General features: G+C 49.3%; 2 protein-coding genes across 3 annotated transcripts; one reads left to right on the top strand and one right to left on the bottom strand.

Annotated features, from left to right (window-relative positions):
• Positions 1-1,202: 1,202 nt before the first annotated feature.
• SH2D7 (SH2 domain containing 7) lies at positions 1,203-13,186 on the top strand. Its single transcript, XM_038010227.2, has 6 exons — positions 1,203-1,402; positions 2,751-2,840; positions 6,481-6,646; positions 6,935-7,147; positions 9,485-10,159; positions 12,083-13,186. The coding sequence occupies exons 1-6, from the start codon at positions 1,227-1,229 to the stop codon at positions 12,131-12,133; spliced, it is 1,371 nt and encodes a 456-aa protein (XP_037866155.2). The 5' UTR covers positions 1,203-1,226; the 3' UTR covers positions 12,134-13,186.
• An 82-nt stretch (positions 13,187-13,268) lies between these two features.
• Positions 13,269-39,041, bottom strand: CIB2 (calcium and integrin binding family member 2). Of its 2 annotated transcripts, XM_008015732.3 has the most exons (6): positions 38,752-39,041; positions 31,285-31,319; positions 19,732-19,843; positions 17,827-17,974; positions 14,369-14,564; positions 13,269-13,961 (listed from the first exon to the last, which is right to left on the bottom strand). In XM_008015732.3, the coding sequence occupies exons 1-6, from the start codon at positions 38,800-38,802 to the stop codon at positions 13,940-13,942; spliced, it is 564 nt and encodes a 187-aa protein (XP_008013923.1). In that variant the 5' UTR covers positions 38,803-39,041; the 3' UTR covers positions 13,269-13,939. The 2 variants fall into 2 exon arrangements, with proteins under 2 accessions (XP_008013923.1, XP_008013925.1); XM_008015734.3 differs by lacking the exons at positions 31,285-31,319; positions 38,752-39,041 and adding an exon at positions 23,879-23,930.
• Positions 39,042-54,463: the final 15,422 nt, after the last annotated feature.

The raw sequence follows: 54,463 nt of genomic DNA on the forward strand, positions 1-54,463 counted from the left end.
TGCTGTCTCCCTTAGTCCTCATGATGACCCTAGAGTCTAGAAAATAGCTTTGTCTCATGCCCATTTTACAGATGAGCAAATTAGTTCTCTGCAACAATTGAATACGTTTCTTGAGACCCCACGTCAGTCCCAGCTACCTGCCCAGGGTGGTCTCACGTCAGTGTGCGGTGGAAGTGGGAGTCTCATCAAGATCTTTGAGGCTGACTGCACCATCTGCTGCCTCACCATCCATCCAGCCTGGGTTTCTGCTAGGAAACTCAGAAACACATAAGAGACTCAGGGATGTTTGTGTGAACAAATGGTCCCATTGCCCTAACTGCTCCAAAGCTTCCTACCAGAGGCCTATCCCTGCCTTTCCAGGGGACCCATCTACTCCAAAGCCCCCTCTCTGTTAAAACGACATGAGCTTCTGGTTGTTCTTCAAAATCTGCAACAAAGTCCCACCTCCTCATCTTTGCGCGTGCTTCCCCCTGCTGATGAGGGTCCACTCTGCCAGGTGCCTGCTTGGCTTCCTCCGTCACTGTTCCAATGTCACCTCCTGGACAAGGCTGACCCTGACCCCTGACTCTCTATCTGCATAACGTAGCCCATGGGCTCTCTTGTTCTTCTGCCTTTGTCTTGGAGTGCTTATTCCGTCTGACTCTATATTCTACACATATATTTGTCTCCCTCTAGAATGTATGTGCCATGAGGGCAAAGTGCTGTTTTATTCACTGCTTTATTCCCAGGGCCCAGATTTACATGGCACACAGTAGGGACTCAATAAATCTTGAGTGGAAGGAAGACTTAGTTAGCACAGAACTTCTCTATCAAAATAAAAATCGCCTCCATGAAGGAAGGCTACCTAGAATTTAAATCCACTGCTTTGCTCCCAGGGGCAGTATTGTGGACTTTTGCCAGGGTCTGATCTTTAGTTGTGACAAAGACCAGAGGTTGTGGGGAACATGGCCAAACCCAGTGAGGTAGCCCATCTGCTGGCCAGGAAGCCACGGAGGGCCTTCCCTACCCCTCTCAGGCAGCTTCCCCCATGTCTGCAGCCAGCCAAAGTGCCCCACCCCAAAGCATCAGAGGAGAGAACCAGCCACCAACCCAGAGGTGACAATAGGGCTGCTGTGTGCTACGGGCCCTTGGGTAGGGCATGGGCTCAGGCAAATGAGCCAGAGCACATGCAGATATAGAGGCATGTGCGCTGGCTGCGCTCTGCTTCCACTCCGGTGCTCGCCAGCATGGAGGACAGCCTAAAGCAGCTCAGCCTGGGGAGAGATCCTGAGGGGGCAGGGGACAGCCAGGCCCTGGCTGAGCTCCAGGAGCTTGCCCTGAAGTGGTTCATGGAGACACAGGCCCCCTTCATTCTGCAGAATGGTGCCCTGCCTCCCTGGTTTCATGGATTCATCACCCGCAAGTAAGGCTGCTTCTGCCCACAGGTCCCTCATAGCCCACAGCCCCTTGGGGCTGAGAAAATGGTCTGGAAACTATGGATCAGACTGGTTCCTGTCCTTTCCCTGGGCTAGGCAGGGGCCCTTGGAGGCGGGGGGCAGGGGAACAGACCGAGGAGCACCATGTCCTCTGGTGGTGGCTTCTGTAGGCAGAGTCGGGGAGGGCAACGGCCTCTACTTTAGTACAAGTTGAGGATGACTGGGGCTGCCAGGCTGCCAGAGGACAGAAAGAGGGCCAGGCGTGACTTGATGAGTAACTAGGGGACCATATCATGTATTGTCCAAACCAGAACACTATTAGTAACTAAGCTAGGAGAACTGTCATAAATGGGGCCATCCCAGGAAAACCTGGATGCACGGTTACCCTAGGTATAAAGGCCAAGATAGAGGTTTGACTTTCTATATGGGCTGGGTCTCCAAGCAACCAAAACACCTGATGAAGGAATGACAAATCCAGCCAGTTCTTAGGTACTGGCACAGCACCTGCACAGAGCCAGGGCCAGCTTTATGGGCACTGACTTGTGCAACAGCACAGGGTCAAAAGGGCTCCACATTTGATTTAACACTCTGCTGTCACTGTCTTGATATTCTAAATCATTTTGAACCAGGGGCCCCATGTTTTCATTTAGCACCTGGCCCTGCAAATGATTTAGCTGCATAGAGCAGGCACTCAGTATTTGGTGAGTAACTGAGTGAGGGAATATGTATCTGGTCTATGTACTGCCAAACCACAAGACAGGTGGAACTTTTCACCATGCCTCCAAAATATTTGGCACCATGTGGAAAATCTCTGTAGCTGCCTGGGATTAAAGGGGACAGGAAGAGGAATGAATCCCTTTTAGCTGCTTCAGACATAGCAGCATCTTCTCCCTGCAGAAGCTCGTGTGTAGTGCACATCTTGTAGTACTGTACACAGTGGTTCTGAGGGAGGGACCCCCCACTAAACCTCAACATCTCCAGCTGTGTGGATTTATTCTTGCTACACAACCATCCGGGTGGAGAGTGGGTGGCCAGGGTCAGCAACCAGTGTGCCTGCTAGTGAGGCTGCAGTGGGGAGTCGGGGGGTGCATATGACTTCAGACCCTGACCCAGCCCCAGACAGTCTTGAACTTAATCATTTGGGCCCAGATAGACCACATACTGAGCCCTGACAGGCCACAGACCAATCCATAGGTCTGAGTGGCTCCTCTATAAAGGGTTGGAGGTCTGGAACCCAAAGGCATGGCCAGCAGGGATTCCAAGAGAGGCCTAAGTCAGGCTGTACCTGCTGCTGTTAGGGCACAGACCCCAGCTAATGGCATGTCCTCTGCCCAGGCAGACGGAGCAGCTACTCAGGGACAGAGCTCTTGGTTCCTTCCTTATCCGCCTCAGTGACCGAGCCACCGGCTACATCTTGTCCTACAGGTAAGGGGAAGCCCTCTGGGCAAGCAAGCTCAGCCTACCATAACCTAGCCTTGCAGATTAGTGCAGAGGCCCCACTGGCCCAAATTGCCTAGATTTCCCTGGGTCCTGACTCCTGACTCCTTCATTCATCCATCACATGCTTAGCAGACACTTCCTGAGCAGCACTGGCCGTATGCTACGGATGAAGCTACAGCCTTCAAAGGAGTGGGGCTTGGAGGAGGCTTCACAGAGGTGAACTTTGAGCCTAGGATAGAAGAAAGAATACAAGTTGCTAGGCAGAAAGGAGGGTGTGGTTGGGGTTTAGGAGGGCATCTCTGGTAGATGGAATGCCATGTGCAAAAGTACAGAGGCATGAAAGACAAGGGTGCTGGGGGAGCTGCAGGTTGCTGGGTGCAGCAGAACACTTGGTTCCTTTGGAGGAATGCCTGGAGGGGAGGGTGGGAGAAGCTTAGAATGGCCTTGGATGCCTAGCTAAGTCTGTAGACCCTGAAGGATGATCTGGTTTGCTGTATTTGCATAGGTCCTTTAGGCAGCCTATGGAGAGAGGACTGGAAGTCAGAGCTGGAGGTGTGGGGGCACTGGGGACTCCTGCAATTGCCTGAATGTGAGATAATGAGGTCCGGGCTAGGATAGGGTAGTGGGGATAGAGAGAAGGAGACAAGGTAGCCAGGACAAAGGCAGAGATGGTGATGTCGAATCTTGTCCCAAGAGTAGGTCGGTTGGAAGGGGAAATTCAGAGGAGGTAAGAAGATTTCTCTAAGTAGGGAGGGAGGCTAGGGCTCCAGGGTAAACTTAAAAGTCTTCAGATTCTGATTCAAAATTGTCACATATTCAGACTGCCCCAGTTCAAACACTGACCTTGAGCAAGTTACTTTGCTTGTCTGTTCCCCCGTTTCCTCATTTGTAAAATGGGAATATGATAACCCCTGCTTCATAGGATTGATGAAAGTGTGCAATCAGTTGATACATTTAAAAGTGCTTGGCACAATGCATATAATGCAGTAAGGACTTTAAATAAATGTTAGTCGTCGTTAAAATATTTTTATTCTATGTGCCAGACACTGTGCTAGGCATTTTGAAATATACTAACTCAGTAGTTTTCAAATGTCTTTTGAGCTTTGGGGATTTTTTTCTTTTGTTTTGTTTCTTCCCAGATAAGATCTTAGGGAGAATACTAACTTATAAAAGAGACCAAAGTGGGACCGCTCAAAGGTATACAAATAGAAAAAGGGAACAGAAAAGAGTCCCAAAACAGTCCCAAATGTTTGGTTACCAGATTTGCAACAGAGGCATCACTGCAATTCCGTGGGGGAAAGGCTTGCTTTTTCAATAATTGGTGCAGGAGCAATTGGATATCTAAATGGAAGACAATTACTGCTACCTCATACCATACACAAAAATTAATTAATTCTAGATGGATTGTAGATCCAAGAAAGAAAAGCAAAACAATACCATTTCTAGAAGAAAACAGAAAAACATTGTCATAGGTAAATGAAAATACCTTTGAAAATGAGAGGCCAAGATTTTTTAAACAGGACACAAAAAGCACTAATCTTAAAAGAGTGATTAATTTGATTTCCTTAAAATTAAGAATTTTTAAAAATTTATTTATTTATTTGCGACAGAGTCTCACTCTCTTGCCCAGGCTGGAGTGCAGTGGTGCGATCTCTGCTCACTGCCACGTTTCCTCCCGGGTTCAAGCAATTCTCCTGTCTGAGCCTCCCAACTAGCTGGGACTACAGGCACACGCCACCATATCCAGCTAATTTTTGTATTTTTAGTAGAGACGGGGTTTCACCATATTGGTCAGACTGGTCTCTATCTCCTGATCTTGGGTGATCCACCTGCCTCGGCCTCCCAAAGTGCTGGGATTACAGGCGTGAGCCACTGCACCTACCCAAAATTAAGAATTTTTATAATTAAAAGATATTATTAAGAGAAGAAAAAGATCAGTGTGCAGTCTTGAATAAGTTATCTATTAGCATACAAATATCTAACAAAGGACTCAAATCCAGAATATATAAAGAACTCCTACAAATAAATAAGACAAAAAGAGATAATTACATAAATAAAAGCAAAAGAACTGAGCACTTTACCAAAAAGAAAAACCCAGAAGGCCCATGTTCAGCATCATTAGCTGTCAGGGAGACACAAATTAAAGCCACATTGGATGGCTATAATGGAAAGACAGAATATGTGGAACAACTGGAGCTCTCATACATTGCAATAATTTTATTTGATTTTTGAGATGGAGTTTCACTCTTGTCACCCAGCTGGAGTGCAATGGCATGATCTCGGCCCACTGCAACCTCCGCCTCCCAGGTTCAAGTAATTCTCCTACCTCAGCCTCCCGAGTAACTGGGATTACAGGCAACCACCACACACCAGCTATTTTTTTGTTTGTTTGTTTTTTAAATTTTTAGTAAAGATGGAGTTTCACCATATTGAGCAAGCTTGTCTTGAACACCTGACCTCAAGTGATCTGCCTGCCTGGGCCTCTCAAAGTGCTGGGATTATAGGCATGAGCCACTGTGCCCAGCCCATTGCAATAATTTTAGAAAGCAATTTGGCATGATTTACTAAAGCCAAATACAGGTGTACCCATGACCCATCAACTCTATTCCTTGGTATATTCTCATCAGAAATGAGTACATATTCACCAAAAGATATGTACAAGAATGCTCACAGCAACTTTATTTATAACAGCCGAGATCTGGAAACAACCTAAATGTCTATCAACAGAATAGGTACGTGGTGGATTTTTCCTTAATTAGAATACTACATATAAATGAGAAAAAAAAAGAAACTAATTGTACTTGGACATGAATCAATCTCCAAGATACAATGTTGAGTGAAAGGTGCTAGACACAAGAGACGTATTATAGAAGTTCTCTAATGGGCTAGACTAATCTATGCTGATAGGCGTCAGAATGGTGGCTACCTTTGGGGGGCATTGACTGGAAGGGAGTGCAAGTAGGTCTTCTAGGGGCTGGAAAGGTTTTATATCTTGATCTGAGTGGCAGTTACATGGGAGGGTTCCTATGTGGAAAATCATCAAACTGCACATTTATGATGTATGCACATCATTGTGTAGACGTTATTTTTCTAGGAAAAAGGAAGATGAAGAGGGTGAGATTTTAGGGTGGGACTTTACAGGCCGAAGAGGGAGTGGGAGCTGGAACTCCATCATTGCAGCAGGGTGGGGAGTAGAGGGAGGTTGAGTTGTACAGGTGTAGGGTTGGATCCTGTCTTTATTTAAAACTTTGGTGTTTTGTTCATTGTGGATTTTTTTTCATATATTTTGATTTTCTAAAATACTGCGTTATTAGTTTTCTTGATTGAGTTTTTTGGTGCCCCTGTAAATTTCGCACCCAAGATGAGTGCCTCACTTGCCTCACTCCAGTCGCAGCTGTGCCTTCCCTGACTCCACCAGAGCAGGCTTAGGTACTTCCCAAGATCCCAGGGCTCCATGGTTTGAAAACCTCTCCGTAGCTTCCTGACAAACACACCATGGCTCCAAGTGGGGTACAGTGGCCCCAGGTCAGGCAGGTCTGTTCTGGATCAAGAACTGGGACCCCTCTCCTGCACCCAGGCACAGAGCTCAGACCGTGGGCCAAGGCTGGGCTGCCTTGTGTTGCAGGGGCAGCAATCGTTGCCGACATTTTGTCATCAACCAGCTTCAAAACCGGCGTTACATCATCTCAGGAGACACCCAGAGCCACAGCACCTTGGCTGAGCTTGTGCACCATTACCAGGAGGCACAGCTTGAGCCCTTCGGAGAGATGCTGACTGCTGCCTGCCCCCGGGTAGGCGCCCCACTTCCCCAGGGTGAAGGTGGCTGGGCAGGGAGCCCAGGCCTGGGGTATCCATCACTCAGGCATACCCCTTTTCAAGCCCTCCCTATTTACTATCACCCAGGGGCACTCAGTGTGGGGTCATGATCCCTACTGGAAAAAGGGAGACTGTGGCGATGTCTTACCTGAGGTCAGGAACCCGGTGGGAATGTTGCAGTCTCTTACCAGCAGTCTCAGGTAGGCTCTGGAGACTGGCTGGGCCTGTGTGACCACATGCCTGCTGTATCCCCATACCCCCAGCCAGAGGACAATGATATGTATGATGCCATCACCCGGGGCCTCCACCAGACCATCGTGGACCCAGAAAACCTGCCTGCCATGGTATCCCCCACAGTGGTCCCAGACAAGGCCGCCAGCCCCCACTCATCTCCAAAGCCCCAGGTCTCCTTCCTCCATGCAGAGAAGAGTCTGGATGTGAGTCCCCGGAACCTCTCCCAGGAGGAAAGCATGGAGGTGAGAAGCATGGGCCACCTAGAGTCAGGGTTGCCAGACCAGGGATGTGGGTGCCATGCTCCTAGTCAGACCCTGAGGCCAGGCCAGCCACTCCCTCCGGCTGTAGAGGGTGAGCCAGGCCCAGAGGTGCAGACTCATCTTGGAATCACCCAGGGTTCACCCGTGCCATTGCCTGCCTCTGGCTAGTTAGATTTGGTTCAAGCCTTGGCTTGGCCATTTTCTAGCGATGTGGCTCTAGGCGAGTCACATAATTTCTCTGAGCCTCAGTTTACCATGCCTGAGGTTCTTGTGAAGCTTGAATGAGAAAATGGATATGAAATGCCTGAACATCCTTTAGTAAGCTGTAGTGTGGGGTGCCTGTGAGTCAATATTTTATTCTTCTCCATAGCACCCCATGGACTCAGAAAGATTTTTCTTTTCTTTTTTTTTTTAATTTGTTTGTTTCTGTTCGTTTTTGTTTTTGTTTTTGAGATGGAGTCTTGCTGCATTGCCCAGGCTGGAGTGCAATGGTGCAATCTCAGCTCACTGCAATCTCCGCTGCCTCCTGGGTTCAAGTGATTCTCCTGCCTCAGCCTCTCAAGGAGCTGGGATTACAGGCACCTGCCGCCACATCTGGCTAATTTTTGTATTTTTAGTAGCAACAGGGTTTCAACATATTGGCCAGGCTGGTCTTGAACTCTTGACCTCAAGTGATCTGCCCACCTTGGCTAAAGTGCTGGGATTCCAGGCATGAGCCATTGTGCCCAGCCTTTTTTACTTTTATTTTTGAGACAGAGTCTCACTCTATTATCCAGACTAGAGTGTAGTGGCACCATCTTAGATCACTGCAATCTCTGCCTCCTGGATCCAAGTGATTCCCCTGCCTCAGCCTCCTGAGTAGCTGGGATTACAGGTGCACGCCACCATGCCCGACTAATTTTTTTTTTTTTGTATTTTTAGTAGAGACAGGGTTTCGCCATGTTGGCCAGGCTGGTCTCAAACTCTTGACCTCAGGTTTTCTGCCTGCCTCGGCTCCCAAAGTGCTAGGATTACAAGCGTGAGCCACCGTGCCGGCCAAAAGATTTTTCTTTATATCAGATCACAGCATGCCAACGGCTTTTCCTCACATTTAGAATAAAACCTAAACACTTCACCAGGGCCCGCAAGAGCCTCACCAGATGCCCTGCTACCCCCTGCTTCTTCACTGGAGGCTTCAGTGAGGCCTTTTCTCTGACTTCTTTGGCCTTCTAGATCATCCTCGAACATACCAACCTTGCTCCCACCTCAGGGCCTCTGCACTGGCTCTACTGTCTGCCTGGAATGCTCTTCCTACAAGATACCCGCATGGCTTACACTCTAACTGCATTCCATTCTTTTCTTAAATATCACCACCTCAGAAAGGCCCACCTATGACAGAAAATGTTGCCTTCCCCACCTGCCATTCTCTCTATCCCATGACGCTGCTTCGTTCTTTGTAGCACTGATCATGCCCCCACGCTCCGTTGTCTTGTGATATATTCGCCCGTCATATAGCACATCAAACCATATTGTGCTACACAGCGCAGCAGTATGCTGCCCATCTCCCAGATTAGAATATAAATTCCCAAGAGTTAGTCTTGCTCACCAGAGTCCTTGGCACCTAGGACAGTGTCTGGCACATAGTTGGTGCTCACTAAATATTTGTTAAATGAGTGATGGGACTTGGAGATGGACCATTCTGAAGGGAAATACAGCAGTGAGTGGGTTTGGGGGCACAGAGGGAACAGTGGACCACAATGGAGGTGGGAGGAGGTGGGAGGAGGGGAGGGAAAAATTGGGTGGGAGGTAGAGCTGGTGACCCAAAGCCTTGAATGCCAAGGTAAAGTACGAGTCCTAGGCCGGGTGTGGTGGCTCACACCTGTAATCCCAGCACTTTGGGAGGCTGAGACGGGTGGATCACCTGAGGTCAGGAGTTTGAGACCTGCCTGGCCAACACTGGGAAACCCCGTCTCTATAAAAATACAAAAATTAGCTGGGCATGATGGTGGGAGCCTGTAATCCCAGCTACTCAGGAGGCTGAGGTGGGAGAAGAGCTTGAACCTGGGAGGCAGAGGTTGCAGTGAGCCAAGATCACACCACTGCACTCTAGCCTGGGCAACACAGCGAGACTCCATCTTAAAAAACAAACAAAAAAAAGAACAAGTCCTAGAGCATGAGAGCTGGAAGGGACCCTGAGTGTCATGTATCCAACCCTTGCATGTACAGGCAGGAAGACTATAGCCAAGACAGGGGGCCTCGGCTTATCCGAGAGAGTTTTTACTGGAGGGCATCTTAGTGATGGGCTGCCCCTTAAGAGTTTCTCTGTCCCTGTCTCCTCAGGCTCCCATCAGAGTGCCCCCACTCCCTGAGAGGAGTTCCTCCCTCCTGGAAGAGTCTTTTGGAGGCCCCAGTGACATCATCTATGCAGACCTGAGGAAGATGAACCAGGCACGGCTAGGCTTGGGCACAGAGGGGTCCAGCAGGCATGCACCAGTTCCAGCTGGCAGCCAGGCCTACTCCCCAGGCAGGGAGGCCCAAAGGAGACTCTCAGATGGAGAACAGAATAGGCCTCATGGCCTGGTGCCTGTCCTCTCTGGGGTGAGCCCAGACCAGGGTCCCACAGAGTCTCCCACTTCCTGGGGGTGTTCTAATGCCATGGGATCCCTGGGGGCCACCTGGAGGCAAGAGTTTCCAAAGCTGAGCCAAGAGGCTCAGCCCTGCTCCCAGGGCAGCTCTGCAGATATCTATGAGTTCATTGGGACACACGGCCCCCTGCAAGAGGCCAGGGACACACCAGACCAAGAAGGCAGTACCTATGAGCAGATCCCAGCTTGCTGGGGTGACCCAGCCAGGGCCCCACATCCTGGGGCCAGTCCCACATCTAGCCCATGGGTACATGGGCCCATGTACCATGGCTACAAGAGGATCTCAGGGCCCCCAGGGCTCCCAGAGCCTGGGAACACCTATGAGCAGATCCCAGCAACCAAGAGCAAGGAGACTGGACGGATGCACAAGGTGAGCTCCATGACGGGATGGGGCGGCTCCCAGCCCTTAGAGAGCACCTGGTGGTAAGAGACAACCTGTAGCCCCCAGGCATAGGCAGGTCAGGTCACCGCCACTGCGTGGAAGTACACAGAATTTTCCAGCCCTAACATCTGCCTGGAAATGGTGGTGGTGGTGGTGGTGGTGGTGGGAGAGGCAGCTGCTAGATTTGGATGTAAGACAGGGGCTTCCAGGCTCTTCTAAGGGCATTCTCTACAATAGATCAGCCTCTGCAGGGGTCTCAGAGCCTCTGGGTGCAGGAGAACAGCCCCTTTGCCCCTACTCCCTCGCCTTGTAGCTTTGGGCAAGACAAATTCCAGGACAACCAGTTAAACCTGAATTACAGATAAACAACATTTTTGAGGCCAGGCATGGTGGCTCATGTCTGTAATCCGAGCCTTTTGGGAGGCTGAGGCAGGTGGATTGCTTGAGCTTGGGAGTTTGAGACCAGCCTGGGCAACGTGGCAAAATCCCATCTCTACGAAAAAATACAAAAAATTGCCAGGCATGGTGGCCTGTTGTCTCAGCTACTTGGGGGGCAGAAGCAGGAGGATCGTTTGAACCTGGGAGGTTAAAGTTGTGATGAGTCCAGATTGCGCCACTGCACTCCAGTCTGGGAGACAAAGTGAGACTCTGTTTAAAAAAACAAACAAAAAAACCAAACCAAAACAAAAACCATTTCAAAGTATGTCTCAAATATCACAATTATTCCTTTGTTTATCTGAAATTTAAACTTAACTGGGCATCTACATTCTTGTTTAGCAACCCCACCCGGGACCTCCATTTCCTCATCTGTAAAATGGGCTGATCCTCTGCTTGTATCCAGGGGCAGGTGCCCAGATGATAGTGCTAGACATCCTCTCCTGCTCAGGACACAGCCCAGAGAGGGCTCTTGAAGAACACAGCTATTATTCTGAGGATCTCGGTGGTGGTGGTGGTGGTGGTGGTGGTGGTGGTGGTGGTGGTGGTGGTGGTGGTGGTGGTGGTGGTGGTGGTAGGAGAGGCAGCTGCTAGATTTGGGTGTAAGCTGGGGGCTTCCAGGACCTTCTAAGGACTTTCTCTGCAGCAGACCAGGGGTCCTTTCCCCTCCCTCTTGGTTTCTGCAGGGGTCTGCTAAGTAAGGAGGAGAGGGGACCAGGAGTGTGGAGAGCAGTGGCCGGGAGTGGGGCTGGTCCAGGGTTCTCAGGGAGGCAGATGAACTCTCTGGAGCCCTCAGTCCCAACTGCACTCTGCCTATACCCGGAGACAATAAAACCTGGGAGTCCCTTCCCCAGTGGCAAGTCCTCTGATCTCAGTCAGGCACACACAGATCTTCCAGCTGGATTCCTGGTGCAAAGATCTTCCCGGGAAGTGCTGACAGCTCCTCCCTCAGGACAGGGCTATGCCCCCATACCCCATGGATAGAAGCCTTTGAGATCCTGACTCTCTGGGGACCACAGATCTAGCAGTGGACAGTCCTGAGACCCTCAGAAGCCACATCCCATGTCTGCTCTTTCCCTGTGGCTGCCCCATGACCTCTCCCATCTCTGCGGGCCTGGGTACAGCCTCACCCCACCCTACCTTCGACACCAGTGCATCCTGAGGCCCCCAGCTGCGGGTCAGGGGAGACCAGGGCACTCCAGGGAGGTAAGGTGAGGCTCGCCACCCTTTCTACACTCCTCCTTCCCCTCCTGTCCTTCGCCAGAAGAGGGTGAACCCTGCATCCAAAATTGGAGAGCTAAAGGTGGGATTTCAGGCACCGGGAGAGGCTTGTAGAATCAACCACCAGAATTCAAACCTGGCCTCATGTCCTGGGCTTGGGCCCCCAACCCAAAGTCAATGAGGGGTCCTCGGAGCCTGGGTCTTTCCCTCCCTGTCCAGCGACCCCAGGCCCCAGTATCTCCTCCTTCCTTGCAGCCTGACAAGCTTCGGAGGCTCTTCTTCACGGACAGGAAGCACAAATTCTGAGGGCCTGGCATCTGGCAGCCCACCAGTGGGTTTCCTGGTACCCAGGCCATGCCAGGGGTTATCGCAAAGCCCTCAGCTCACTTGAAGGCACCCTTTGGATCTTCAGACTCATCCAGCCTACTACAGAACTAGGCTCCGAGACAGCCACGGTGCCTGCCTGAGAGCAGGTGGAAGAGGACCTTCCAACCACCTGCAGCTCCTGGCTATGTCCTGCTTTCCTTGTGCCTCCCATCCATGCATAGGAGGGAATCAAGGCTGGAGAGGAGTGACACTGGCCAAGGGCAAGGGTCAGCACCCCCATTTCCCAGATGAGCATTCTGAGGCCCAGGCAGACTGACTGAACCTGCCTCCCACTACTGAGCACTTACCGAATGTGTGACAGGCTGTGTGCTAGGACAGACACCTTTCTAACTGGCCAAGTGACATCATGCAATTGCTATTGAGAAAACCAATTCCCCTCCTTGTGGCCCCATCAGCACAAAGGAGGGGAAGGCCAGAAGCCACATCCTCTGCTTCAGGCCTCTTCACTCCAGCTGTGCCCTCAGGTCAGGCTGGCTCTTCCTGGAGCTCTGTCCCTCAGGAAACTTCCTGTTTGTGTGTCACTTCCCTTCCTATCCACATTTCCCATTCTCTATAAGGGTGGACAGCTGGCTTGCTGCCCCGCTCCCCACTACCCCAAGCCCGGGACGCAGAAAACAGGACTGATCATCTCCAGCGACAACACCATAGGTACCCCTCCTCCCTGCCCTGACCCTGGGCAGAGCTGGCTCAGGTCGCATTTGTGGGAAATCTACCCTAGTGACCACTTGGCTATGCAGCTTTTCCTGAAATATAGGCCTGTAAGAGTCCCTCCCTCCTTGGGGGTTGTAAGGATTGAGACTGAAGCAACTGTCCCTGTGCCTGAGTGGTTAGCACTCCTGAATGTTAACCGGAGATACTGTCAGGGAATTTACAGAAGTTTCGGGGCATGGATGTGTCTTCTTCCCAACGGCACACGCACTGAAATCAAAGCTAGTGCCTAAAGCAGGAGGCACTGCCTGATGCTGAGAGGTGAGACGCCAATGGTGGGATTTCAAGGATCAGAAGCAAAGGTACCCTCAAACATTTCCTAACATTAGCAGACATGGAGAGCACAGGGATGCAAAAGTGTTTTACTACCAGGAGTTCACACATCTATGGACAGCACATACCAGTGAGGATTCCATGGTGTTGGGGAGGGCAGGCAGGGTAGTACTCATGACCCAGAGACAGAGACAGGGGCAAGAGCCCTTCGGCCCACTGTGCCCACAGCTTCACATTGTGAAGGAGGCCAGGAGAAGAGGAACAGGCAGGGGTGAGGAGCAGCCCAACCTTGGGTTTTAGAAAAAGATTGCATAGCTCATTAAAACCCTGACCTCTTTTTTTTTTTTTTTTTTTTTTCCATTCTGTCCTGGGTGACCAGGGTGCCTGCCAGCACTTGGACACATCAGACCCCACCACCTCCTGTTGGGTTATCTGCCTTTCCCTTTGGGGGGTGGGGAGCATTTCTGGAGTGGGAGAGGACTGGGGCATGGGGCGGGGTGCAGAGGGCCTGGAGAGGGGCCCTGGGTCCTCGGGCTGGACCACAGAGGGGCTGTGGGAAGGGTCCTAACCCTCACACACCCCCTTCCTGGTTAAGGCTGTTTTTTGCTGAAAGGGCCACAGGAAATATTCGTGGTGTGAACCCCAGAGGCTGCCACTGCTTTCCTGGGGAGCTTGGAGGCCACACCCATGTGACCACAGGGCAGGACGGTGGACTTCCAGGCCCCTGCAGCCTCGGCAGTGTCCTCAGATCCGGATGTGGAAAGTGCTAGAAAGAGAGAAAGGGCAAGAGAGGGTGAGAGGCCTTGGGTTGGGCAGGTAAAGGCTCCTCAGGGAAAAGCACAGCAGACCCCAGGCCCATGCTGGACAGCGCCTCAATAGGGAACCCTGCATAGTGGATGCAAGTAATCAATACTGAGGGAAGGCAGGCTTGGAGGGACAGCAGTGCCCAGGGAGTTCTGCCCCCAGTTATCACTGAAGGGGCCCCCAGGTCTTCCACCTTCCCCCTTGCAGGGGACAAAGGCCAGTCACATGTCTAGGGCAAGGGTGCCTTGAACATGACCTCCTGCTTCCTGGTCACACACCACTGCTCACAAACAGCGAGTGACAGGGGCTTAGCCCCAACATCCCGGCCTGCCCTGCCCTGCCCAAGCCCGGCCCCTGTAGTGGCAGCACCTGAGGAAGTCAGGGGCCTTGGCAATCATGTCCTCGAAGTCAGCAAAGCCCAGCTTGCCATCACCATCCAGGTCAGCCTCCTCAATGACCTTGTCGCACACAAGCACCACCTCCTCCTCATCCAGCTCTGACTTAGTGAGCCGGGCCAGCGTCAGCTCCAGGTCTTCCTTGCAGATGAAGTTGTCAGTGTTGAAGTCTGTGGGGCGGGGGTTGGACATGTTCAAGTCCGGGTTGCATGCACCCAGGGACCCCCTACACTCCCAGCTGGTCCCACTACCTCCACCAGCTTCTGATGTCCCCAGAGCATCTCCATGCACACTCTCGGGACACTGGATCCCAGCCCCCAAGAGGGCTCACCCACCAGGCATAGCTTAGACACCCACATCCACCACCCACAACAACCCCACAATGACTAAACCACATCCTGAAACAAGTCAAAAGTCCAAATCTGAGGTTTCCTGAGAACTTCAGGCTTAGGCCAGATAGCCCTTCCTGGCCTTAGCCCACAGTGGACCCTGTGTTCCCTTTAGACTTCTAGAGCTAAGGAAACTAAGGCCCAAAAAGGCCATGTGATTTAATCAAGGTGGGAGAGCCACTCGGAGATGGAGCAGGGATTCTGATTGGGGCCTATGTGACTCTAAGACCCAAGTTTTCTAAACCGCACCATGTTGCCTCAGTGGTGTGTGGCCAGGAGACACGATGGGTCAGGAGACTCAAAATCAAAAGGCCCTTAGAGAGGGGCCTGTGCCTGGCATTAGTGCACACAGAACAGGGAACATGGTTTGATTCTACCCAGCAAAAGGCACTATCACTGCCCCAAAGGATAGCAAAATGGTTCAGAGGACCAAGCCATGTGTGGCTGCATCAAAGCAAACTCTTCTTACATTTTCAGCCCAACTACCAGATCTGCACATGTGCTGTTTCTTCTGCCTGGGGTCCCTTCCCAGCAAACTCCTGGTCATCCTTCAAATTTTGGCTCACACATCACCTCCCAGTGGCAGGGCTTTCTAGCAATAAGGGTCCTCTCCCCCGCAGATAAGCTTCTCGTGCCCACTGGCAAACTCTGACATTATTGTTAGTGACGAAGACCCATCATGTGAGCATTACATGCTCTTATTTAATTTACAAAACCAGACTATGAGGCAGGCACAATTGAATCCCCACTATACACATGAAGAAACAGAGAGGTGGCCAGGTTCGGTGGCTCACGCCTGTAATCCCAGCACTTTGGGAAGCTGAGGCGGGTGGATCATGAGGCCAAGAGATCAAGACCATTCTGGCATACACGGTGAAACCCCGTCTCTGCTAAAAATACAAAAAAAAAAAAAAAAAAAAAGCCGGGCCTGGCGGCAGACGCTTATAATCCCAGCTACTCGGAAGGCTGAGGCAGGAGAATGGCATGAACCTGGGAGGCAGAGCTTGCAGTGAGCCAAGATAGCGCCACTGCACTCCAGCCTGGATGACAGAGCAAGACTCTGTCTCAAAAAAAAAAAAAAAAAAAACAGAGAGGTGAAAAGGAGAGGTACCTGCTTGAGGTCACATCCCTGGTCATTGTTGGACCCTGGAGCCCAAGCTCTTGGGGGTGACTCTGCCCTATCTCTGCAGAGGCCTAGGCACAACTCTAGGGTAGGCATCAGGGGAGATTCATCTGTGCCCTTGGCATGGGACATAGCAAATCTCTGGAAAGATTTGCTGGCTGGCTGGCTCAATTGCTGTGGCCATTTAACATGAGTAAACTGAGGCTCAGAAGTAAGATGATCCTTGTTGCAAATGAGGCCCCAGGCCTCCCCAGCACCAGACTAGGAGGGCCCTGGCTGCCTCTCCCCACTCCACCCCCAGCCTAGGGCAGCAAGGAAGCCACAGTTCTTCCATGTGTTCCTGTGCCCACCCAGTCCATGCGATCTGCACTCCCCTGTCTTGGGCAGACAGCAGCCCATCCCAGGAGCAATGCTGTGGGGTCCAAGACTGGGCAGATGTTGGGTGGAATCTGAGAAGCATTTTACATGACCCATGTGGGCATAGTTCATGGAGGGTAGACTGGCAGGTATTTTCTTTCTGATATGCAAGCAAAACGTGGGTGCACAGACAGAAACCAAAGTCCTCTGAAATAAACATAACTAGAACGTGAAACATAACTAGAACGTGAAACATCAGTCCGGGCACGGTGGCTCACACCTGTAATCCCAGCACTTTGGGAGGCCGAGGCAGGCAGATCACCTGAGGTCGGGAGTTAGGAGACCAGCCTGACCAACATGGCCATCTCTACTAAAAATACAAAAATTAGCCAGGTGTAGTGGCAGGAACCTGTAATCTTAGCTACTCAGGAGGCTGAGGCAGGAGAATCGCTTGAACCCAGGAGGCGGAGGTTGCAGTGAGCCAAGATCACGCCATTGCATTCCAGCCTGGGCAACAGAGTAAGACTCCGTCTTAAAAGAATATTAAAAATAAATAAATAAATATTAAAAAAGAAAGTGAAATGTCAGCCCCTGATAGACCCTGCTGCCTTGGGATCCAGTGTCTGATCAAAGGTGCTGAGGACAGGAGGTTCGACCTTGACTCTTCAGGTCCAGGTTGGGTCCCAGCCCCTTCCTGGGCCTTAGCCATCTCAGCTGAGGTCTGTCTGAGGATTTGACACCAGTCCCCATGGGTCTGTCAGGCCAGCACAGGGGGTGAGCTCGTGGGTATGAAGTTTTCTCCCTATGGCTGTGGGAGAAGCGTGAGTCCTTGGCTCATGAGTGCCTGCTGCCCTCTGATGGCTGGTGAGACAGCAGGCCCGAGGGCAGGGCTGGGTGAGGTGAACCCAGGCGGCCCTACCTCTGGCAGTGTTGGGGGGCTCCGGAGGCCCCCCTGCAGGCCTGGCCTCACCACCATGGCCTAGGCAGCCTCTCTAGCTCCTCCATTTTATACCTCAAAGCTGCTGAGTGATCTTTCCAGAAAACAGAGCTGCCCTTCCCCACTGGAAACCTTGCAGGGGCCCTGGTGTCCAGAGCACTAGGTCCAAACTCTGTGGCTGGCTCTTACAGCCTGGCCCCAAATTCTCTTCAGACTCATACCCCTGTCCCACCACCTTTCAAGTTCCTCCCATCTCCTTACCAAGCTCTGCGCTTCCCTGTGTCTGCATGGGTTGTGCCCTCTGTCAGGTCTGCCAGTCCCCACTTCTCTAGTCCAAGCCTCTGCTAGTCCCTGCTTAAAGGTCATGCCTGGGACCCCTCTCACACTAACCACCCGACCTGGGGTTGGCGAGTCCCTCCCTCCTCTGTTCTCAGGAACCCCACAGATATCTCTCAGGGACTGATCGTCTCCCCTGGCCACCCCACTGGATAGGCACTCTTCAGAGGACAGATCAGCTTCACTGTTCTTGGTGTCCCCAGGGCAGGAGCCAGCAGTAACCAGACAGCCTGAGGGCCCCACATGCTGCCCACCTCACATTCACGGCCCCCTCCTCTAGCCCTGGTTACCATAGATCTTGAAGGCATAGTTTGCCTTGAGCTCTCGGGGAGCCGACTCGCAGAGCACGGAAAACATGTCCACAAAGTCGTTGAAGGTGAGGTTCCCCTCACCATCCTCGGAAAACGCCGCCACGATCCTTTCTTTGAAGGGATTCTCCTGAAGGAAACACACACAGCAATCACTGTGGGTGCAGGATAATCAGGAGGGCCCTGGAGCCAGACTGTGGACAGCCTGTGTGACCCTGGAGGAGTGACCAAATCCCTCTGAGCCTCGGTTTCCCCATCTGTAAAAAGGGAATAATAACACCTTCTTAATTGGGTTGTGATGGGATTAAATGAGCTAAAGTAGGTAAGGTGTTGGTACCAGGCCCAGCACGTGTAAGAGCTCAGGAAGCATTCTGTTGGGTCATGTCACATCATTAAGATGGGCGCAGCCAGGGACAGTGGCACACGCCTGTAGTCCCGGCTGTTTGGGAGACTGAGGTGGGGGAATCACTTGAGCACAGGAGTTTGAGGCTTCAGTGAGCCATGATCATCCCACTGCACTCCAGCCTGGGCAACAGAGCAAAACCTGTCTCCAAAAAAAAAACAAAAGCTGAGCACAGCCAATGTGTTCTCACTGGAGGTACCGCCTCACCTGAAGCAGAAGCACAGATTCGTCCTGTTACCCACAAGAGCACACAGAGGCTCTGCCTGGATGTGTAGGGCTCTGTCCCCAGCAGAAAAAGATGACAACCCAGGGCACTGGTGGCCCTCATCTCAGGCCATGTCAGGCCAGGATCGTGGAAGGTAGATGTAGGGTCAGATAACTGGACCAGATAAGCAGCAAGAGTCATACAGCCAGTTCAGGCCCAGGCCTGCCATCATCTGCTCCTGTGAATTCTCTTAGACTACCTTGGATGCCGCCTCTCCCAGGGAGCTGTACATGGATGCCTTCCTAGATCCCCAAATCACTTATCCTACAGCCCTTCCATCCCAACTGAGCTAGCACTTGGCTAGCCCCATTCCGTGCCCAGCCCAGGCCAGCGCAGGAGGCTCAGAGACAGACCACTTTGGTCCCACCCAAGAGTGTCTCACCTGCTCCAGCAACCCTCTGAGCCTGCTCTTGAGCCCCTTGCTGGGCCAGATGGGGTGTCGGTCCAGGGCTGAACCTGGGGTCCATCGTCTCTCAGGACTGAGGTCACAACCAGAGTGTAGGCCCCAAGTGGCTGCCATATAGCACTCTGACCCCACCATCAAGCCACACATCCCAGGCCTGGCCAGCTACTGACGAAGTACCACTGCAATGGGGAGTTATGCCCCAAATGCCTTCTTAACGCTGAGTGCACTTTACATATTATGGATAAGGAACTCATGAAACGAAACATTCAAATATATATGGTCTAAGGACCAGCAGCATCAGTCTCACCTGGGAGCTTGCTCGAAAAGCAGAATCCTGACACTCCACGTGTACTGAGCCTGAATTGGCATTTGGACAAGATCCCCGGGTGGTTTAAAATTAAATTTTAACAGGTACATTAAAGTCTGAGAAATTATGTTATGGATCACCACGATGCTGACCTCAGTGAGAAGCCACGGTCAGACAAGGGGGAGACAGAAAAATTATCTAACAAAGCAGATGCAGGTCTGCCAAGTACAGCAGGCTTGGGGCCACTTAACAAAGGGACAAGCAGATGAGCACAAGTCTATGGCCTGCAGTGGGGTGGCCATTGATGTACAGCACCCTTACAGAGCCCACATAGCTTATTTATTCAGAGTGCAGATGAGGAAACTGAGGCACAGAGAGGTTCTGTGATCTGCTTAGAGCCACACAGACACAAAGGGTGGAGCTGGGTTCAGCCCAGACCTAGGGGCCTCTGCTGCTGGTCCAGAGGCACAGATCCCCTGCCCACCAGCAAGAGGCCCTGCACGTACCCGGAGCTCTGGCATCTGGATGATGAGGCTCATGGGCACGTGGACGATGGGGCTCTTCCTGTAGTCCATTGGGACGAGGTTGGGGGCCAGCTCGTAGAATCGTGAATGCAGCCTTGGAGGAAAGCAGAGGAAAAGTGCTGGAGGGGGTGCCATCCCTAAGTCCCAGTGGCCCAATGCTGCCCTGCCTAGGCCTGTGCCTTTGCAGATCATCCTCAGCCAGGACCAGGTGAGGGGCCAATGGGAGGCTCTCTGCTCTGCCCCCAGGGTATGAAGTTGGGAGAGAGGTGAGTTCTGCCCAGACCTCTGTGCTGATAACCAGATTGTGTCCAGGCTACCCTATTTCCACCACACCCACCCCATCAGCACCACCACCATCACTCCTTGGGCCTGCATCCAAGTCTTCTAATTTTTTCTCCTTTGGGCTCTCATAAGGGTTTCCTATGCTCGGGATACTGTGCTAAGCAATGAACACACCACCTAATTTAATCCTCCTCCACATCACTGTGCAGACAGATGCATCCTGACCCCAGTTTACTGCTCAGCAAACCGAGGGCTGAAGAGGTTAAGAGTGATTGTCTAAGGCCACATAACTAGGGAGCATCAAGGGCCATGGGTTGAGCCCAAGATGGTAAATCCAAGCAGAAACTCTTAGCCACTCTTCCTCCGGATACTCCTGGGGATCCATCAAAGCTTGGGCCCACTTCATGGCCCCATCACCCCAACTTAGGCCCGGAGGGTTGGGTCTCTCTGGGAGAGCTCTCAGCAGTCCTCACACCCTCAGGAAGCCCCTGTGAATGGGCCACTCATAACCTCTCTAGCTGGGGGCCATCGAGACCCAGCCCGCTACCCTGGTGGGCCTGGCCCTCCCTCCTCGCTGATGGGTCAGGTTCCTAGTTCCTGTTCCAGCCTCCAGGAAAACAAGCTGCATGGACCCTCAAAGGTGTAAGGCATCCTGGCACTGTCTCACTTGGAAGCTCCCTTCCTCCCCGCCCCCTGCCCCATCATTCAGTCTTTCTTTGCCCTAAGTCACTTGTCCAGGTCCCTGTCATCCCAGAGAATAGCCCCCCATCCCAAGACAGGTATAAATTGTATTCAGATGAAATTGTGAGCTGGGTGTGGTGGCCTATGCCTGTAATCCCAGTGTTTTGGGAGGCTAAGGTGGGAGGACCACTTGAGGCCCAGAGTTTGAGACCAGCCTAGGCAACATAGCCTGTCTCTACAAAAATGAAAAAAAAAGAAAATTAGCTGGATATTGTGGCTCAGTCCCAGCTACTTGGGAGGCTGAGGCTGGAGGATCACTTGAGCTTGAGCCCAGGAGTTGGAGGCTGCAGTGAGCTATGATTGCCCCACTGTATTCCAGCCTGGGCAACAGAGTGAGACCCTATCTCCAAAAACAAAAATTGTGTCCATTAAGTGTTGCCATGGGTGGGAGAAGCGTAAAGGGCATTGACTGGGGGCTGAGGTACGTAACCTGCCTAAGGTGAAGCCCTAGGCTGCTGGCGAATGGATTAGGTATGATCCTGTATCTCCTGGGCTTGGGCTGGCCCTGCCACCCCCAAAGCCAGATCAGCCCAGGTCTCCTTTTAAGTGGCTTGACCCTGTGACACACCCCAGGCCCACCTTTCAGCACATTCAGCACAGCACTGAGTTCAAGAAGAGTTATACATTAGTCCTACCATAACATCAGGACCAGAAACCATACTTATGCTACTTGAACTGCTCCAGAGTATGAGGCAAGAAATGTGAAAGCCCTCACTTTATTTTATAAGCCATTCAGCACAGCCACCCAACCTTCCCTTGGGTTCTACGAATTCTTGTGGTGCTGCTGCCTAGCTGTCCTTAGCAAGGCACCTGACTACTTACCCAGCTCAAACAGATAATAACACCAGCTATTGTTTAGCAAGTGCTTACTCTGAGCCAGGTCCTGAACTTATCTCTGTGGATTGCTTTATTCATTTTAATCCCCACATCACCCTGAGAGGTAGCTATTAGTCTCCCATTTTCAGGTGGTGAAAACTGAGGCTCAAGAATCAAGTGTCTGCTGCATCCTACACAGCCAATGAACAGTAGGAACAGGATTTGAACCCAGGACCTCTGGACTCCAACCACTTGGCTTCTCCCTGCAAGTCAAGCCCTGGTAAGTACATCATCCCCTGGTTCAGAGCCTGTCCAGGGCAAATAAACGATAAAATGCCACATGCCCACTTTGCCAGTCACACATCCCTATAAAAGGGCCTGAAATCACAAGGATGTGCCAAGACTTGGAGACAGAGCTGGAGGGGAAAACCCCTAAACTTGTACTTTGGGTGGGAGGAGGCTCAGCAAATGCCAGGGTGGTGGGATCAAGCTGAGACTCTCCACAAGAGGGCACTCAAGGACTTTCTTTGCTCCTATTCCTTGTGTAGAGGAAAATTTTTTTTTTACACTGTCCCCAAATAAGGAATAACCACTTGTTTCAAAATTCATGCATCTTCTTTCATAATTCATGCCTCTGGTACTTTGACATATCCATTGCGCTTCCAACTGTTACATTTCCCACTTGACCTTGACCCTGACCCTACCCCATGTGTCGGGGTATGATATTGGAGTGTTTCTGGGGGTTGGCCTACACCTCCGAAGTTTTGTGGGATGGCTGCAGCAGGAGCATGAAGTCAGGCTGAGGTTGGAGCCCTGCCTACACCTCTCACTAGCAGTGTGAGTAAGTGGGTTAATCCACTGGAGGATAAGTTCCCTATCAGTAAAGCAGGGGCTGTTCTACTGTTCTCACCCCTGGATGTTCGTAAAACCACTGGCCTTCAACTGGCAATTATTAGCATACTGCCTGCCATGTCAGAGACTCCAAGGAAGGGGTGGACTAGGGAGAGAGGCAATGGGTGCTTGGCGGGGTTGAGGAGGTATCTTCTGGGGTGGGAAGGCCAGCTGGGACACAGATCTGTTCTAAAACAATAACTAAAATCACATTGGAATTTTTCTTTAAAGAAAAATCCAAGGAGAATTTGAAAACCCAAATCACTGTGAAAGAAACTCTAAGCATTGTCAAAGAACCACATCTCTGTCACCTCTCCCCCAATAAAGGACACTGAGTTCAAGAAGAGTTATATATTCATCCTACCGTAACATCAGGACCAGAAACCATACTTATGCTACTTGAACTGCTCCAGAGTATGAGGCAAGAAATGTGAAAGCCCTCACTTTATTTTACAAAGTTAACAAGAACGCTGATACAAGAACCTAATATGTAGCATCCAGAATGGACCAATGGTACTTGCATATATAGATGAAAAAGTCTTATAAAATAACATACTAGGGGCCAGGCACAGTGGCTCATGACTGTAATCTAAATGTGCTTTGGGAGGCCAAGGTGAGAGAATTGTATGAAGCCAGGAGCTTGAGACCAGCCTGGGCAACATAGTGAGATCGTGTCTCTACAAAAAAAATAATAATAAAAATTAGGTGGATGTGGTGATATGCATCAGCAGTCCTAGCTACTCAGGAGGCTCAAGGAGGAGGATCTCCAGCCTGGGCAACAGAGACCCTATATCTAGAAAAAATAATAATAATAAGTAAAGAAAGAAAAATAATATACTGGTAAATCAAGTCCAAGACTTTAAAAGAATAGTATGTTAGAACCAAGTAGGATTTCTTCCAGAATGCAAAGATAGTTCAATATTTGGAAATCTGTGACTACAAATCATATTAAGCAAAAAACATTTTGACCAATTTGATAGATGCATTTATGACTGTATGTGTGGATACAGAAAAATATCTGAGAAGTTATATACTACATGTTTACACTAATAGTCCCTGTGAGGTGGGAGTAGAGAGTTGTGAAAAGGAGGAGGCTAACTTTTACTTATTTCACCTACTTCTCAATTATTTGAAATTTAAGAAGTATTTATTAATAAAAATTAAAAATATTTTTGTTTTTTTTGAGACAGAGTCTCACTCTGTCGCCCAGGCTGGAGTGCAGTGGCACAATCTTGGCTCACTGCAACCTCTGCCTCTTGGGTTCAAGTGATTCTTGCGCCTCGACCTCCCAAGTAGCTGGGATTACAGGGGCATGCGACCATACCCAGCTGATATTTTTTATATTTTTAGTAGAGATGGGGTTTCATCATGCTGGCCAGGCTGGTCTCGAACTCCTTACCTTAAGTGATCTGCCGCATCGCCCTCTCAAAGCGCTGAGATTACAAGCATGAGCCACTGCACCTGGTCAAAAGTATTTTAAACTATATGATATTTTGTCAATAATAAAAAAAAAACCTCAAAATTCTTAGTAAAACAGAAACAAAAGGAGTTTCTGCTTAGGAGCAGAAACAAAAGGGTATCTCTTTCTCTCTCTTTTTTTTTTTTTTTTTTTTTTTGAGTCTCGCACTGTCACTCAGGCTGGAGTGCAGTGGCTCAATCTCAGCTCACTGCAGCCTCCGTCTCCTGGGTTCAAGCAATTCTCCTGCCTCAACCACCTGAGTAGCTGGGACTACAGGTGCCCACCACTACGCCCAGCTAATTTTTGTATATACTGGGGATATACCTGTCAATGTGGGATGCCTATAATCACCATTATTACATAACATTTCCCCCCAGGAGCACGAGTCAATCTACTATTGGCCGTCCAGGTCCATGAGTTCTGCATCGTGAGTCAACTGAAGACGGAAAATATTTGAAAAAAAAAATTGCATCTATACTAAACATGTATAGTTTTTTTTCTTGTCATTATTCCTTAATACAGTAGAGCAACCCTTTACACAGCATTTATGTTGTATTAGGTATTATAAGTAATGTAATGATTTAAAGTGTATAGGAGGTGCCGATTTAAAGTATATAGGAGCGGCTGGGCATGGTGGCTTATGCCTGTAATCCCAGCACTTTGGGAGGCTGAGGTGAGCCAATCACTTGAGCCCAGGAGTTTTGAGACCAGCCTGGGCAAAACAGTGTGACCCTTGTCTCTACAAAATATATATATATATATATATATATATATATATAAATTAGTCAGGTTTGGTGGCATGTGCCTATAGTCCCAACTACTCAGAAGGCAGAAGTGGGAGGGCCACTTGAGCCCAGGAGTTTGAGGCTGCAGTAAGCCATGATCGCACCACTGCACTCCAGCCTGGGGGACAGAGATCCTGCCTGAAAAAAAAAAAAAAAAATTATACAGAAGGATGTGCATAGGTTACATGCAAATACTATGCCATTTTATATCAAGGACTTAAGCATTTGCAGTTTTTGGTATCCTTGGGAGGTCCTAGAACCTATCACCTGCAGATACTGAGGGAGGAATGTAATTAGTTAAAACGGTAAAATAGTACACTTAAATATTGGAGAGGAAGCAAGTTATCATTTACTGGAAAACCAAAAATAATTAGCTTAAAGACTATTTGAAATAGAAAGAGTTCAGAAGCCTTTGTACACAACAGTTTTTCTATTATGTATCAAAATTAGCCTTTTCAAAAATTGGATTTGGCTGAGTGCAGTGGCTCATGCCTGTAATTCCAGTGCTTTGGGAGGCCAAGGGGAAAGGATTGCTTGAGGACAGGAGTTTGAGACCAGCCTGGGCAACACAGTGAGACTGTTTCTATATATTTTTTTAATTAAAAAAAAGTTGAATTCACAATTTAAAAGAACTGAAAAAACAAAAACAACAAAGTATAAAATTGGTGCAAAATGCACTAATTTTGAAGTATCAAAAAAAACATGAAAGTTTAATGAAAGATATAAAAATATTTTAGGTAGTTAGATAACTATTGTACATTCCTGATTGGAAAGACTGAATGCTGTAATGATGACAATGCTCTGTTCATTCTTCTATAAAATGAATATAATCCTAATCAAAATCTGCAAATGATCTATTTGGGATCTAGCCAGACTGATTCAAAAGTTTGTTTGGTTAAGTGTTTCTTCAAGCTACTGGCAAAAACAAAAACAAAAAACAAAAAAACTTGTTTAGAAGAATAAATGTAGGAGTGTTGCAGGGGAACCCTGAAGAAAGAGAAACGGGGGAAACACTTGTCTCTATCAGGTATTAAAACAGTTTAAAGCTATAATAAGGACAATGTATGAAATAGACATTGGCTGTTACAAGGCAGACTAGAAGTAGTAGATACCAACATAAATGAGAATGAGCCCATGACACAGCATTTGAAATCAGTGGGGGAAAGATTAATTCCTCTGAAAGTCACAAACCAGCAATCCACATTCATGCCTAGTTTTCACATAGCATTTTAAAATAATTAAATTACGTCAATTAATAAATTTAGAATTTTGTTGCCAATATATACAGATCGAAAGATCTTACACTATAAACCTAGGTTTCTTCATCAAGATGGTCTGAATTCCCCCAAGGCAATAACCAGCTGGGGCTAAGAAGCAGCTATTTCTGCAGGTATCCATTCCAAAGAGTTCCCACCCAACTGGACAGCTTCATTTATTTACAGTGCATGTTGGCCCCCCTTACAGGCAGCTGAGCTTCAGACTCTTGGGTTATTCAATGAATGATCTGGGGTCAGAAGACAAAAAGCATATAACAGTAGTGGGGGGGAAAAGCTAAAGTCTTAAAAATATCCATATCTTTGATCAGGCAATTTGTTGGAAATACCCAGACATGTGCAGTTATGTGAATGGTACCACAAGAATATTCACTGAAGTACAAATTAAAATCGTGAAAAGTTGGAAATCTAAATGTTCAACTACACGAATTAAGAAATATCCATTAAATGCAGCCATTTAAAATATTATATCAGAATATCTAATGATATTGAAAGTTGTTTGCAAGATGTTAAATGAAAAAAGCAGACTGTACAGTATAACCCCATTTTAAAAAAAAAAAAAAGCTTGTATACATTTATATACCTACAAAAAGAAAGACTAAAAGGAAGGCTGGTCACTACAATGTTAGTGATTATCTTGGGTAGTAGGGGGACCGTAAGATCTTTTTTCTTACCTTTTTATAACTTTAAAAATTGTGATAAATGGCCAGGCACAGTGGCTCACGCCTGTAATCTCAGCACTTTGGGAGGCCAAGGCGGGCAGATCACGAGGTCAGGAGTTTGAGACCAGCCTGACCAACATGGTGAAACCCGTCTCTACTAAAAACACAAAAAATAGCCCAGCCTGGTGGCACGTGACTATAATCCCAGCTACTCGGGAGGCTGAGGCAGGAGAATCACTTGAACCCAGGAGGCAGAGATTGCGCCACTGCACTCCAGCCTGGGCGACAGAGCCAGACTCGGTCTCAAAAAAAAAAAAAAAAAAAAAAATTGTGATAAAATAACATAGGCCGGGCGCCGTGGCTCACGCCTATAATCCCAGCACTTTGGGAGGCCGAGGCGGGTGGATCACGAGGCCAGGAGATCGAGACCATCCTGGCTAACATGGTGAAACCCATCTCTACTAAAAATACAAAAAAAAAAAATTAGCCAGGTGTGGCACTCGGGAGGCTGAGGCAGGAGAATGGCGTGAACCTGGAAGGTGGGGCTTGCAGTGAGCTGAGATTGAGCCACTGCACTCCAGCCTGGGCGACAGAACGAGAGTCCGTCTCAAATAATAATAATAATTTAAAAAAACATAAAATTTACCATCTTAATTATTAGTTTTTCTGAATTGTGGTAAAATGCACATGCCATAAAGTGTACCATCTTCACCATCTTGATGGGTACAGTTCAGTGGCATTAAATATGTTCACATTATTATGCGACCATCACCACCACTGGTCCACCTCCAGAACTCTCTTCTTCTTCCAAAACTGAAACTCTGTACTAATCAAACAATAACTCTCCATTCCCCCTCCTCTCAGCCCCTGGCAACCACTATTCTACTTTCTGTTTCTAAGAATTTGACTATTCGGCCACGCACCGAGCTGGGACTACAGGCACACACCACCATACCTGGCTAACTTTTGTATTTTTTTTTTTTTAGAGAAGGGGTCTCACCATGTTGGCCAGGCTGGTCACAAACCCCTGAATTCATGTAATCCACCTACCTCGGCCTCTCAAAGTGCTAGGATTACAGGTGTGAGCTACCATACCCGACCATGATCTGACTTTTTGATAAACACATACAAAAGAAAAACACTGGCATAATATATACCAAAAGGTTAACAGCCATTATTTCTGGGTCATACGTTTACAGGTAATTTTTTTTTTTTGTCTTCTCTTGACTGGCTTCATTTTCTAATTTTTCTATAATCATTATGTATATGTGTAGTAAGTAATTAAAACAGGTTGCACAAAGCTTTTAAAAGGTTGAGAAAATAAACAATAAAAGAACAAGTAGGCAAACACTTTGGGGTGCTGGCTGGGTGGGCCTCTCTGTTTACCAAGGGGACAAGGACTACTGTCCAGCTGATTAAAGAGCACAGCCTAATTAGGGGACAAGGGAAGTCGAAGTGCTAAGCTCCTACCTATGGAAAGCAAGGTGACTGAACAGGGTGGGCTGCCCACTCGGGCTCAGTGTGGGAATGGAGGAGCTGTGTCCTGGGGAGCAATCGGATCTACCTGGGTGCGGGCAGGGCAGAGGGAAGGAGAATTGGAGGCAGGCTATCTGTGACTCGGTATCACTGCCCCAAAGCTGCCAGAGAGCTGGGCCCCAACATGCAAAGAAACACCTCCTGCTCAAGTTTCCTCCTCGCCATCTGATCAGTACTCAGGGAGCAGCTTACCAAGAAAACCATCCCGGTGGGGGTGGGGAGTAGCAGCCCTGAAAGGCCCTCGGGAGCAGGGAAGATGAGCAAGGCCTGGGGCTGGACAGCCTGGCTCTGCAGCTGACCTTGCCCTCTCTGGGCTCCAGGCCTCAGCTGTGTCACCCTGACCTGAGATGTGAACAGTGGAGAGGGCTTTCCTGGAGGGGCAGTCAGTCATGCTGGCCTCTCCACAGAGAAGGCTGGAGAAAAGTGAAAGGGCTGAAACTGGAATTGAGCCATCGTGGCCATGCCTGGTCTCTCCAGGGACGGGCAATCCTGAATCCTGCCTTGTCTTACTACCCTTCCCTGAGGTGGACAGGTGGGCAGCAAAACTCCAGGTAGCTCTTTTCATGTTTAAAAACACCGTCACCCAGCCCTCCTGGACGCAGGGCCCTGTGAGAAAACAGCTCCTGCAAGCAACGTCATCCCCGAGCTGCAGACGGGGCCTCAGGCTTGGGTTTTGCTCTGGTGTTGAGTTACAGAGCCTAGGGTGCTGATGTGTGCAGAGGTGTGCAGGCCAGGGCTGTGGGGAGCCAGAACACCCATCCCCAAGTCCTCTCACCTGCCTGGAGCTCCTCATTTTCCAAGGGGCCAGGGATACCCCTAATATGGTTTGGCTGTGTCCCTACCCAAATCTCATCTTGAATTGTAGTTCCCATAATCCTCACGTGTCATGGGAGGGACCTGGTGGGAGATAATTGAATCATGGGGGCATGCTGTTCTCATGATAGTAATTCTCACAAGATCTAATGGTTTTATAAGCAGCTTCTCCCCCTTTGCCCAGCACTTTTCTCTCCTGCTGCCATATGAGGAAGGACGTGTTTGCCTCCCCTTCTGCCATGATTGTAAATTTTCTGAGGCCTCCCCAGCCATGTAGAATTGTGAATCAATTAAAACTCTTTCCTTTATAAATTACCCAGTCTCAGGCAGTTCTTTATAGCAGCATGTGAATGGACTAAAACCACCACCAAAGGCCCATGATATTGGATCTGATTCCTGGACTGGCCTTTGAGCTCCCCTCTCCTCTTCCCCACACAGGCAACTTTGCTGCTCTCAGTGAGACCACTGGAGGATGGGAGTGGGAGTGGGAGTGGGAGTGGGAAAAGCTGGCCTGTGTCTCACCTCTGCTGCTCCCTAGCCTGGAATGTTCTCCCTCAGCCAATCCTGTCTTTCACCCACGCACTCTTCATATGGTCACTGGTGGCTAACAGGTGCCATGCTCCCCATTAGTCCTGCCTGATAGCAAGTCTCGGGGGGAGCTGGGCATTTGGGCCCAGAAACCCAAAGAGTCCCTAACAGGCTGTTAGAGCAGCTGGGGGAGCACTAGGGTGGCAGGATGTTGGGGTGCTTATAAAGGGGATGACTCTGGAGTTGGGTCTGGAAGGATGCATAGCAATGCTGTGTGCAGAGGACAGGAGGACACTCCAGGGAGTGGTGACAGTCAGTGCAAAGGCCGGGGCAAGGCGCTTTTGTTGCCAGAATGAAAATGCCCATGGGCCTCAGAAGACAGGCAGCCTGGGCTTGGCATCTACAAAGGCAGGGGATCTGAAGTTCCCTGTGAGGCTCAAATGAGGCTCCATGCCAAGAACTCTGAAAGGTAAAAGGTGCCACACGAATGCTAGGGGTGACAGCTTTGTTATTCCAATACTGAAAGCCATGCTGTCCAAATGGGGACGTCAACCCTGACATGTCTCAAGCTACAGGGCAAATCCCACCTATCAAACACTATACCCCAGTGTTGTGGCCTCTCAGCAATGCTATGAGGGTAGGTTTCACTATCCCTATTATACAGAAGAAAACTGAGGCTCAGGGAAGGTCAAATGGTTACCCAAGGCCATAGAACTGAGATGTGGGAGTAGAGCCCAGGTCTACTGATGCCAGGCCTGGTGGCTTTGCCCTTTGCCCAGACTCTCTAAGGTGGTGGAAGTGGGGTGTCCCCTGCCCATGCAAGGTACAGGTTGGAATAGCCTGGGTAGAGAGGAAAGCCGAGAGGCACTGACTGAATGAGCAGAGTGGTTAGGGCAGTGACAAGCTGCAGCACAGCTCTCTTGGGAAGTTGCAATGGGCTCTGGTCCCAGCCTGACCGTCGATCTCCAGGGGAAGTGATCCTGGGACTTTGCTGGCTTTTAGTGCCACCCAATAGCCCGGGCAGAGGGACCTACTGAGGCCCATGGGGCAGGTTTCTTGGTATTCAGTGATTCCTGCTCATCGTCTGGTCCTGGGTTTCTGAGGCTGCCAATCCCCTTCATCTTTGCCATCCAGATCCACCCCCATTCCCACCAACACCAAGGAGAAGGGCTGTCCTGGGAAGAAGCAGCACCCTGATGAATAGCTCAGGGGCGATGGGCATGCCCTCAACTTTTAGACATCCTAGGAGTGGAAGAACATCAAAGCTAGAGCCAAAGGGCCCTTAGGGACCCCTGTCTAACAACAGAAAGGGACTCCCTCCTATACCAGAACCCAGGATGCAGTGAAATAGCAAGGGACCTGGAGTTAGAGGCTGGGTATTGAGTCCCTGGCTCTGTGACTTTAGCCAAGTTGCTAAGCTCCATCTGTAAAATGGGGTTAAATGGATTCTCTTGTTATAAGGTCACAATGAGGATTAAATAAGAATGTGCCTGAAACCACCCACCTGAAAGCTCAGCATGTAGTAAGTAGATGTTCATTCCCCAGCAGGAGGATCTGGGTCCTGGGAGGAGTGGGAAGCTCTAACTCCATACCAGCCCAGTGGTGGAGTGGGGACCTGAATGTGGCTCCTGACAGATGCCGATGCTCCGCCTCAGCCCCAGCTAGCACAGCCAGCCCATGTGGGGTGCCCCAGCCTCACCCCGGCCCCAGTCCCAGTCCCAACAGGGTGAACGAGAAGCCACACTTACTTGAGGATGTCCTTCTTATTGAAGAAGGTGCAGTCCTGTTGAGGGAAAACACATAGTCAGTGTGTGATTCCCAGGCCCCTTTCTTTCTCAGAGGCCTCGATGCCACAGGGCTCACAGGGGATAGCTGCGGACTGGGGGCAGAAGAATCACTACTACCCCTCCCCACCCCACCCTCACCCACTGGGGAAAGCTGGTTCTAGTAGGTACAGAAAATGCCTCCCAAAACCTTTGTCCATCCTGGGCTAGGCCTAAGGAGCTTAGTGCATGGTCGGGGGCTATAGCATGCTTTAGGGTGCACATTTAGGAGGAAGATGAATGCTCACAGGTATGCGTGGCTGATTTGAGTGCCAGTGGGATACACTGGGGGATGATGGGGAAGTGACTGGGAGACAACTCCGAATGAGGACCCACAGGGCCACCTCGTGTAGCTGCATGGGGTGCCATCCTCGCTGTAGCCCTGAGCATGGTGCTAGGGGGGTTGTGCAGTCCCAGGCTCAGAGACTGAGAGTTCCAGGCACATAGACTGGGGAAGCATCAGTATGTACCTGGTATCTGAAGCCAGAAAGGGATGAGGTCACCCAGGGAAGGGAGTGAAGAGGCCAGGGAGATACGGGAGGGAGAAAGGTAGGCAGGGTACTGGGTAGCATCTGGGGTAGAGGTGAGGGTAGGGACTGCTGGGGACCCCCAGGTGAGCATTACTCCAGGTGGGGGCAGCACTTGGCTCCTAGGGTCATCCAGATGACAAACTCATCTCAGAGGGGTCCTGTCTGTCTAGATGACCCGCCTCCATCCACAGCATGGCCTACCCAAGGTGAGTATCAACCACTGGGAGTCAGTGACAATGGCCACTATGCCAGGCCTTGGTGAAAACTATGGATGTGAAAAGGACCCAGCACTTTGTAAAATGCCCAACCATGAAGGGCTTTTGTGCACCTCCCCTGCTGTTTAGCTCCTCCACCTTTGTTCACTGTTACAACATGAAGGAAGAAGGCCTCCTAGGTCTGCAGAGCCCAGAGCCTGTAGGGCCTCCTGGGGCCATAAGCTGACCAGAGCCGGCTCTGATGAGGAGTGAATGGCTGAAACTCAGGCCTGCAAACAGCCAGGCTTGCTCTGAATGAGACCTGAAGCTGCTAGACATCAGGGCAATTGGATTGAGAGAGCCAAAGAGAGGACGCCCGCAGGATGCACACAACATCTGGGGTTTCCACTGGGTGTTTTCAGGAGAGCTAAAGAGGCAAGAGTTGGCAGGAATTTCCAGGCCCCATTTGACCCAACAAGTCTGTCCTTCTAAGCTGCTGCTCCCTGGGGGTTAGACTACGGATCCATGCTGCCTCCTTGGAAACACAGGGGGTTCTCCTGGGGGTCTCAGCTTTGCTTTTGACAATGGCGCCTCTGTAGGAGCCCAGAAAGGCTCAGGCTGGGGAAGCAGTGCCCCTACTCCTCACCCAGCACAGACAGAAAACTCCCTACTTAGCAGGCCTCAGGCACAGACAGGCTGGAGACAGGGTGGGCTGATTTCTCAGCAAACTCCAGAAACTCCAGAATGTGGACTTCCCTCCACCCCAGGGCCATTTCCATAGTCTAAGGTGCCCAGTGAGAAGGGCCAGGGCTCTCCCACCTAGCCTGGAGGAGGCAGTCAGCAGAACTGGGAATGGGGAGAGATCCCAGCTCCTGCCCTCTTCCCCCTTGATTGTCCTCCTTTCCCTCCCCTCTCCTCTCTCCTATCCCATGTGTTGGAAAGGAACTATCCAGGTCCTGATTCAAGGGTTCTACTGGCAAAAGATGCAAACACTTCCCCTATAACCCTGCTCCCTGTTACAATTACTTACACCTGCCTACATCAGTGGTCCTCAGGCTGTGGCTCCTGGACCAGCAGCATCGGCCTCACTGGGAACTAGGTGAAAATGCAGATTCTCAGGCTCCACTCCAGATCTCTTTAATCAGAAACTCTGTGGGTGGGGCCCAGGGATCTGCATTTTAAAAAACCCTCCCAATGATGGTGATACATGTTGAAGTGTGAGGACATCTGCTCTAGAGCAGAATCACCTGGGGGGCTGTTTAAGATACCTGTGTCCTCCACCCCTCAGCAGACCCCAGACAAATTATAGAGAAATCCCCAAGGGTGGACCCAGGCATCAGTAGTTTTCAAAGCCACTCAGGTGGTTCCAACATGCAGCCCAGGCTGAAAATCACATCACAGCCAGTACATGATGTACCATGCATCTGGCACCTGGGGCTCTGAATATCCAATTTTGCTTAATCCTTATCATTAGCCAATGGGGGCAGGCATTATCTCTCTATTTCAAAGATGGGTAACTTCAGACTCAGCAAAGTTGAGTAGCTTGCCCTAAGTTGCACACACAGCTGAGGAGGGCTGGGAATGGAACTGAGGCCTCTGTGTTTCCTTTTTCTCCCTTTTCTTTTTTTTTTTTTTTTGAGACGGAGTCTCGCTGTGTTGCCCAGGCTGGAGTGCAGTGGCATGATCTGAGCTCACTGTAACCTCTGCCTCCTGGGTTCAAGTGATTCTCCTGTCTCAGCCTTCCGAGTAGCTGGGATTACAGGCATGCGCCACCACACCTGGCTAATTTTTATATTCTTAGTAGAGATAGGGTTTCACCATATTGGTCAGGCTGGTCTCGAACTTCTGACCTCAGGTGATCCATCCGCCTCAGCTTCCCAAAGTGCTGGGATTACAGGCATAAGCCACCGCGCCTGGCCTTCTTTTTTTCTTTTTAATGGGAGTAGAGCTTGGGGCCCCCACTGGCAAGGAAGCAGAGGCAAGAAAAGATCCTCTGTGCTTCTTGACCACTGCCTATGACTACAAACAGAGCCATGACCACTGTACACCAACCACTCCATGTCCTGCATCTGCTGTGTATTCCTATACTTATACACAGCAGGTGCTTAACACAGGCTTGTGGGAGAAGTGATCAGATTTTTCCACATATGCCTTCCACAGCAGTTACGTTATTTCAGTGGCTGCAGAGTATCTCAGTGAGGGCATAGCCCCTGCCTAGTCTTAACCTTTCTTCTCTTTCTGAACATTTAGTAACACCTGTTTCTTGGTTTTAGCAGCACTGATAAAGCTGCCATGAACCCGCTCATCAACTGATGTTTCACTTTTTCTTCTGTTGACTTGTTTCCCTGGGACTCACTCCAGGGAGGCAGTGCACAGGGAGTGAATATGGCAGGTGTTCTTAAAAGCTTCTCAGGACTCAGGGTGGCCTAGAAGTGTAGCAGGGGAAAAGCTTTGGTAGTCAGAGTTAAATTCTAGTCTAGCTTCAGACCCTTAGGCAAGTCATTCTCCTTTCTGAGCCTCAGTTTCTGCATCTGTAAAGTGGAAATAGTGCCTCTCTGAAGGGGACAGTGTGAAGAGCAAATGAGATAAGGTACAGGAAGTCTATTGGCCCCAGCTGATAGGAAACAGTGCAAAAGCCCCATCCACCACCCAAGGTCCCAAAGGCATCTCCCCAGAGTCGGTAGCTCTGCTGTCTTTTCCTTCTCCGGAGTCGCCAATGACCCTGCCCACCACTACATCCTCAGTTGCCCTAGGAGCTACAGCCCCATGTCTGAAGGAACTCTTTCTTATACTTCTGGAGAGCAAGTGTCCCATCACTGCTTGGCTCCTGACAGTACATAGGGACACAGGGACAGGTCTTCAGGAAAAGGTCCCCAGGTCCGGGTCATGAGGAGTGGAAGGGAGGAAGCAGAGAGGGGGCCTAACCCAGGATTGATGGACCCTCAGAACTTTGGCAGCAGAAAACAGGACAGGCTGGGCTTTCACAGTAGAAGCCTAGATGTCTTCCCAGTTAAGGCTTGAGTTCTGCCTCTGAGCCTTATTCACCCTATTCCCCATCTCTCCTCTTTCTCCAGGTTGTCCAAACCCTTTCCTTTCTCCAAAGCTCAACTCAAGGGTGACTTGTTTCAGGTAGCCTGCCTGCCTCCCATCTACACGCCTGGTCTGCCTGTGCCAGCCGTCAGGAGCCGAGCCATGGGCTGTCCCAGCTGTAATGGAAATGGCTCTCCATCCAGCCCTGCCAGCTCAGGCCTCAGCACTGCCCAGGTGACCATCACACGGCTCAAGGTCAGTCTCCAGTGATCTTAGCTGATCCCCACAAGAGCCCTGTGACATGAGCACAGCCGGGTTAGTAGTTGTTCCCATTTTAGAGGTGGAGACACTTAGGCCCAGAAGGGAACAGTGGCTTGCTAAGGCCCACAGCATCAACTACCCAGCTGACTTGAATCTAGGGCTTCAGAATCCTTGTGCAGAGTTCTTTGCTCTCCTGGAGCCATGCCTTAACAAATATTTGCTCATTCATTTGACAGCATCCTCCAAGCATCTCTTTTATGCCTGGATAGGAGCCATACAAGAAGGGAGATGGAGTGCAAACAGTGAGGTGCCCAGTATAAACCATTCTGTGGCCACAAGAGGGACTGGGGATGTGTATGTGTCAGGCTCCCTGAGTATTCCCAGCTGAATGGATTGGTGGGGAGGGAGTCAGGGAGCCCATCCCAAAGAGGTGAGGCCTGGCCTGGACAGATAGATGGGCCAGACTAGGTTAGCAAAGGAGAAGGGAGAGCAGCAGGAGAACAAGGGCCAGAGGTGAGGGAGGGCTTGGCCAGAAGCCCTTCAGTGTGCCTGAAACTTGGGGTGCAAAGGGAAAGGGAGTAAGAAATGAGGCTGGAGGCCGGGCGCGGTGGCTCACGCCTGTAATCCCAACACTCTGGGAGGCCGAGGCGGGTGGATCACCTGAGGTCAGGAGTTTGAGCCTGGCCAACATGGCAAAACCCTGTCTCTACTAAAAATACAAAAATTAGACGGGCATGGTGGCGGGTGCCTGTAATCCCAGTTACTCGGGAGGCTGAGGCAGGGAAAATTGCTTGAACCTGGGAGGTGCAGCTGGGATGCATAGGTTGCCGTGAGCTGAGATCGCACCACTGCACTCCAGCCTGGGTGACAGAGCGAGCGAGACTGTCTCAAAAAAAAAAAAGAAAAAAGAAAAAAAGAAAGAAAGACGAAGGAAGGAGGAAGAAAGAGATGAAGGAAGAGTGAAAGAACTAAGAGGGCAGGTGGCTGGAGGGGGATGGGCAGGAGGGGCGTGGGAGGGAGCAGTCAGACCTACAGTTTGCAGGAGACTGAGCGGGCCTAGCCCAGGGCCCTGGCTGTGGGCATGGAGGAAGGGACCTCCAGGTGAGCCACAAAAGAGGCTGAGTAACAGGCCTTGTTCTTAACTGAAAACATGGGCTGAGGGACAGCAGAGCGTTGGAATGGCTGGAGGAGCAGCAGTGGGTGTTGGGGAGGCTGTGACCCCTGTTTTGGAGTTTAAGGGGTCTGGGGATGGCTGTACAATGCAGAGGAGTGGTCTGGACAGAAGCTTGAACATTGGGAATCTGGCACCGGGAACCAGGAGGGTACACCCTGCCCAGGAAAGGTTAGACTGCCAGGCTGGGAGGTCCCAAGAAACCCTAGGGGTCACTTAGGACAGAGGGTGCTGTAACTCAGGCTCACCCCCACTCAGCCCTGGCTGGCACATGGCTGGCTGGAGAGCCAGAGGGAAGGAGATGTGGGGCTCTCAGGTTTCACAGCACTCATTTCTCCCACCCCGCCTGGCAGGGTCTAGCTAGGCTCTGGCAAAGGATCAGAACCTAACACTGGGACTGGCTCCGATGAGTAACCCAATGCCAGGCTGGTCGGAGTGGGAACCTGGGCTCCCTACCCCCTTGAAGCTACTCCTCACTTCTGAGCATGGCTTGCCTGCTTGCACCTGCCCACTCTCAAGCCTTTATCCAAGCTGTCCCCTCCACCTGGAATGCCTCCTCTGGGCCCCACTGGGCAAAACTCCACCTATCTTCCCAAGGCCTGCTCAAGTGCTGCATAGTTTCTGGACTTTGCCCCCTTCCCTGCTGGCCTCCCACTGCCCACTAGCACCCTTCCCTAGAACACACTCCACCAGCTGCCTCTATCACAAGGGCCACACACTGGAGGTGAGAGTCTGTCTCTGAGTGTCTGAGACTGAGTGCCTTGGGGACAAAGAGCACACATGGCCCAGCCCAGCCCACTCTCAACTAAAGAAGTGAGCCCGGGAGTCAAGATTTGAAATCCTGTGTGAGCCCTGAATGGCTCCTCAGCCTCTGTTTACACTTCTGTAAAATGGGCTAATAATCCACCTCACTGTGATGATCAAGTGAGTTGATGCATAGAAGGCATCAATTACTGTGCCTGGTACACAGCAGGTGCTTCATAAATGTGTCTCCCCTCTTCCTTCCCAGGGCCTCACTTGGGAAGCTGAGAAATCCATTACTGACAACTAGGGCTTCTAGGAGGAGAAGGGGCCTTTGTTTTACCTTCAACCACATCAGAGGACCCACACTTCATGCCTGCTTTCCTTCACAGCCAAAGTAAGCACTGATGAAGGCAACAAGTGCCTATGGGGACTCTGCTGGTGTTCCTCCTGCCCAGTTACACAGGCCACAACACAATCCCGCCTCCTCCAACTGAGGAGTCAGGGGAGAGGCATCAGATGTGGGACTTGAAGGGTGAGAGAGATCATCTGGAGAGGGGAGAGGAATCCAGGCCCAGGAAAAAGCATGGGCAGAGGGAGACAGGGAGGGAGGAATGAGCCTGGTGAGCTGGAGCAACTGCAAATGGGTTTAGGAAGGCTGCCATGCAGAGGGCAGGGAAGGGACCTGGGGAGACTGAGGCTGCAGAGATAAGCTGAGCAATTGGCCAGGGCTCTGGGTAAGCCAAGGGGTTGGGCTTCATCCTGCAACCACAGCGAAGTTTTTACCTGGGTGGGATGGTATTGGGATTCCAGATCTGGAAAGCTGGCTCTGGAGGCAGGAAAACCTAGAAAGGTCTAAGGAGGTGGCTGCTGAGGGCCTAAGGGAGCTGGGAGAGGTGGCCCTAGAAGGCTGGTACCGGGCTTCCGTTCTTGTTCCAGTTATCTCCATGCTGGGGTCAGAAGGAGAGAACCCCAGCAGATAAACAAGACAGTTCCAACTGAAGACTGCATGTGGGGACTGACGCATCCCACTCCTAGTCCAGACAGGACCCCAGCTCCCATTTCTGCTTTACAGAGACTCGCTCTCCTGGGCTCCTTCCTGGGACTAGGGGCGCAGGGAGCCGGGAGGGTGGTCCTCTGTCCAGCCTAGTTTACTGACTCCCTCTCGGGGCCAGGTGGGCGCTGGAATGGGTGGCTGGGAGGGGTTCGGGTCCTGCCCTAGGGCGAGAGTAGCTGGGCAGAGGCGAGCCTGAGAGGCTCTTCCAACTGGAAAGATCTCTTATTACACCGGTGGGGAAACTGAGGCACGCCGAGGGGAAGTCACCGGCCCAAGGTCACGCGGCAAACCGAAGGCAGAGGCAGGGTTTGAACCCGGGAGAGCTGGCTCTCGGGAGGCCTCGGCCAGTGACCGAGCAAAGGGAAGGGCGGTGGGGCCAGCGTTGGGGGCCGGGCGCGCGGAGCTCACCTGGTAGTTGTCTAGCTGTTCTTCGGTGAAGATGGTCTGCTTGTTCCCCATGGTGGCCGCTGCGCCGCCGCTCGCCCGCCCGGGCTCCGCCTCCCATCAGCGGCCGCCAGACTCTGAGCCCGCGCCCCTCGCCAGCGGCCCTCGGCAGCCCCGCGGCTGACAGCGGCCCACGGCGGCGGGACCCTTCCCGTCCCGCAGCTCGCCTGGAGGAGGCGCGCAGGGGTCTCGGAGGCGGGGACCTGGACCCGAAGCGGCAGCGACTCCGCCCCCGGCGGTAAGAGGGGCGGGCACCCGGCTCCGCGACTGCAGCGCGCCCGGATCCCGGCAGGGGGCGACCTGGCCACGGGAGACGCTACCCCACACGAACCCTGGGCTCCCGCGGCCGGAAGTGCTGGGGGCGCGCGGGGGTCTCGGAGGCGGGGACATAGACCCGGAGCGGCGGCGACGCCGCCCTGTGGCAGGAAGAGGCGTGCGCTCGCGTCCCGCCATGGGAGTCTAGGTCGCACCGGGTGAGGGTGCGGGGCCTGGGAAAAAACCCTCTTGAGGCGAGCAGTGGGGCGAGTGGCGCCCCTTGACCTGGGGCGGGGGCGGCAGCGAGGACTGTGAGTGAGTGGATCTAGCTGGGGCCGCGCTCCGCCAGCGTCTCGCGTCGTGATCTTGGTCAAGCCCTTCCCCGGGCCCTCTCCCTCTGGGGAGAAGGAGGGGGTCAGTCAAGCTGACATCTGACGCCCTCCCGGCCAGGCCTCGGGAAGGCCATCTGGCCTTTGGCCGCGGCCTAGGCAGAGCATCTCAGACCTTCTGGGTTCCTTAGGGAGCAGGTCAGGATTTACTTGGCTTTCTCTGAGCCCTTGGTTACAAACGTGAGACTTGAGAGGATTTAAAGGACTTGACTGTGTCCACAGAAGTGTGACAAAGGCCAAGACATTTTCCGGAGCTTTTAAGCAAATGCCAATTTAAGGGAAGCAGGACTTTACCTCTGCCCTCCTAGGATCTTTGGCTGGGCTTGAGAGTTAATTTGGCATAAGACAGATTAAGGGGAGAAAAACAGATTTAATACAAGTTTTACACAACGTGGAAACCCTCATAAGGAAATGAAGACCCTGAGAACTGGCAAAACCTAAATACTTCTTTTTTTTTTTTTTTTTTGAGATGGAGTCTCACTCTGTCGCCCAGGCTGGAGTGCAGTAGCGTGATCTTGGCTTGCTACAACCTCCGCCTCCTGGGTTCAAGCAATTCTCCTGCCTCAGCCTCCCGGAGTAGCTGGGACTACAGGCGCATGCCAGAACGCCCAGCTAATTTTTTTTGTATTTTTAGTAGAGACAAGGTTTCACCATGTTGACTGGGCTGGTCTCGAAATCTTGACCTCAAGTGATCCACCCGCCTCAGCCTCCCAAAGTGCTGGAATTACAGGTGTGAGCCACCAGGCCTGGCCAATTTTTGTATTTCATGTAGAGATGGGGTTTTGCCATGTTGCCCAGGCTGGTTTTGAACTCCCAGGCTCAAGTGATCCACCCACCTTGGCCTCCCACCCAAAGTGCTGGGATTATAGGATGTGAGCCATCATGTCTGGCCTCATCTCTTGTTTTTTAGAAAAAGAAAGAGGATCAAGAGTGCCCTTCTTGCATCTGCTGTTTTTCAAGTGGCTTTAACTCAAATACTTAATATGCCAGAGCAGCATATGTTGTGGTGGCATGTTCTGAACTCCTTCCCCATCCACCAAATGGAGTCACTGCTATCTTTTTGGGGTCCAGCCCATACAACTGTTATTAGTAAACTCAGGACAACTGAATCAGTAGGTATTATCTCCATATTATAGGCAAAGAGATGGGCTGAGAGAGGTTCAGTAACTTGCCCAGGGTCCCACAGCTAGGAATTACTAGAACGTGGACTGGACCCAGGCACTGGCTCAACATACCATTCCACAACTGAAAGTGGACTTTGAAGAGATCAGGACTTTTTTTTTTTTAATTTATATATATATAAAATAGAGATGGAGTCTCACTATGTTGCCCAGGCTAGTCTCCAACTCCCAGGCTCAAGTGATCCTCCTGCCTCAGTCTCCCAAAGTACTAGGATTATAGGCGTGAGCCACCATGCCTGGGTGAGATCAAGACTTTATGCTTTAAAATGCATGGTTTGTTACTTTAGGTTAGTGGTTCTGAAACCACCTGGGAGCATGTATCAAAATTACTTGGGAGGCTGTACCCCTAGAGATTCTGATTTAGTAGGTCTGGGGTGGCTAAGAATGTGGGTATCAAAAGAGTTCCTGGGTGACGCTGATGCAGCTGGTCTTGGAACCACACTTTGAGAATGATTGCTTAGGCTGCTGAGGCTTGTGGGTTCTGATGGGAACAGGGCTCCAAGTTTGGCAGATGATCCCTCGTGGTTTTAGTTTTCTTTTATATCTGAGGCTACTGGTTGGGGTTTTCCAACCTTGTTTTGCCACTCCCTGGTGAGAACAGCAGCCATCAGCTAAACAGACATGTCACCCTATTGAAATCACAAGAGTCTTCAGAGGCACCATCAATTGCTATCAGAGGAGTAAGAAGCAATTCATCAGCCTGGGGATTGGTGACCAGCCTTCAGGGGTCACCTCACCATCTTTTCTTCATTGTGGACGCATGCAATAAGGGCCTCACCCATGGGAAAGAAGGCAGGATGTATCCCCAGAGATTCAGAGAATGTGGAATTTTAGAGCAGAGAAGGCACATTTAAAGGATTCTTCTGTACCTCCCCTTTCTCCCATGTTAGAGTTGGGGAAAAGGAAACACTTTTGAAACCACATAACCACTATTACACAAGTTTTCCTTCTTCCCATCTTAGATTCCACATTGTGCATGAACAGGCCAGAATTCTGTGTGTCCAGATCCTGCTCTGGTGCATACTTGTACAATTGCTAACATGCTGCTCATTTGCATACCAGGTGTTCCAGGTAGAAAATCTGGAACCTCTACAAAGAGGACTGTGTTTTCAGTCCCGGGAGCCCTTCTTCTCATAGGGGAGAAATAGAGGCAACCAACCAGACTAGAAAATTCCTCTCAAAAATCCTTTTAGGCCAGGTGCAGTGGCTCACACCTGTAATCCCAGCACTTTGGGAAGCCGAGGCAGGCAGATCACCTGAGGTCAGGAGTTTGAGACAAGCCTGGTCAACATGGCAAAACCCCACTTCTGCTAAAAATACAAAAAAAATTGGCCTGGTGTGGTGGCGCGCCTGTAGTCCCGGCTACTCAAGAGGCTGAGGCAGGAAAATCACTTGAACCTGAGAGGCAGAGGTTGCCACGAGCCAAGATTGTGCCATTGCACTCCACCCAGGGTGACAACAGCGAAACTCCATCTCAAAAAAAAAAAAAAAATTCCTTTTAGATCATTATTACCATTGCCCATCTGAAGCTCTCTCTTGAGCAATGCTGTGAGGAGGGGCAAGGGACACAATTCCCATGTTATAGATGAGAAACCTCGGGCTCAGAGAGGCCAAACTCAGAGATGCCACCCAGCTGGGAAGTAGCAAAGCAAAGCTCTAACCTCGTTCTCTGATTCAAAATCCTGTGCTTTAGCTGCTCCCTGATGTTGAGTGTGGTCCCTGAGGAACAGAGTGTGTGTGTTTGCTGGAAGGGAGGATGGGCCAAGGGAGAAGAATGAAACATTACTGATTACCTATCTAGTGCCTAGAATTGTACTAGATGTGCTATATTTACTAAATTTGATTATTCCACAATAGCCTCCTCAGTCTGTAGAGTTTCATATTATTGTGTCATTTCACAGATGAAGAAATAGTTTCAGAGAAGGTGACTTGCCCAAGGTCACACAGCTGGTAATAGGTAGATTTAAATCTGGGCCCTGACTCTTCTTTTTTTTCCTGAAACAGTCTTACTCTGTCGCCCAGGGGCATGATCTCAGCTCACTGCAACCTCTGCCTCCCAGGTTCAAGTGATTCTTCTGCCTCAGCCTCCTGAGTAGGTGGGACTAAAGGTGTGAGCCACCACACCCGGCTAATTTTTGTATTTTTAATACAGATGAGATTTCACCATGTTGGCCAGGCTGGTCTCGAACTCCTGACCTCAAGTGTTCTGCCTGCCTCAGCCTCCCAAAGTGCTGGGATTACAGGCGTGAGCCACCGTGCCCTGCCAGACTCTTCTCTTGATCACACAGTCTAGGACAGGGAAACGTGATGACCACTGTTTAAAGAGGGCTGACTCCTTGTCAATTGTAGTCGTATAAATAACATAACAGGAAAAGGCAACAGGGGTGCCAGATACTCATTAAATGTTAGGTTATTTTTTTTCATTTCTGACTCACACAATGAAGTTTATTTTAAAATTTGGAAATAAAACAGGAATAAATGCTACCAAGTGCTTCTTTGGGATGAGAGGTCATCTTGACCTGCTGCCCAAGTGCTTGTTTGCGATGAAGATGCACTTTGTGATCGAGATGACCTTGCATCACAAACAAGCACTTGGTAGCATTTATTGCAGAACAACTCAATCTGCAAGTTGTTCTTCTAAGACTTAGAATTGAGGTAGATCTTTTTGTTTGTTTGTTTTTTGTTTTGTTTTTTGTTTTTGAGACTGAGTCTCGCTCTGTCGCCCAGGCTGGAGTGCAGTGGCGCGATCTCAGCTCACTGCAAGCTCTGCCTCCCGGATTCACGCCATTCTCCTGCCTCAGCCTCCCGGGTAGCTGGGACTACAGGCACCTGCCACCACGCCCGGCTATTTTTTTGTATTTTTAGTAGGGACGGAGTTTCACTGTGTTAGCCAGGATGGCCTCGGTCTCCTGACCTTGTGATCCGCCCGTCTCAGCCTGAATCTAGGTAGATCTTAATGACAGAGATGGAAGATCCCTCAGGTCTGGGTGGGACCCAAGGTCTGGGTGGGACCATCTCTTAAAGTAAATGAAGCCTGCAGCCTGTCTTCTAGCAGCCCTGTGGGCCCTGTGAGTCATTCCCCAGTCCTCCACTCAAATCCTTTACTCTCCCGCCTCTACTTTTTATCACCTTAGGGCCTCTTGGCTCCTGGGAGTCTTCTCTATCTTAGGGGCAATTCAAATCTTACTCTTATCTTTACCTATAAAGCATTGTGATCTTGGCGTCTTCCCTGACATGGCTGTGATTTGTAGTGTGTGAGCAGTTACCAAGTCTGCCTCAAGTCTCTCTTTCTCTTTCTCTCTCTGTCTCTCATACACACACACACCCCTAGTTTAACCTGACTTAGATCCTAGCACTGAACAGCTTGTTTCTGTTTCTCTAGCATTTTGCACATAGCAGGTTCTTAATTAATATTTGGTGGATAAATAAATACATACCCTGGGACTTTTTTTTTTTTTTTTTTTTTTTGGTCATGGGGAGGGTTATTTTTCCCTCTCAAACACTAAGAAACAGGAAAGCTGGGATTACATGTTCGTCTGCATCCCCAGACAGAGAGGAATCTCCCAGGGTCTAGCACATGGTCTTAGCAAATGTAAAACTAACACCCTTTAAAAGAGTACATTTTCCTGGACCTGTTCATAACATTTAATCAACTAGATCCCCAAATATTCTGACTTGAAAAATATTTTCTTACTGGAGGATTTAGTGACTAGTCCTTTAGTACAGAGCCAACAGAATGAAACCCCTTTCTTACTTCCGGGAGCCTGACCTGCCCTAGAGCCTTCCCCAGAAGCTACTCTGGATGTGACAAGTTATTGGATGGCTCAAATGGGACCCCAACTGGATGGTAACTGTCATGTTGTTGAGGGAGGAGCAGGTCAATTTCCCCCACAAATCTGCTTCTTCTGGATCCTGTCCCACCCACTCTTTTGGGTACCTTTGACATCTTTGGAGGCACCCTTGATTTTTCTCCTTGCCTCAGACCCCACACACTCAGTTCATTAGCACAGTCAGTCATATCTAGAAGCCAGCCACTTTTTAGCACTCCATTGCTATCACTGTGGTCCAAGCCCCCCTCACCTTTCTCATGTTATGGCCATATCTATCATGAAATGACCTAAACCAATTCATCCACAACTAGGTTCATTTTACTGCAGATCTCAGTAATCTCCAGTAATGAGTGATAGGTAAGGGTGTTATGTTTCCTTCCACAAACAAAACAAAAATGAGGGGATCTGAGGCAAGCAAGTCTCAGACTGAAGTCCACACCTTGTACCTTCACTTATCAGCAAGCAGGTCCCTAACAGTCATATAACCTTCTCTATTAGCTCAATGAAGGCCTAGCTCCTGACCTTTTGCATATTTCAATAAGCTTCCCTCTTGAAAGATTTAGTTCAGGCTGGGTGCAGTGGCTCATGCCTATAATCCCAGTACCTTGGGAGGCTGAGGCAGGAGGATCACTTGAGCTCAGGAGTTTGAGACCAGCCTGGGCAACATAGTGAGACGCCCATCTCTAAAAAAAAAATACAAAAAAATAGCTGGGCATGGTGGCACACACCTGTAGTCCCAGCTACTTGGGAGGCTGAGGGGTAGAGGCTGTAGTGAGTTGAGATTGCACTACTGCACTCCAGCCTGGGCAACACAGTGAGACTCTGTCTCAAAGAAAAGGGGGAAGGGATTTCATTCAAGGAAGATGCAAACAATATTTAAGGAGCAAGATTTGAACAACCTTCAATTTGGGATCAGACAACTGCATCCTTACTCAGAAACTTGAATCTGAGACCAGACGGACTCCTAAGACCTAGACCCCATCAAAACTCCCTAGGTTTTTATGTCCTGTGTGTGTAAAAGCAGAGGTACTTGAACAACCCTGCACGTATCTAAAATACCACTCATTTGATCAATGGACAATTATTTCAGCCATCCATTTTGCTAATGAACAGACCTTCTGCTGCTGGAATGGCATCAAGACAGTTGAAGCCCTTATGGAAGGGTGTCTGGAGTGTGAGCTTCTGGGTAAAGTCCCAGCTGCTTCTAGAATGGCCTCTCTCAGGGTGTGATCATGGGTCTCCTGGGGTCTCTGGGATCTTTGCAGAAAGTCTGCAAGGGCAACAATATCTCATAATAATACTGAGACATTATTTGCCTTTTTCATTCTCATTTTCTCACAAGTGTAGAGTGAAGATTTCCAGAAGTTATGTGGGTGTGTGATATTGCAACAGGTTGAATGAAGAAGCAAATGCGGGAATTCAGCAGTTTTCTATTTGTTTTTTGTTTTTCTTTTTTTGAGACAGTCTCGCTCTGTGGCCCAGGCTGGAGTACAGTGGCGCCATCTCTGCTCACTGCAAGCTCCGCCTCCTGGGTTCACGCTGTTTTCCTGCCTCAGCCTCCCGAGTAGCTGGGACTACAGGCACCCACCACCAAGCATGGCTAATTTTTTTGTATTTTTAGTAAGGACAGGGTTTCACCATGTTAGCCAGGATGGTCTCGATTGCCTGACCTCATGATCTGCCCGCCTTGGCCTCCCAAGTGCTGGGATTACAGGCGTGAGCCACTGCGCCCAGCCTGAGCAGTTTTCTATTAAGCCAAGCTCTAAAGACATTTGCAAGCATGTAAAACAATGCCACTCTTCTCACTAGTTTTGTTTTCAAATATATGATTATTTTTCATAAAAATGTGTTAACTAAGCCAACATATAATGGTTTTGTTTTTGCAGTGGGTAGGAAGAACCCATCGGGCGATTATACTTGCCAAGCTTTCGGTATCAGAGAGGAAGGTGGGGGTGTCTGTGGGGTGAAAATAGCACCCCAAATGTCTAAGATCCTCATACTTGTTTTTTTTGTTTGTTTGTTTGTTTTTTTTTTTTTTTTTTTTGAGATGGAGTCTCACTCTGCCACCCAGGCTGGAGTGCAGTGATGTGATCTCGGCTCACTGCAACCTTGGCCTCCCAGGTTCAAGCGATTCTTGTGCCTCAGCCTCCTGAGCAGCTGGGACTACAGGCGCCCACCACCACGCCCAGCTAATTTTGTGTGCGTGTGTGTGTTTTTTTGTTTTGTTTTTGTGGAGATGGAGTTTCACCATGTTGGCCAAGCTGGTCTTGAACTCCTTACCTCAGGTGATTCGCCCACCTCGGCCTCCCAAAGTGCTGGGATTACAGGCGTGAGCCACCGCGCCTGGCCAGATTCTTACACTTTTTAAGAACAGGCTGCTTTCATCATCACTGGGATGAAAGTGATGGATGATGCTCATCATTTCAGAGCACTGAGAAGAGTTCTTCATCACACTTAAGGTAGTTCTGCAAGACCTCTGGGAGAATCCCAGTGAGCTGGGGTTCCTGTGTCTGTAGAGGCCTGAAATCATGGTTTACACAAAAGGAACAAAAACTACCTGGGAATCCCTTAACCTTTCCCAAGCTCCATCAACTCAGGTCACATTGATGTCTCTGAAGCATCTTGTCATAATATGAACTGTCTTCTAGAGCTATCTTTCCGGCTCTCCCAGGCTACTATGGGTTCCTCAGAGGCAGGCCCTGAATGATTAGATGTTCATTTCTGTGTTTGGAGGATTGTTGGGAAGTTTGTGTAGGGAGGGTTCTGATTTAATCAATTTCTCTGCATCTTCTGATCTTCTGATTAGCCCAGGAGAATGGGCGCTTCAGCAGGTCTGTGTTAGGCCATTCTTGCGTTGCTATAAAGAAATACCTGAGACGGTAATTTATAAAGATAAGAGGTTTAATTGGTTCACGGTTCTGCAGGCTGTGCAGGAAACATGGCTTCTGGTGAGGCCTCAGGAAGCTTTTATTCACGGCAGAACGTGAAACAGGAGCTTGCATAACACAGGTGGAAAGCAGGAGCAAGGGGGAGGTGCCATACACTTTTAAATGACCAGATCTCACTATAACTCACTATCACAAAGACAGCACCAAGCCATGGGGGATCTGGCCCCAAACACCTTCCACCAGGCCCGACCTCCAGCATTGGGGATTACACTTCAACATGAGATTTGGGCAGGGACAAATATCCAAAGTATATCAAAGTCTTTTGTCATTCTGTTAGCTTCAGCTTACTCAAACATCTTTAAAGATGTTATAAGGTGTCACATTAATCAGAGAGTCTTCTGAATTCTCCATGGGGGTGTTAACAACTCCATTTTGCAGGTGAGAGAATGGAAGGTCAAATTCACACATCTGGAAAATGTCAATGTGAGAACTGGGACCCAGGTTTGCCTGAAGGATCTTCCACTATTGCCCTGGCACCTACACTGAGAATAAATGTTGTCCCTTTATAAGGGGCAGCTACTTCCTCTGTCCACCCCAGAGACTATGAGAATAGGCTTTCAAGTATTTACTCCATTAACCTTGCAGCCCAAGGCTCAGCTACTCCAGGAAGAGAGATGGACTGGGAGTCATTATCTGCTTTGAAGGAAGTTTTATCACTGTTTTTATAGCATCCTCTGAACTTGACCCATGGACTTAGGCAGATAAAGCAAAGCCAGTCCCTGCAGTATAAACAGATGGGAGATAAGTCAGGTCAATTTGATTCGATCAACACCCCTGATGGCATTTATTTCCTTATTTCTAGGCTGGCTCCAGAGATGCTATCCCCAAATGGGCCTCTGGAGGACAAGTCTTTTGGTGAACATTCATTAAGCAAAATAATGCACTTATGAGTAAAGCACATGGTGACTTGGATGGCGCCCCATTACCTCCCCAGGACAAAGTCCAAGCTGCTTGCCATGATAGGTGCATGTGGTCTGGACCCTGACTTTCTCCACTTCTTCCCACCTGGCCCTTTGTTCCTGGTATCCTTTCTGCCTGGCACTCCTTTTCTTTCTCTTCTTTCTGTTTGGAAAATTGGCCTCCCTTAAGTCTTGTCTGCTTGTAACAATCTCTGCTGTAACCCCCATGACACTCTGTCTCATCTCCCCTAGTTCCTGAGGTACTGTAGGCTTAGAGGATCCACAGACCCTGGAATCCATATTACAGCATTTGTTTCAGTGGATTGGGATCAACTGCTTGAATATTTACCCTCTAGATCAGTGTTGTTACGGGAGGGATACTACTCCCTAAGGAATGTTTTGAGCTATGTGGGTGTTTTATGGATGCAATGACAAGCGGGTACTATTTCCACTTAGCGCCTGGGTTTTGGGGATGCTGATGTTCTGTAATGCTGGGACAATCCTGCTGAGTGAAGAATGTCTCATGTCCTGCAGGACCTTGAGGAGATCAATCAGCTACTCCTGTAGGAAACAAACCTGTTTATAATGACCTGAGTTTGGAACCCAACTCTGTTTTATAAATAAATTCTTTTTTGTGTGATCTTAACATATATTCAATTGTCCAGGAATACAAATCAAGGGAAGAATAAAATTTGCTTTGTTCAAAACTTTAACAAGACTTGATCACCATTTTGGAGGTAACATTAGAGATGGCAACATGATTTGTGATTGAGAAAGAAGAAATTAACCCAGATGCCTGTGGCAACTAATAATTTTGCTTGACCTGGCCTGGCGCAGTGGCTCATACCTGTAATCCCAACACTTTGGGAGGCTGAGGCAGGAGGACTGCTTGAGCCCAGGAGTTCCAGACTAGCCTGAGCAACATAGCAAGACCCTATCTCTACAAAAAATTAGAAAGTTAGCTGGGAATGGTGGCTCATAACTGCATTCCCAGCTACTCGGGAGGCTGAAGTAGGAGGATTGCTTGACCCTGTCTCAAAAAAAAAAAAAAAAAAAAAAGAATTTTGCTTGACGCCATACAGCACACCTGTATTCATCTGCATTTGTGAATGTCACCATCACTGTGATTCATGGTCTATTAATATCTACTTTTTTAGCTCTTATTTTTAAATGTCAAAGATAAAAACTGTGGCCTGAATATTATCATACCTCTCTCAAATCCAAACTTACTTGTTAAAAGTAGATGCAAGCATGTGACTGCTTCATAATGTCTTTTAGAGTATTAGGCCTGAGCATTTATGTATTGAAACACATTATTTTATTACAGTATTCCTTTTCTCTTTCATATTACAGTAGCAGCATTATATTGATTTTGTTTTTTCATTATGTGTGTAAGTGGTTTAGATTATCCATGAATTTCATTTCAGGATGGCAAAGAGGATATTCAAAATATTTGTTATAAAAAGGGAGCATCTGGCAGCACTGAGAACCACTCTAAGGTTCAGGAGGCAGGGACTTCACCTCCCCTGGGTCACTCCATTCTTCTTTGTGCCTAACATAGGGTCTGGAATATCATAGATGCACAGAGAATCTTTTTCGAATGAGTGATGAAGGAATTGAGGCTGATACTCTGGTTTGGTAACCACCTAGGTAGGTGATGAGGCCCTCTGCTGAGATGGGAACACAGGAGAGAGGGCAGGTTTTGGGGAGAGTAATGAGTTCAGTTTTCATTGTGAAAGTTTTGAGAGCCCTGAAATTTCTAGGTGGTGGGGCCTGAGGGCCAGTGGCTCTGTGGGCCTTGATTTCTCTCTCAAGGCCACGGAAGAGTGGAAGTGCAAAGTCATAGTAACAATTCATCTTTTTAATCAATAATCATTGCTGAGTCTCTCTATGCAGAATGAATAGACCAGTGAGAGCTGACCATGAGGTGTCTCCCTGCTCCTGTGGCAATCTGTGTACCTGCCCAGACCCTCAGAGGCTAGGAGCTCCCTCCAAGGTAGGGGATAGAAATGCTTCATCTCTAGCCCCTCTGACTTCCTGTCCCATCCTGACATAGTAGGTGGCTCAGCAATGACGGCTGGAGGGACCACACAGTAAAACCCATCTGTGGAAACACAAGTATTCAGGGTAACTTTTTTTGGCCTCAAGTCACTGCAGTGGAACATTTGGGAGCGAGTTTCCCCAGGGCCCAGCTCCTTCCCGCTAGGCTCTGCCATGTCTCCTGTTTATTAACAGGGAAGTATGACAAAGGGAAAAATCTCTTGATTGAAGACTCATCTCAGACATCTTTTCACTCTTCCAGGGAAGCGTGCAATTTTGGGCTTTAATGACGTATGACAGGGCACGGGCAGTGGAGGTGGTGTGCATTTTAGGTAATACATGTGCTGCTAGAAAGTTGAGGTATAAGGACTTTTTAGGAACACAATTTTTATTGACAAGTAACATTTCAAGAACAATAAAGGAAATCAGAAAGAAAACATATGTTCATAGCAGCGTCATTCATAATAGCGAAAACAACTCAAATGGTCACCAACTGACGAATGTATGAATAAAATGTGGTCTATTCATGTGATGGAATATAACTTGTCCGTCATGAGGAATGAAGGACTGATGCATGCTATCATATGGATAAGTCTTGAAAACATCATGCTAAACGAAAGAAGCCAGACATAAGAGACCAGATGTTGTATGACTCTGTTTATATGAAATGCCCAGAGTAGATGAATACATTGGGATGTAAAATAGATATTGGTGGTTGCCAGGGACTGGGAGAGGGGAGATGGGGAGTGGTTGATGGAACAAGCCATATGAAAAAGCATTCCAGGCATTGGGAACAGTAAGTACAAAGGCCCTGCAGTGGGAGGAAGCATGGCCTGATTAAAGAATAGCAAGGAGGTAGGTTGGCTTCAAGGGAGACAGTGGTGGGGGAGAAGCTCAGAGAGGGGCTATCAGGACTAGACCCTTTAGGGCCTTATGGGGCGCTTCCAGGGCATTGCCTTTTACTTGGAGAGAGAGAGGATGTCGCTGGCAGTTTGGGGCAGAAAAGGATGTGTCTGTCTTATGTTTGAACACAATCCTTCTGGCAGGAGATGGATTTTAAGGGGCAGAAGCAGGGAAGCCAGTTTGGGGGCCACTGCATTGGTGGCTCAAGAGATGACTCTGACTTGGACCCTGGTGGCAGCAGCTGCCAAGGGGAAAAATGTCCAAAACTGAACCTATTTTGAAAACAGCTGATCTTCAAGCTTTTGGCCTCAGCAACTAGGAGGCTGGAGTTGAATTTTATTGGGTGGGGGAATTCTGTGGGAGGGAGCAGGTTTCCTTCTACTCTTTGTTCACATATAAAAAGAAGTTATAAGAGAACATAGATAATAGTTTAAATTTTGATTTTTTTCTGAACATTCAACCATAAACATTTACCAAGATGCTAAAGTCTTCATAATAATCACTTAAAAATTTTTTTTTTTTGGCCAGGTGTGGTGGCTCATGCCTGTAATCCCAGCACTTTGGGAGGCCGAGGCGGGTGGATCACGAGGTCAGGAGATCGAGACCATCCTGGCAAACATGGTGAAACCCCGTCTCTATTAAAAATACAAAAAAATTAGCCAGGCGTGGTGGTGGGTGCCTGTAGTCCCAGCTACTCAGGAGCCTGAGGCAGGAGAATGGCGTGAACCTAGGAGGCGGAGCTTGCAGTGAGCCAAGATAGTGCCACTGCACTCCAGCCTGGACGACAGAGAGAGACTATGTCTCAAAAAATAATAATAATAATTTTTTTAAAAATTTTATTTTTAGAGATAGGGTCTCCCTCTGTCATCCCGGCTGGAGTGCAGTGGTGCAATCATGGCTCACTGTAGCCTCTTAACTCCTGGGCTCAAGTGAGCCTTCCACCTCAGCCTCTCAAGTGGCTGGGACTACAGGTACATGCCACCATGCCTGGCTAAATTTTTATATTTTTGTAGAGACAATGTCTTGCTATATTGCCCAGGCTGGTCTTGAACTCCTGGCCTCAAGTGATCACCTCGGCCTCCCAAAGTGCTGGGATTGCAGATGTAAGCCACCATGCGAGGCCACTGATCACTTTCGAAGGCTGCATGATGGTCCATTTCATTCATTTCCCCTAAATTACATAACCATTTCCTCTGTTAATCATTTAGACTGTTTTTGTTTTTCTTTTTAGTTTTCAAAATTAAGGATAATTGTATAATGAATATCTTTGTGTTGATGGCTTTTTCTTCCCGGATTTTTTTCCCCCAAGAGTTTAATTCTCAGGAATGGATTTACTAGGTGAAAGAGTAAGAACAGTTAATGTGTCTCTTGAGACACATTGCTAAACTGTTTTCCAAAGAGATTGTGGAAATTTATAAGGCCAGCCAAGCAGTGCACTATACATTGGATGGTATAAGGCATTGTATTTTATTAATATTTTAAAATAAAAATAAATTTTTTAAGAAATTTGCATGCATTTGACTATTGTTAAGGTCGACCATTTATTTAAAAGTTTCTTTGGCTGTGTATTGATTATTCAGGTCCTTTTCCCTTTTTTTTTTTCCCGAGATGGAGTCTCACTCAGTCACCCAGGCTGGAGTGCAGTGGTGCAATCTCGCCTCACTGCAACCTCCACCTCCCAGGTTCAAGTGATTCTCCCACCTCAGCCTCCCCAATAGCTGGCTATTTTAAGTAGAGAGGGGGTTTCACTATGTTGACCAGGCTGGTCTTGAACTCCTGACCTTATGATCTGCCCGCTTCAGCCTCCCAAAGTGCTGGGATTACAGGCATGAGCCACCGCGCCAGGCCTATGTTTTTTGTTTTGTTTTGTTTTGTTTGAGACGGAGTCTTGCTCTGTCGCCCAGGCTGGAGTGCAGTGGCATGATCTCAGCTCACTGCAACCTCCACCTCCCAGGTTCAAGCAGTTCTCTGCCTCAGCCTCCTCAGTAGCTGGGAATACAGGTGCCCGCCACCACGCCCGGCTAATTTTTTGTATTTTTAGTAGAGAAGGCCTTTCACCATCTTGGCCAGGCTGGTCTTGAACTCCTGACCTTGTGATCCACCCACCTCTGCCTCCCAAAGTGCTGGGATTACAGGCGTGAGCCACCGCGCCTGGCCCCCCTTTCCCATTTATTTACTAAAGTCCTCATACCTTCTTCACCAATTTGTTGGATCTTTTCCTAACTTAGAGAAAGGGATGAACCCTTTGCCAATCATATCTTTAATGAAAATAATATTTTAAATCAAGTAGGAAAACTGTTGAAATGAATTTGTTTCTTTTGTACCAAAAAACAAACACTTGGTATGTGAATACTTATATTCTGTTTTGCTGATTTGTTCACTTAAAAATTGCTATCTTTATTTATTTATTTATTTATTTATTTAATTTATTTATTTGCGGCAGAGTTTCGCTTTGTCACCCAGGTTGGAATGCAGTGGCGCGATCTTGAATAACTGCAACCTCCGCCTCCCAGGTTTAAGTGATTCTCCTGCCTCAGTCTCCTGAGTAGCTAGGACTACAGGCGCACACCACCACGCCTGGCTAATTTAGAGATAGGGTTTCACCATACTGGCCAGGCTGGTCTCGAACTCCTGACCTCAGGCGATCCACCCGCCTCGGCCTCCCAAAGTTCTGGGATTACAGGAGTGAGCCACCGCGCCTGGCCTCTTGATTTTAAAATCTTTTTTTTCCCTTAGAGTGAAGCACACCTGGATTGGATAGTGCTTGTTTTTACAGATAAGGGTGCACTTTCTAGATTCTTCTCCTGAGTGGCAAAGTTTTCCCACCATCTTATCCAAACATACCTTGCTGATGGTATCTCTGGGCACTACACAGTGCAAGGGACAGGGAAAAAGGGCTTTTCCAGAGGAGAGTGATCTGCATCTTGGAGGAATTCTAGAACATGTTCAAGGAATGGTGACTGGGGCTTCTGGAGCCAAGGGCTGACTCAGGGAACAGATCTCAGCTCAAGGTGAGGTCATTTTTTTCTCCTGCATGTCCCTCTAGCTGCTGACATTTTACCTCTTCAAGGACTGACTCAAATGCCATCTCCGTTGTGGCATCTTGATCACCACCCAACCTCCATCTGAGACTTCTGAGTTTCTCCCTCGCTAGATCTGGAGGGCAGCGGTGGGTCTTGTTCATTTTTTGTTCTTACAGTGCACTTCATAGAGACTGGCTTGGGAAGCCTT

The sequence above is a fragment of the Chlorocebus sabaeus genome, chromosome 26, assembly GCF_047675955.1.
Source record: "Chlorocebus sabaeus isolate Y175 chromosome 26, mChlSab1.0.hap1, whole genome shotgun sequence".
In the NCBI taxonomy this organism is placed as follows: domain Eukaryota; kingdom Metazoa; phylum Chordata; class Mammalia; order Primates; family Cercopithecidae; genus Chlorocebus; species Chlorocebus sabaeus.

Coding starts and splice junctions, on each gene's coding strand:
- SH2D7 (XM_038010227.2), top strand. CDS start 1,227: ATGGAGGACAGCCTAAAGCAGCTCAGCCTGGGGAGAGATCCTGAGGGG. Junction 6,647..6,934: donor TGACTGCTGCCTGCCCCCGG/GTAGGCGCCCCA, acceptor CCATACCCCCAG/CCAGAGGACAATGATATGTA. Junction 10,160..12,082: donor AGACTGGACGGATGCACAAG/GTGAGCTCCATG, acceptor CCTTCCTTGCAG/CCTGACAAGCTTCGGAGGCT.
- CIB2 (XM_008015732.3), bottom strand. CDS start 38,802: ATGGGGAACAAGCAGACCATCTTCACCGAAGAACAGCTAGACAACTAC. Junction 17,975..19,731: donor TCCAGATGCCAGAGCTCCGG/GTACGTGCAGGG, acceptor TGTTTCCTTCAG/GAGAATCCCTTCAAAGAAAG. Junction 13,962..14,368: donor AAGGCCCCTGACTTCCTCAG/GTGCTGCCACTA, acceptor CTCTCTTTCTAG/CACTTTCCACATCCGGATCT.